Source organism: Thermobia domestica, chromosome 7, assembly GCF_964235325.1.
Source record: "Thermobia domestica chromosome 7, izTheDome1.hap1.1, whole genome shotgun sequence".
NCBI lineage: Eukaryota > Metazoa > Arthropoda > Insecta > Zygentoma > Lepismatidae > Thermobia > Thermobia domestica.
This window is the reverse complement of record NC_137460.1, coordinates 281,672,409-281,744,497: the sequence shown is the minus strand read 5'-3', so window position 1 is coordinate 281,744,497 and position 72,089 is coordinate 281,672,409. Positions and strand designations below refer to the sequence as shown.

The window sequence follows — 72,089 nt, the reverse complement described above, 5'->3', positions numbered from 1 at the left end:
CACATGTGATGGTAAGTGAGTCCTGTACAAAGCACCACGACGCTGTCATCATTGGTTAGCATCCCACGAACCGGTTCCAAAACAGCCGAAACGAGCACTACACCAGAAGTAGATCCTCCTGTGTGTTTGATGGACTGCTCGCAGCATCGTGCATCGGGAACTGCTACCAGCTGGTCAGAGCATCAATGCAATTGTGAACTGTCAGCAGTTTGGACCAGTACTTCTGAATCACAAAGGGGTCGTCGTTTTACAGGACAACGCTAAGCCCCAAGTGACTAGGATGACCCAGAACACCATTGTACGCCTTGAATGTGATACACTATTGCATCCGCCATACTTCCCGGACACTGCACCGTCTAATGATCACCTGTTCCAATCCTTGGACACCTTAGAGAACGGCAGTGTAAATCCTTAGTAGAGGTGCATTTTGATACCTTCTTGACACCTTCTTCGCTTCACGGTTCACCAAGGTCTACCGTGATGAATTCATGGCCTTCCAGTACGTTGGCAGAAGGTCGTCGATGCCGATGAGGACTATTTTTTATCTTCCAGGTACATCTTAGGTGACATATTGATGTTCGAATGTGGTGGGTGAAAAAGCGACAGAACTTTCTTCGTTACCTTTATATTTAGAAACATTTTTCTATGAATACGGGCCCTTAACTTGATAATCTGTAGCTTCCTCTTCTTCTGTTGGCTCAGGAAATTCTTCATTGGTTTACTTTATGACTCCTCCTGTGTATGTATATTGGTTTTTCAGTTGTATTCTTGGCTTCACTTTATGTGCGAGCCTTCCACCTTTTTATAGATAAGTATGTAACTCAAAATCAACTTTTCTCAAGTGATATTGACTTTTCTCATGTGTATATTGGCTTTTCACGTGTCTATATTGCCTTTTTCTCGCATGTGTATATTGGCTTCATTCTATATGTGGGCCTTTCACCTGTGTCTAAATAATTCTTCTAATAATATGGTTAAGGTTAAGGTAGGTTAACGTTTCACATCCATTTATATGTAACAATAGAGAACAAATACTTTTATTTATGGTATCTATTAATGACGGTATTCTATATAATTCTCTTCTCGTTTTGTAACATGAGCTCACATAAATAGTTTTTTTGGCTTTCCTTTGTGCTAAGTTTCAAATATTTTTTTCATAAGATGTTGATTTAGCAACCTTGCTCTCTATGACTAATGTTGCCAAATCTGAGAGCCTTTCCTGTCCCGTGGATGAACGCAAGTATGTTTTAATGAGTTTTAGTTTGCTGAAACTTCTTTCATAAGTTGCCACACTGCATGGAAGGATAAGGAAATTCTAAGAGCCACTGAGACGTTTGGACAGACACTTTGAAGGCCATTTTCTGTAATCAGGTGGAGTATATTCCTTGGGGTGGACTTCATGGGGTCCGGCAAGAATACAACAGCCTGATCATTAAGACACTCAGTTTCTACACATAAATCTATAGCATTCAAATCATCTTGGCATTTCAAAGCGATATCCGCGCACGATTTTTTCAGTCCTCCGAAGGCATTTCACACAACTAGCTTCCTCTGAGGAAGCTGAAGTCCTTGTTTACTTTTTTGAACCTGTCCATTCTACTAAAGAGTTCTTCCCGTAAGAGGTCAATAATTCTGAAGAAAGATTGTCCAAGGCGATCTTCTTTAGTAAAAAGTCTTGCTTCATCCTCTCCTGACATTCTCTTCTTCTTCAAGATACACTTTTCTCTGAACTGATCTTCTACATCGATCAAATTAACAGTAACCTTCGCTTCCTACAGCCATCTGTCAAATCCATAATTCTAAACCTGGAGATTATGTTCAAGAGATCAGATAACCAATCAAGACACCTTTGCAAAATCCAATCCTCATTCTCAGTGTTTCTTCCAGACATGTTTCTAGGTGGGCACTACCCACCGGAGCTTTCAGAATGCTCTTCCGAAAGAGATCAAAAATAATACGTCTATAATACTAAATAGAATAGTACCGTGTGAAAATAATATGTGCCCCTCCAAATATTAACTGTGCCCCCAAGGAACATGTTTTTCTAAAAGAAACACAGCTTATTCTGTATTTCTTTGTTATCTCCATTTATTTCATGCAAAACGAAGTCCCAAAATACTAAATTAATTACAAATTTCAAATCTTTGATTGATTTCATTAAATTTTTGGCAACTGATTTGACTTCTAAATTAGAGGAAGTGGTTATAGTTTCATCAAATAGTGCGAGAACATTTTTCAGCTCAGATTTCCTCCCACTTTCTTCACTCCACCAACCATCCCATCATCGTCCATACGTCTTTCCAAACTTGCCATCATTAAACTTGCCTCGAAATGACGCCCCCTACATGCTCTCAACCAACTGCGCCCCGGGACAAATGCCCCGAATTGCCCTCCCCCCGTAGATCCGGCCCTGTCAACAGTAAACAGCAAACATATCGACACATGTTTTTATTCATGGGAAAACACTGTAAGGGTTAAAGGCGCACCCGAAAATACTATAAAATACGCTATAGGTAGAAGAAACTAGTATGAAAATAGTGAAATTTTACCAACAGATAGATGACCTAAAAGTAGGAATCAACAGTGTTGGGAAGTAACGTAACGCAAGTAACGCGTTACTTTTTAAGTAACGTTTCCTAGTAACGCGTTACATTTTTCCAAAGTAACTGTAACGGTAACGCGTTACAAATTTTTAAGTAACGTACCTAGTTTGCGTTACTTTTCTCGCGTTACATTTCGGATGAGTAACTACAATATATGTATTTTTTTTCGGAAACAAATGTTTCTTTCCTGTAAGTGAATTTCTCAGAATGAAACAACGACAGTCACAGACACACAGAGAAACAGATAAGTTCGTAGTACCACTTGCCGTTTTTTGAAGATGAGGGCAGCCTTAGGAAAATCACGTGTACTCATTGCAAGCACCTGGAAGATTTTGTCGTAGATTTTGACAGCTCCAAATCAATACATTCAGTAAGTGAACTAGGAGTGCAATGATACCGGTAGTTTATTTTACTTTGATTGGTATTGTTTTTATAAAGATGGAGAACGAAAATATTTTGCCGTTCGAACATTTGAAAGACTACCTTTTTCTTAAGAGCTGAGGATGATGGTGGACAGAATTTAAAAGTAAAGTATCTGAAGTGCCCCGGCGGAAAATATTTATCAACAACTAGGGTGCCATAATTAACGATTTACAGTAAGGGGTTAATATGAATAAACTGTGTTCTGATGAGCAGGCCTACTTTATTACTAGAAAATAGTTTGCTGATGGTATGTAATATTGAAGTTCTTTCAGATCAGTTTTCTTATCCTAGAGTCCCGTTGATTATAGAGTAGTGTAATGTTTCTGTATATTCTGTATTTTTAATTTTACATAACAACATTGCTATTATTATATAATTAGTTTAGCAAAATAATAATAAGCAACAATTTTTTCTAACGCATAGGGATAAGCATGAATCAAGCTAAAACTCGACTCGACTCGAATTCAAGTCGAGTTTCGAGTCAAGTCAAGGGTAATATCCTCGAGTCAAGCTCCGAGTCGAATCAGTCGAGTTTGATAAAAGGCTTGTTCGTTTTAAGTCGTCTTGAAATCATGGCCTGATTACACTGGAAAACGAAAAGCACGAGAAATATAAGCTAAACAGTAATATGGAATACTTTTAGTATTGCTCACGAGAGGAAACACTGCTCGCATCTCGTCTCGTCTCGATAGCGAGACCACAAGAGATTTTTTATAACAAGTTCAGCTCGGCTCGGCTCAACTGAGAAGATGGCTCGAACCGGCTCACTTGGGGTGAACCATCGGCTCGACCTGGCTTGGTAGGGATGACCCATTTGCTTGGTTCGGCTCAACTGAGCCGAGGGCTCTAGCCGAGTCGGTTGGATGAGCTGTTGGCTCGGCTCACTTCTCGGTTCGGGTAGATAGTGAATGAGCTGTGAGTCGAGCTGCTCATATCGTTGACAATTCTAAACCCAGGCCGAGCAGTTTTGGAGATATTTGGCCAGTACCCTATAACTTTTAACAGTGTTTGGCTCGAGCCCGAATACTCAACCTAGACCCTCAACCCAAATTCAGAAGCTCGTGAACGACGTCTTTGACTCCTAGGCTTCACGACTACCGAGGTTGGCAATAAACTAGTTTTTTAGACCGCCTATCATTCATTTTTATATACAGTGTTGTTATAATAATAATAATAATAATAATAATAATAATAATAATAATAATAATAATTGGAGTACGGAAAATTGAAGTCATAATCTTTTTCACAGTTTTAAAGTTTCGGACCTAAAAGTAACAGTTACGTTTTGGGGGTAAGTAACGCGTTACTAACGCGTTACATTTTAAGAGAAAGTAAAGTAACTTATAACGCGTTACATTTTAAGAGAAAGTAAAGTAACTTATAACGCGTTACATTTTTACAAGTAACTTACCCAACACTGGGAATCAACACAGTGAATTTCGAGTGTTTCGTGTTTCTGCCCTCAAAAGTTCAAGTTCAAAGACTGACGTTGGCGCCCCCTAGCTATTTTCGAAACACGTATTGCCTTATTTTACATATACAAGGTCTATGTATAATTTCATTAGCTTCGGTCCACTCTTTCCTGCGCTTCTGCTTTATTATGTACTTTTTTAGGAGAGGACCTTGGCATCCACACAGTTTTTCCGCACAAACTACAAAACACGGATTAGCATATTTTTGTGTATTGTTTCTTAACACACTTTCGTTGCGATTCTCTATGTAATTTAGGCACTTCGAAAGTATACTCATTATCACTTTTCATATTTCGTAATCAAATATTTGGAAGGGTCCTTGCCGCACCTATTTATTTCTTTGTTTCAGGAAAATACGAAACAAGTATACCCTCATTTTACATCTACTAGATACAATATCTGTGCACAATTTCATCCACTTCGGTCTACTTCATACTGCGGTTGGGCGTCAACTTTCGAAATATTGGGTAGGGGCTTTGGTCCCTAATAATTGTTTCTCCGCAGAAAATTAAAAAAAAAAACACGTATTCGTGTATTTTATGTATAGTATCTAACTGCCAAATTTTATCAAAATCGGAGTGTTACAGTTAGAAGCTGTTACATAAAAGTAAAAACTTGTTGCAACTGTGAGTGAAATTCTTGTGTTGAGAGCCGAACGAGCAAGCAAATTTTTAACAACCTTTGGAAACCGACAACAACATTGATTTAATAGGGCGTCAATACTTTTTAAATCATTTCTAGCACTGTTTCTCTCTTTTTGCTCTTTCGGCGCTTTCTAGCCATCAGCGCCAGGGACGACCGCCCCACGCGTCCCCTTCTAGCTACTGCTCTGCGGGCAACGGATCCGAGATTTAAGGAAACTAGTATAAAACGATTGACAATTTTCTTATAAATGGATATAAAACATTTTTAAACTTCTGCCAGTAACTTTCGGCTTTTATTATGTGAAAGTGGCCCAAAGACGCCCAACCCTGCTTGTAAAAGTATTTGACATCCCAAACGATTAATATGTATGATAATAATTGAAACAACGTATTATAATAATTACATTAGTTAACAAAGGTTTTGTTACATAAAAGGAAATACCTGTTCTTAACGGAACTTTTTGCGCTGAATTCGAATATGCACTCGGTTTTTCTCCATCACGTATGATTTTCCCGTAACAGAGGGATTTTCGGGAAAATCCTTCAAAAATTTCCCTTTTCGTTTATTTTACACCCCAAGATCTTGTCCCCTTGCATATACTAACATAGAAATTATACCTAAGTATACTTTGATTCATATTTAACAAACCCTCCAAGTTTCGTAATAATCGCTTTATTCTTTCTAGAGAAATAAATATGTTTGTATGTATACTGTGTGTACTGTTTATTGCACCTTATAGTAATGCTTTCAGATCTCTTAAGTTGAGGTAAAACGTTTTGCTTTATTACCACAAACACATACATAAAATATAATACAATATAATTTACAAGTGTGACAATTTACAATAAACAATAATACAAATGTACCAAAAGGTCATGAAAAGACAATCAAAACTATCACAATATATGAAACTTCCATTGGGTTACAAAAACTTACACTACTTCCTTCTTTTGTAAGAAATGTTGCATTCTGTAACAAGACCCCAACAATAGTCCCCCATCATTGAAGGATCCCATCGTCCCTGGTACCTTTTCTCCATTGCCATTATATCTTGGTGGAATCTTTCCCCCTGTTTGTCGCTGAGAGCACCTAGGTTAGCAGGAAAGAAGCTGAGGTGGGAGTGCAAAAAGTGGATTTTTAAAGACATCCTACAACCCAACTCTTTGTATTTCTGTATCATGTCCTGTACGATTTCTGTGTAACTCTCAGCTTTGTTACTGCCCAGAAAGTTGCGCACAACACACTTAAATGCTGTCCAGGCAGCTAGCTCAGCACTGTTTAAATTGCTGTCAAAGCTATCATCAAGCATTAATTTCCTAATTTGGGGACCAATACACACTCCCGCTGAAATCTTAGCATCACTCAGGTTAGGGAACTTATCTCGCAAATACTTGAAACCTTCACCAGATGTGTCCATAGCTTTGACAAAGTTTTTCATAAGTCTTAACTTGATATGAAGTGGCGGTAGTAATATCTTATTAGGATCTACCAAAGGAGCGTATTTGACGTTGCATTCTCCAGGTACGTAATTCACTCTAGGTTCCCATTCCTTCACTTCATAATGTTTGTCATCAGCTCGGCTACCCCATAAACATAAAAAACATTGGTACTTCGTGTAACCGCACTGCAGTCCTAATAAAATACCAACTACCTTGAGATCACAACATATTTGCCAACAACGGTCCTTGTAATTTATAAGATTTAGCAAAGTTGACATGGTGTCATAGGATTCCTTAATCTTCACTGAGTGCGCAAGTGGTATAGAAGGTTTTTTATTTCCATTATGTAAAAGGACAGCCTTAAGGCTGACCTTTGACGCGTCGATAAATAACCTCCATTCTTCTGGAACGTAAGGAATTCCTAGCTGCGCCATCAACCCATTTATATCCGTACATACGCACACATTATCTTGCATTGAGAAGTAGCTTGAAAATTGAACATGCCTTTTCCTGTACACTGATATGTTCGTTTCTGCATCCAATAAGTTCCACTGCTGGAGCCTTGATCCCAGAAGTTCCGCCTCTTGTTTTGTCAGGTGCAAATCACGGACTAGGTCATTAAGTTCACATTGCCGGATGAAATGTGGCTCGCGAACACAGTCAGGGATGAACGTTGGATCCATGGATGTACATGTTGATGTCGATGGTTCATCAAGGTCATGATCATTATCAGAGTCTTTTGGCCATATCTCTTCCCAGTTGGTAGGGGGCTCGGGAAATGGAAGTCTGTGTTTGTAGTAATAAAGCAAATCGTTTTTACCCCAACTCAGGAGATCTGAAAGCATTACTATCAGGTGCAATAAACAGTGCACACAGTATACATACAAATATATTTATTTATCTACAAAGAACAAAGCGATTTTTACGAAACTTTTAGGGTTTATTAAATATAAATCAAGGTATACTTAGGTATAATTTCTATGTTACTATATGTAAGGGGACAGGAGCTAGGGGAATAAAATATCTGAAAAAGGGAAATTTTTGAGGGAATTTCCCAAAAATCCCTCTGTTACGGGAAAACTGTACGTGATGGAGAGAAACCGAGTGCATATTCGAATTCAGCGCAAAAAGTTCCTTTAAGATCAGGTAATTTTTCTCATGTAACAAACAAAAAGTTTAAATTTGTTAACTAGTGTTATTTGTAGATAGTCACATGTATTCTATGTACAAGGTAAAAAACATTGTTACTTTTTCTTATCGTCTTGTATATTACTATATAGAATACTCTGTCAGTTTTTTCAGTTATTTTTTAATCATTGTTTGATTCCTTCATTCATGTTGTTTCTTCTAGCTTCCGAAACCGTGAGAAATATATCTATCTGTAAACAGAACAAAGTGCATTCACGAGCCAATGGTGAGCACAGCTGCCAACTGCGAAATGAGAACTTCCGGTGGTCCAACGCGCCTTGATATATATAGAACTATACGCTCGACAACCTATACGCTCGCGACTGTCGCGCACCTACCGATGCAGTTATACATAAAAAAGTTATACATCTCAGTACCGTTGGGACCACCAACGTCAATTTTCAATTTTCAAATATTAATAATTACAACTCCGATAGCGTTAAAGTCCAAATTTAACTCTCATCGTAAAGCTCCGGTGTGGGATAACCAGATTCGGCCCTCAAGCGAGAGCTCATGTAGTTCGGATTCTACGTTAATTAGTAGGTCTACGTCTCATATAGCCTCACTGCTGAACGGGACGTTAAACTCAAAGTCAACACAATCGATTCAAAACCCATAATCATGGCGGGCGATAAAGGATGAAAAATAAAATGCCTCAAGTAAATGAGATTAGTGTCAAATCCATAGTTTGAGTTCGTGAGTTATTACAAACACAATGTTATTTAATGTCACGTTTTGGAATGAGCGATTATGCCACCTGGATTTTGAATTTACAGGAGCAACATCGAAAGCGTTACTCACACAGCTCTCAATGTTTTGATGTATGTATACGTGTATATTCCAGCGAAATTCCAGAATGTCTGGCGCAACTTTTACCTAACATGGGAGACATATTACTTTCAATCTAAGAAAAAAAAAAATATTGTGGAAGTCAGATTCCTCAAGGGATGGAAGTTGGGAGGAGTGACATGTAAAAATAGTGTAAAACGACTGATTGTAGAGTGTTATCCATTGTTTTCTGGGTCGTTGAGATGAGTAGTGAGGCACTCAATGGCGTTATATCCAAATTCATCCCCATCTTCACAGGATAAGGGGCTTGGAGATATGATTAATAAAATGTAAAAACTTACTTAAATATTTGTCGAAGTAATAGTTTTATAGTCGAATAGTCGAAGTAATAGTAAGCTAGCCTTCGCAATCGAGAAAAAATTGTGTAGATAAGTTTTCGTCGTTTCATGTTAAATCATAGATTGAGTGGGTCGGTGGGTCAAGATTTGTGAGTGGGTCAGTGGATTGTAGGTCAACAACGCGTGACCCACTGCAAAACACCACTTACCGTGACTCATACTGACCCATTGACTCAAAGACCCATTCTGCTAAGTGCCTTCTAGATAGCATATTCTGAACACTTGTACGTTTGTCTACGTTTTACTTTCAAGACCTCCATTTTTCTTCTTTTTTCATTTAGTTGTAATGAAGAAAGAAGTTCAGGCTCTTTTGGATTTTGATATTTCCAATTGTAACAATGGCAATAGGACTTACTAGTTGGTTTTTGAGATGCAGGCTGTGAGTTTTTAGAGGAGCTAACTACTGGAAAAAATCGGTTTATAACAAATGTAACCTCTTGTAGAGAGGATGGCGTGGATCATGGATCAAGTTAATGACGATGTATTTTAGTAGGTCGGAGTTGGTCACAATGATTGAGAGTTGTTTATAGTTGGTGGTGGGTCAGAGTGGGTCGTTGTGGGTGAATGGGTCTCGTTGGGTCCTTAGTCATTTTGGGTCACGGTGGGCGTCGATCACGATGTGTGGTGGGTCAGTATAATGTGGATCAAGGTTTCATTGACCCACACCATCTCTGGGCAACATTGCACTAAAGAGGAGAGGCTCCGAAGGTGCGCGTCGGCGATTTTCTCAAATTTTGCACATAGATAGTACCCCACCAGAAAGCAATAAATCTCGAAACGGTTCACAGTACCATCTTACAGAACTCGAGATAGAGGGTTTTGTTTGATTGGCTAAATTAGAACCTCAATAATTTATCCTTCTACAAGCGAGATTTTCTTCATCGTTTCCGTGGCGAAGTCAGAAGAATATGCGGCAAGTAAACTTAAGGTTCAAGGTTCGCCCACCTCGGGATACTTGTTTCTTTCCTAGTGTTTTTAGACTCACCTGAATATAAACAAATCAGGCATATAGGCGATTTAACATTTTGGGGGAGGTATTTTGTGCTTCGTTGGCTTTTCGTCGAGTCTCTGAAGCTGGTAGTATAATTTTCGAAACGGAAGTGGGACCACCACGGTTCGTTGCTACGGGATCACCAACTTTTGGCGAAAGGTTGCCAGTTGCTCATCGGTGGTCCACTGACGCTTACGGCATGGGGGCTTGTATCTGAAAACTAAGAGAATAAAGAAGCATGGTATCCACGAAGCCCGTTGGCACTAATAATAGTTTGAAACGATAAAACAGATGTCAACACGTATTTTATAATTTCAAAGGTACCCCGTGTCAAGGAAAAAAATTTCCTCCAAGGTTCCCCGGAGGGTCTCAGGAGGGCTGCAACTCAAAATTTTAAAGTGGCAAGGGGAATCAAGTAGTGTGTCATTTAAAACTATTGCTAAACTTTAAAAAAATGGTAAGAGTCTCGAGTCTTTATGCTAACTTGTGCAAAGTAGCGAGCGTTCAACATGGTAATAACTCCTTCATTGAAAACTTCGTGACCACCTCTAGAAATGTAAAACTGTGAAACTACCCAGAAGAGGTAAAATTTTGTCTTACCATTGCAAAAGTATAATGCACCAAGGTAAAACAAGAAGTGCCCCATAATGGGTTTATTACATCACTAATGTTAAATTCTTCGTTCCACGATTGTGTTTTAAGCTAAAGGACAGGGTGATTGTGAATTATGAAATTAATGGTAGAATACAGAATGGACCCACCACCAACTATGAACCACTCTGAACCATTGTGACCAACCCCAACCCACCAAAACTCATCGTCATCAACTCTGACCCATGATCCACGTCTTTCTCTCCATTGACTAAAATGGTTACACTTGAAATAAAACAAGACTGTGATATTATCACTTATCGGAGTTTGAATTCCTAAAGTCAATCGCTCAAGCACCGCTTTGTTACAATACCGGTGGGTCTGACCTTTAGGATATACAATGGTAAAGTGTTTCTCATCTTGCAAATTAAGATGAATTTAAATTTATCATATATAATTATTTCTTTGTTGGCTTACAGATACATTTCAGTAGAAAACATGATAAAATTTGAAAGCCTCAAATCAAATAAAGTAGATCAACGTAAAAAAAGCAAAACTAGTTTTCCATATAATTAAGCATGCCGTACTAATTTAAAATGTCCATGTAATTAAGCTTGGAATACAAATTTTATGTCCATTTTTCTCACAACTTTATGCCTTGATTGCTTTATGCTCTGAACGCTCCATATATTAAACACCAGCTTCAGCAATTATTATAATAGAAAGCAGTGGGTATAAAATGCGAAGGATTGTAGTTTTCATTCCTCAAATTGTTTCTCAAATAATATCAATCGTTTTCGATTATTTTTACAAATCAACCCACTACCAATTTCCAATATATAGACAATTCCCCCGTTCATAAATGACATTTTAAAAAATGCCAGGACACGTTGTGTTTATTTTTAATAAAGAGCTATATTCTGAATTTCAGCTCCCTAAGGTGAACGGTATGTAAGATACTATATTTTTCGCAAAAATTCGGACCCCCCCTAAGGATATGTGTTATAATGAAAGTGATACGCCTATGATAACTTCCCAGTTGGGATTGGGGCCTGATTATATACCATATGTCATTTCTTTTGACTTTGTAATTTGACATTTCGATGTACGCGACATTTCGTCCAAAACACAATTGATCCAAAGGACTTTTCATCCAAAAGACATTTGGTCCAAAGGATATTTCGTCCAAAAGACAATTGGTCCAAGGGACATTTCGTCCAGGGATGTATATTTCAAAGCAAATTTCGTCCAAAGAACATTTGGTCCGGTAACGCTTGGGGGTCCGGGGTTTGTTTCTATTAGAAGAGTAAAAGTGATGCATATAACATTATGACTCACGAGTAATACTTCCCAAGTATAACACTCCAATTTTGATAAAATTTGGCAGGTAGATACTACACATAAAATAATCGAATATATGTATCTTTCTGCAGAAAAATGGTTTTAGGATTGCAAAAGTTCCCACTCAAAATTTTGAAAGTTGGCACCCGAAAGGCAAGAAGAAGAGGACCAAGTGAAAAAAATTGTGCACAGATATTTCAGACGTAAAATGAGGGAATACATGTTTCGTATTTTCCTGGAAAAAATTGTTACGTGGGGCACGGGCCCCTCCAAACCTTTGATCACGAAATATCAAAAGTGCTAATAACTATGTCAGGTATGTGTAAAGGACATGAAAAATTGCAACAAAACTTTGAGTAGGGACAATACGCAAAAAATAAACAAATACGGGTTTTTTATTTTCTGCGGAAGAACGGTTTTAAGGGGCAAAATCTCCCATTCAAAATTTTGAAATTTGAGGCCTAAAAGGCAAGAAGAAGTGCACAGAATTTAATGAAGCTGTGCACAGATATTGTAGACGTAAATTGAGGTAATCGGGTTTGGTAATTTCCTGAAAAAAGTGGTTGTGTATATCACGGACCTTTTAAACCGTTGATTATGAAATGTCAAAAGTGCAAGTAATTATACATCAGAAGTTCTTAAAGAGTATGGAGAACTGCAACGAAACTTCGTATAAGGACAATTCGCAGGAAAAAGTAAATACTCCGAAAAAAAGTAAATATTACCGTAATAGCGCAGGAAGTAGTGGATCAAAGCAAATGAAATTGTGGGTAGATATTTTAGAGACCCTATGTAAAATAAGGCCTTTCTTGTTTCTCAAGTGTCCCTATCCGTTTTGCTTCAAATTTTGCACATCAACAGCAAACAGGAAATTAATCGACACGTGTTTTTGTTTATGCGGAAAAACATTGTAAGGGTTAAAGGTGCCTCCTGAAATTCTATAAAATACACTATATTGTTTGTGCTTTTTGTTGATATGCCAAATTCGAAGAAATTGGATGGAGACACTTGTGAAACACGAAAGGCCTTATTTTACGTATAAATATCTAAATACAATTTCATTCGCTTCGGTCCACACCTTCCGCCACTCAACACCTCGGTCGGCTCAACAGTTTTTTTTCTTTTCTAGAAAGAAAAGAAGTGTTACTTGTCAGTAGCTTCTTATTTCTAAAATAAATTTTGAAATAGAGATTTATTCCGCAATTTTCATTTCAATAGAACAAATATATGCTGAGATATTCAGAGGAACGTAAACGCTGAAAACTAAATGGCTACCTTTCTTTGTTTTCATTAATAATTTTACAAAAATACAGTTGTAGCTTCGTTGGTTAAGGAATTCATCTCCAGCCGAAATAATAAACAACCATTTGAAGAGCAAACTCCCTTTTCATTTGACGACAACATTGCCTCCGCATGATCATGAGAATCTTGTATTTGGTTTGAGACTTTGCAATGGATATCTTAAATGTACTGTACTGTACCGGAAAAATCAATATGAAAGCCAAATTATATACTGTATTTTCGTAAGGAGTAACACTGAAATAAAAAATACAAGAAAAGTTAACAATTCTGGTTTGTCATACAACTCACTAATTATATAGAAACGTCTGCCGAAGTTACACACTATCAATAATCTACGAATAGAAACAAGACTTGTGGTTAACCTGAAAAAATACGTATAATCTACACGAAATGTTCCAACTTTCATCTAATATTTGTCAATCACGTTTCACAATGTTGCAGCCAAGAATGTGACTGTTTAAGAGTATTGTATTTGGTCACTAAGAATATGTTTCACACATGTGTATTTTTCTATTCTCAGTATTTCTTCAGATACTTGATACATTATTTTTCACTTTTTCTAACACAGAGGTTTAAATGCCTAATATTTTACTTACTCAAATTTAAACTCCATTAATTTTAGTTACCGGTACTTATTTTAGAACTATTTCGTTCACAACATGAAAATTTTAGATCTCATGTTAGCACTTATTACAGCAACATACTTCACACTGCAACCTTTCCCTCATTCCTGTTGTTCGGCCATTTTGTTTTAGGCATTCGTGTTTTTCTGAATATCTTAGCATATATTTGTTCTATTGAAATGAAAATTGCGGAATAAATCTCTTTTTCAAATTTCCTTTAGAAATAAGAAGCTACTGAGTTATAATGTTATATACATCACTATTATTCTTCTAATAGAAACAAAATGTCCTTTGGGCCAATTATCTTTTGGACGAAATGTCCTTTGGACCAATTCTAGTTTGGACGAAATGTCCTTTGGACCAATTTTCCTTTGGACGAAATGCCCTTTGGATCAATTGTCTTTTGGACGAAATGTCATTTGGACGAATTGTCCTTTGGACCAAATGTCCCTGGACCAAATGTCTTTGGATTAAATGTCTCTGGACGAATGTTTTTTGGACGAAAAGGGTTGTGACCTGGTGGGTTATTGTGAGTCACGGTGAGCGGTGTTTCGCAGTAGGTCATGGCCTTTTGACCCACGATCCACTGACTTACTCACAAATCTTGACCCATTTCACCCACTTACCAACCAACCCATTGACCCATCCCATCTTTTATTTTAACGTGTTTTATTTCATTTAAAAGACGAAACATACATCCACACAATTTTTCATTGATTGCGAAGGTTGGCTTAATATCATAGTTGAAATGGTAATTTCTTCTTAAGATGAGAAATTGATATGATTAAAAAGCCCATCTTGAAGTGGGTACAAATTACCTTCCAAAGTTATTAGAAACGCTTTCTCACTCCGAAAACTATGAATTCGACAAATATTTCAGTAATTTTTGATATTTTATTTTTAGTTCTGCCAGGCCATCATACTGTGAAGATGAGGATGAATTTGGATGTAAACTCCATTGGGGGCATCACTATCCATCTCAACGACCGAGAAAATTATGGATAAAACACTCAGATCAGTCATTTTACATTATGTTTACATGTCACACCTCCCAACTTCCATCACTTCATACTACTATAATATTTTCTTCTTAGGTTGAAAGTAATATGTGCCCCAAGTTTGGTAAAGGTTGTCCTAGACATTCCAGAAATACGCTGGAATATTCATTTATACAGAAACATTAAAATACTTAGAGGTGTGCGAGCAATGCCATTGATGCTGCCCCTGTAACTTCAAAATCCAGCTGACATGTTAGTTCAGAAGTGTTGCTATTTATCTCGGGGATAACAAAACTATGGACTCTACACTAATATCGGTCGTTTAGAATCATTGTTTATGTTACTCCCTTCGACTCTCCTTATTAGATGTGCTGGGGGATCTTACTCCTACTGGAAGTTGAACTTAAACTTAAAGGTCATCAGAACTGCTCCCAATGAACTTGGGGACCACGAAAGATATGGATTGAATACTAGCATTGGTCATTTTCAATTACTTCTACATGTCACAAATTTCACACACTCCTTCAGGGTGCTAATGGGGACTTAACTTACATGGCATTCGGAGTGCCACTCTTTATCTAAGCAACCTCCAAAGTTATAGATTCGACATTAATATCGGTCTTTTTTTATAATTTTGATGTCAGCCCTTTTCATTCCTCATAGGACAGCAAACGGATAGTGCCACTACTAGGACTAAATTTGGTCTTAAATGGCATTAAAATTTCTACCAATTAATTTATCGACCAGTGCTGCATTTAGAAGCTCGGCGTCCTTACGCACTTTTACTCTTGGCGCACCCAATAACTACATATTTCTCTGGCCCTTTATCCCTAACTTACAAATAAAACTTAATTCGAATATGCTTAATTAGTGAATTTATTGGAGTTAAATACCACTGACTAGATGCAACAGCTACAACTGCCCAACAAAAAATAAATGGGAAACATGTTCTGAATTATTTTTAGATTTCTTACACCATCATTAAATATTTTAGGATAGCAAAAGAGAATTGCTCATGAAATAGTATATTTGTTCTTGATGTTTCACTTTTTCATACAAAAAAAAAAAAAATAAACTTTGCGCTCTTCAAACGGGCCTAGTTGGACTAATGGGAAATGCGGCACTGTTAACTAACGATTCGATTCTAATATTGGTTGATTTCGATATTTTTATATCGCTACGTAACCACCCTGGGTGCTAATGGGAGCTTAATTGGACTTGAATTAAAAGTAGAATTGTTTACCTAAGCGACCACGAAACTATGGATTCGATACTAATATCGATCCTTTTCTAGCATTTTTGATATGTATCCCAACAGTACTCTTCTCCAGATTGTAAGAAATATGGTTAAAATTGCTCTAGACATATCAGAATTATGTTGAAACGCACACATAAATCTACTTTTATATATATAAATACATAGTGAGCGAGCGAGAAAGTGAAAGAGAGCGACCAAAAACATCACCACTTCAACATTGCAAAAGCATACATCAGGTATTGAGTTGAATATCTATGTAAAGACCTTCTTATGTGGCATACTTCATAAGGACAATTCCAGTCTGCTCATCTGACCTTCATGGGGTTCATGAATTTCTTGCGAGAGTTTCGACTATGAATTCTCTGTATATACCCTCTTTTACTGACTCGGATAATTTTTCAAGAACATCAATGACATATTGTAATACGAATGTTGAGAGGTAACCTCTATATGACAAATAGCTGCAAATAAATGTACTACTTTATTCATGGCGGTGATATTATTTTCTTAATTTGTATTTAACATTCACATATAGTGATATAGAATACCAACGTACTGTGAACACCTGTTATATTTTAAACATAATAATCATTATATTCTGCAATGATTATATGTTTATATATACAACTGGTGTATTTTAATGTAATTATTTTATATAATTTTTCATGCATTGCGGAAAATAGAATTTCATAAAAAATGCCATTCACCCAGATGGGAATCGAACTCACAACGCTGCAATTTGAAATGCAACAGCTTACCACTGAGCTAACACAAGCGCTAGTCGGAAAATACTTCTAGCCATATATAGCTGTATTTAAGGTAATTATGACATTTATATCCACTGGAAACGGTGTTTCTGTTCTACTTTGACTTTTATTTTAGTACTCAGGCGATAATTATGTTCTGTACTAATTTTCACCATTCTTTTACATATGGAAAGATTCGTTTACGTATCTAAATGTTCCTTTTAGTATGGAGAGCAAAATGACAAACAAGCATGTACTGACATTAATACAAAATTTCGAAATACTGTATCGTTAAGTATTTCAATCAATGTTGCTTTTTTATATATAATTGGTAACAAGTCTTATTACATTTAAAAGAAGAAAACACATCTGCAAACTTTTTCCCGATTGCAAAGGTTGGCTTCGAGGTTCGAACCTGGTTTACTTTTTCCGAAGATACCCGAAGTTGGACTTAGAAAATTTTTGCCTCGAAACAGCAATAAAGAATGCGCTCAACCTTTTTGAGACAAGGTGTACCTGCGACATTTTCCATTGTCATTTTGTGTTCTATTTCGATCTGGTTTGCTTTAAGTGTGCAGAAAATATGTTGGTGGCTTATGTATGTGATTTTGTGCTATGAGAATGTTGAATTTGATTTATAAAAACGTAAAAGTCTTTGGTTATATTTCAGTGAAGCCAAAACAACGAAGCTCTATTCTTAATCCGGTACACTGACAGACGATATTCATGTACACTAGATCCGAGATTTTCTAAAAAAAAAAAACAAAAAACATCAAAACATTCTTCTACAATAATGACAAATTGCACATTAATTGTAAAGCATATTTATCTTCTTCCCATACGTCCTTGAAGGAGAAGGATCTAGTAGGTAAAAACTGGGGAGGGGCAACCAGATCCCAGACTATGATAGGTATATCATGAGTTTACTATACACTTTAAAATCTATATAAATAATACCTTGAATTGTTTTCATCACTAAAAACTATGCGCCTAGGTCTCCCGGCCCTAGGGTGAGATCCACCACCGGACCCTGCTAAACCTTTATGGCCAATAGAAAACTTGTCGGAGAAATGCGGAAACAGACATAACTCGAGAACTGAATGTCGAATTCATTATAGGTTTTAAGAGGGAATAAAATGTTTTCTCAGGTTTATAGTATAGCCTTATCCAACCTGATTCATATTCCTCAAGTCGTAGATATCCAATTGACTATGGAATGTCGTACAGCATTGGATAATTCTAAATGGTACAGCACAGCCATATGGAGGTGTACGGCTAAAGTGCTCCACCAGTTGAGTCCGAAGCATTTGCCGGGAAGTATTGCAACCGAATTAACTTTTAAAACAAGGCCGGTGGCATTAACACCAGGCACTGAAAATTCCCGTACACTTGGACGAAGTTCCCACTATCGTCTATAGCGTCATTTCTCCAAATAAAACGAATCTACTTCTTATGGCAAACATATTACTTGATATTTGTTCTATTTGTGGAGATAAATTGAAACAAAAAATTGAAGTCCAATCCTGTTGCTGTTGGAATGAACACTCTTTCTGTCGTTTGATCTGAAATGACTTTGCAGAGTCTGAATAAATATTCTGTCACTTCAGGAGGGTAGGATGAGCGGATACCCCCTCCATCAGTGTGAAAACACATACATTTAATCAAATGCTTAGTGAGAGTGAGCCCATTGGTATAGCACTTTTATGATTTCAATCTTTGCTCCCAAGCCATCTTATGTCATAGCTGATGACCTTGGAAAACGAGAGTTGCAAATATGATGAAAGAGAGATACAGTCACATGCGCAAATTTAGAATTCGAGACAAAATGATCAGATAGCATCCATATTTTGTCGAAAATTTTGATTTTGGAAGTAGACATGTAAAACTCACCCAAACCTGAGAGCATCCCACTACCAATTGTTAAAATCAAGTGAAGCACTTAGTTGAGAGCATCGGATGATTACGGAAGGGGAGAAACATCTTCAGATATAGGAAACAAATAATGAAAAAATTGGACTGCTCTGAGCAGGACTCGAACCAGGGACCTTCTGATTACTAAGCAACGATTCTACTCACTCATCCATGAAGCCACACTGAACGCTAGGCAGTGATATGTCAGACAGAGAACGTTTGTTACTTACAAAACTTTTTTGTAAGGGGGAAAGCTAGGTCGACCGCGAGGATGAATCAGTGGTCGCGAAGATAAACAACCGAGTTTGTTTTTCGAAGTCCGAAAAAGTGAGCCTAGATCCGTCACAATTCCCGCCGGTCTATACACAGGGAATTGCATGTTCCCGCCGTTCTTTATATAGACACTAGCTACAAATCGTACTGTCATCCGAGCGATGTGAAACTGTAACAACAAAATCAAACTACTTTTTTTAGATTAATATTGATTGCGCACCTCATGCACAGTTCCAATATGCAAAATCAAAAGGCAGAGTATGATAGGTATTTTAAGAACTCTAAATTGAATGTAAAAACTGCTTCTCCCTAACTGTTATCATTCTCCTGTTCTATGAAGATCACTATTCAAACCGGAAGAGATTAATTTTCGTGACTTCTGGTTTCAATTGAAGATTAACGGAGGAAATTAAAGCCATCAATTGCAGAAAAAGAATTTCATCTACCTTTAACAGTTTTTGTTCTATACAGACGAAAATTTATTGAAGACGGAAGTTATAATTAATTTGAACCACTTACTATTTCAGTAAAGAGTTAAGGATGAAGTCAAAATATGTTCTTAGGACGCTTAATCCATTGCAGACAACCGCATTTCGTTATATATTACTATTTTTTATCTATGGTGATCAATGATCAAACCGAAAATAGATTATTTAAACCACTTCTGGTTTGAGTAGATGGCTATAATCACAAACCAAACTCCTAATTTTTGACCCTTTATATTTTAACCAAATTTGGTGATGATCCATCAAAAAGTTCTTGATAATTTTGTTTCCCGAACACACACACACGGATATGGTAAATATATAAAGGAGTTTTGATAAACCAAAATAAATATAGAAAACTTAATACTAAATATTTATTAAGATCACGTATGTCTTTTCATTCTGAATACAGTAAGACGGTGCTACATAGACCAAGTCGCTAGCGCTTATGTTTCTACATCGTTCCAGTTTCGATTCTCGTGAGAGTACTTGACTTAGATAGAATCTTGAGTAATGATTCGGATCCCTATTTATGTAGATCTTATCTGATGTAATCTCAGTATTGAAAAGGATCACGCTAAACTGTAATGAAACATAATAACAGCAATATGATGTTCTACGGCAGGTTCAAATAAAGCACCCGCGATGCATATATTAATGCAAGAAAAGGAAAATATGTTGATATTTCCAGTTTTCACCGAATTTTTACTACATTCTTCTTGATTTATATATTAAGTATTCAGTGAACAAACTCCATAACTCTGGATAAGTAGCTTAACAAATAAAACACAGTTCTGACCAGAGCAGAATGAAATATATTAAAAACTATACTTACAATGTGTTACAGTTTCAAGGACCTAACGTCCTCTTCATCAGACACCAACAACAATATGTTGGTGTCTGATGAAGAGGACGTTAGGTCCTTGAAACTGTAACACATTGTAAGTATAGTTTTTAATATATTTCATTCTGCTCTGGTCAGAACTGTGTTTTATTTGTTAAGTATTCAGTATGTGGAGGAAAGTCGCTTCTTCTGGTGGCTATGTATTTAAGGTCCATAAATAGCCCTTGTGGAACCGCGTAAAACCAGAAAATAGAACTCGAGATGATTTATCGCAGAATTCAAACCAGAAACATCTTCATTGCAAATCTTTAACGCCTATAGTGCATCGAAGTTAGTTTGTTTTATGTGGTATTTAATATTTTAATATATAATAGCTCGATCTCACACAAACTAACGTATCACTAGCCGTAAATGTGTTTTGTGTGTAGACACATGAAGTAAAAGTATGAGTTATTAGACATAAACATTAGTACGATACACTGCTGGTAAATGGACGTTGACATTGGAGTTTCTGAGTTGTGGAATACGAATGTACTGGTGCGCAAAATCAATAGAAGTGCTTTGGTTTGTATGTACTGAAACTTCTAATAAATTACATTATTACATAGGAGTAGCCGGAACTTTTTATTTGGGTGTGCGCAGAGTTAATTAAAGCAGAATTTTTATGCGGGTGTACCAAAGATAATTAAACCAGAATCTTTCATATGGGTGGATCAAAGACAAAGCATAACTTTTCATAGGGGTGTGCGCGTGACAAATTAAAATAACTTTTTCAATGGATTTGTACAAAGGTAACTGAACTCGACCCTATCTTACCATAACATTTCCACGTGCTATTTTTATTGAATTTTAAATGTATTAGAAATAATAAAATAAAACATAATGAATTGACGAATTACAAAAAGCGTTTTAGTTTACATGACCTTTGAAGATAATAGGTTCAAACCATTTTATTTGTGGGTGTGTAAAGGCACATTCAGCACACCCCACAGCTACGCCTATGATTATTAGTTACACATATTAGCATACATTCTAGACGATATATTACAATAATATTTTCCTATTCCAACTGTTTTTAAAATAATAAGACTAGCGAATAGGCGAAGGTAAATAGCCAGGAATGAAAACAAAACAAGACAAGTCAAAACAACAGCGGTTTTAGTCTCGTCTCGAGTCGAAAAGCGTCTCGTTCAGAATATTATTCTTGATCTTCTTTCTGTATCGTTTCGGTAATCTCGAAACAAATTCTGAGGGAAAAAATAATGGGAATAGTTATACACTTTCGTTTCGGCTTTTTATTTTTCACTTATTATTGTACATTCTATTGTAGAAAATTAAATTCCTACTTTTATGAACCATGATTACTGTATGTCCTGTAGAAGTTAAAAGAGATCGATAATCCATGATAGTGAATGGTTTTCAATGGCATCGTGAAATAAGAATATGAAAGGAAATAGGAAAACCCAGAAAAAATACAAAAATGTAATGTTGATCATCACAAATTCACATGGCGTGAAATCGAACCAGGGGCACTTACCCTTCCTGCGTACGTGCGTGCCTCACATGATTTCTGTTGAAGAAAGATTTTAACAATTTCAGTTTCCACAGAATCACCAAATTTACAATTAAACATTGAATGCAGGTTTCTTTAACAAAGTAGTTTCACAATAAAGTTTTTGTTTCTGAAAATGTTGCTTAGCTTCTTAGAAACGCAGGTGTATATTTTGTTTGCTCTGATTTCATGTTTATCATTGATAGTTTCATTCGAATATCATAAAGAGATCTTCCTCTTAGCACTGCGTCTTCAATGAATTTATCCTTAGGAATGTTTCTTCCATGAACACTTTCACCTCGACGATCTGGTACAAGTTACGGTACATCATTTCGGCTGCTATGAAATCCACTTCTTGAATCTGTAACACTAATGATTCGTCTTCCTATCGAATAGGTGTTTCTTTAATGACACATTCAACTATTCTAGTAACACATGTCAACAGAGTTTCCCATGAAACATCCTTTCTCTTTTTTCGTCATTACCATTTTAGCTCTAATTCTGGCCAAATACGCACCGCTCCTCGTTAAACACGAGGTCTGCTACATATTGCCGTATAGCAGTACTCTATAAATATGGTGAATTATCCACTAAGAGTGTACAACTTTTCGCTACACAGGATTTAGCAGATTGACTTAGCAATCGTGGTAATTTTGTGAAATTTTGGTAGTCCCAGGGATAGACCATGTTGGTTTGTGTTGTGTTCTGTAGGAATTTGGATGCAATTTGATGTTGAGCGAAGCAGCTTTGCAGTGTCAGTCTCTTGCCGCAGTACTTTGACCTGAAAGTTCATACGGAAGGTTTTTTAATGAAATTTATCGTCCTCGTGTCAGTTTCGTTTTATGCGTAGTGTATTACACAGGATTTTCAATTTTTCATTACAGTAATCATTTTTCTTGTTGAAATTGTCGTCTGTCTGACTGGCTTATTTTTGTTTGTCATTCTTTTCCAGAATAACTGAGAACACGTGATTTCAGGGCGAATGTGCTACTATTATCAACTTACAGACAGACAAGAACACAAAGAATATAACAAATTATTTAATATTACGGCAGTTAAAAAACTACATATTGCATACTATATTAAGTGCGATTATATATGTGCACATGCAATAAGGATACATGCTCTACGCAATACGTTCGAGAGCTGCTTAATAACTTCACATACCAGCAGACATGTTTAGAAGTGTATTCATTGTAGAATAGCAGAACAACAAGTATTTTCAAAGGAACATAATGTAATCGAACAACAGTCAAATTATTGCTTTGAATTTTTTTTCTATTTTACCACGGACCAACAAACCATAAAACCTTCCTGGGGGATTTCTCGGTACTGGGATATGTCGTAATATAACTAATGAGAAAATCGAATAGAATAATTTGTATCACTTGTTTTCTATAGAAAAATAAAACGGAACATTGACACAAAATCATACTCATACCTAAATGGAAATCAATTATTACGAAAATTGTGAAGACTTTAAAATACATATTTCCTCTGCTGCTGTTTGATGAATCAAGACAAAAGTTTCAGTTTCAGTTGAACATAAAATAGAACACATAATTACATTTTATTATTCACGCAGTTTGCAGTGTTGTCACGTAATAACTGTACATTGACACAAAGTCATACTCATACTTCCATGAAAATCCATTATTATGAACCCTGTGAAGAATATAAAATACATATGTCCTCTGCTGCTATTTGATGGATCAAGACGAAATTTTCAGAACAACAAGCGTCATTCGATATAACGTCATGTCGATATAACAATGGGTAACACTGGAAAGACTGTCAAGGTCGCGTATGCTCTTTTTCCTGTTCCTGACACACAAATCCGAAGTGAGTGTTCTGCTGTTTAAGAACGGGTAGGGAAGTTGTAACATACAAGACCATAAACTGAAAATAATAACTGTTTCCAATAGTACACGTATTCTAATACTGAATAAATACGTCGATTAAAAGATATATCAATTATACACTTCCTATAATGTTTTGTAAAAAAATATATGGGATGTTATGGGATTCGTTGTGATGTCAAAGTAATAAAATAACAACGAGTCCGCCACTCTATCCACCTAACCACGGAGGCAACGCAGTGTTTGCTCTTTTTTCTTAAGAAATAATCTTCATAACCATGGTTCGTATCGCTTCGAACCTTAAGACAAGAGTTTTTCTGTTTAATTCTATATTTTCGAACGACATCTTAGTTACAGAAGCTAATTTATATTTGGCAGGCAATCTACACACTAGGTTTTAACCAATAAATGCAACATTTTGCTATAGTGTCCAGTTCCTTGATCCAACTCCTTGACAACCCTACTGAATTCTCTCCGCAATCGTGCTCTGCTACTGAAAAATTCATAGAAATCATCGTTGCAAGTAAAGACAGAACCGAGCATAATTTTGCTTTTGCTCATATTTTTATTATTTTATTATATTTTTTTTAAAATATCTCCTTTGATAGATTGCTTTCTATTATTACCACATACTAATAACTAAATTTTACCCATAAACGTACGGAAAATGAAATAAACGCGGAAAATCGTGAGTGGCAGTATACGCGCATTTTTTTGCACATGTGCATACATATCCGTTCTACAAGTAAGATTTCAATTTGGCATTCATATAATTTGAAACCAAGCTAAAGCGATCTGCCATACCCTGATATTATAAATTGACAAACAAGTCTTATTTCATTAAAATTATTGGTTTGCAGATTTTTCTTTCTATACCCCCTTCTTTTTACTTTATGAACTAGAGTTGCTGAAGTTGTACTAGAGAAATACATGAGCCGAACTTTTCGCCCCAAGCCCTATCCATCGCTAACGTAGCTAACTCCAGTCCAACTCGGACCCGCAAAGCTGGGAGGTTCTTGGCTCGAACCCAACCTGGCCATTAAGTTTTAAAAGGTCTTGGCCCGAGCCTGGTCCTACAGCTAAGGATCACTAACTGTACAAATTGCATTGTTTGCAATGTCTTTCAGTACACGTGCAGCCGTGCAAACAGACTTCAACGCTTAGCTATATTCCAACTATCATTTAATAAGAAACATTATTAAAGAACTGCAATTAATCGTCTGGAGCCCCTCCTGCCCTGAAGAGAAAGCAGTATCGAACCCGCCCGAGCCAGACCCGATCCAAAGAAGGAAATGAGCTGGTCCTCCCAAGTGCGATCTGTAGGCCGAAGCGGATTGCGGGTCTCAGACTGAGCCTGGTCCATGCAGATCACTAAGTGTAAATGACTTTCCTTCAAAGCTAAAGCGATTTCTAACTTGAAGGAAATGGCAAATGTACAATATTTGATGAAAGTCTTTCGAATTGGTAGTTCGCATGTACCTATAATTCCCTAATACAATGGGAATGGTTTATTATCATCTCCTTGTGAATGGATTTTCCTACATTGACATCTAGTGGCTGAATCGCTTTGTGACCAGCCACTCAGTAATTAACATCATTCAATTCACAAGAACTGTTTGTATAAGAGTATAAAATGAAATGTTTCGCTGTTTTCATTATTATGTTATATTGATTGATGGATGGAAATTTAACGCCCCTCTTTAACACCAATCCTATGTGGCACGATATCTACAATTGACTGATTAATTCATTAAGGTTTAATGTGATGTCAGCATCGAAGTTATTCATTCCCGTTACGATAAGGCCAATGCCCAAAACATGCATCTTGTTCAAAGCAAAGACTTCTAGAGAAAATTGATGTTTAGATATAAGCTCGACAAAATAATAGTCATAGACAAGGCTCGACAAAGTAAAAATAGCCATATATATATATATATATATATATATATATATATATATATATATATATATATATAAAGATTAAATTAGAAAATATAAAACGCTTAACAACAAAGTAACTAAAAAATAAACTACAACGAGGGAACCTATCTAAGTGTATCTCTGACTTCGAGTCGAGACTATGGCTGTTGGATACCTTCTCCCAAAAGAACATAACATGAAAAAGAATACATCCTCTATCGCAACCTTTGTGAAGATATAAGCGTGCAAATTTAGAAATTGAGCTCCATACTATACATAAAGTCGGATTCCGGGTCAGATTTTTCGGAAACGGTCTGCTAAGGAAACTCAGCGAATACATATCAAATTAGTGTGGGGAGCCCAGCACCTTTTGAATGAAAAATTTGTGTCCCCGGGGCCCTTGCAGGGTCCCAGGCGAAGTCCTACTCAAAATTTGCAAATATATGCTGGGGTCAAGTAGCATACTGTATGAGAGCTAATGTTAAATAAGATAAGATAACAAATCCCAACTCTCTAAGATAACCCTGTGCAAAGGGGCAAGTGGTCAAAATGTCAATACAACCTACATTAGAAAATCTATGGCCAAGCTTCTAAATCCGTTAAGTTGCGACAATAACAAAACAGAAAAACAAGTTTAAAAGTGCAAGGTATTGAAGTAAAGGAAATTTCTGCAGAAATGAAATGAAATCTTTAAGTTTTACGTCCCACGGTTATGCCGGCGAGGCTAAAGGAGACGGTGATGATGAGAGATGAGTGAAATGGTGGAATGAAGAAAGTGGGAGGAAACGGGAGAACCCCGAGAAAACCCACGAGCACGGTGTTTGTCCACCACAAAGTTCACTTGGCCGGGGCTGGGGTCGAACCCGGGACCCCAAGCACCAGAAGTGGAATTTCTGCAGAGTCACTCTCTCAAAAGCATCCTCCGATATATTTTATTTCTGCACCATTATACCAGTTTTCTCCAACCTTATAATAGAAATTCCACGGTGCAATCTGTGAATTTGGGTTCCCGATGTGCGACGCATATACCGTTGGCTTTTGACCTTCTCACCCTCCACGACGGTTGTGGTTAACAATGTAACCTTTCTCTTCTAGGACACGAAATCCAATGGCCATGGTCATTCTATGGTCCAATTGTCATTCGAAGTCACACTTATACCTGGATAAGGTCCGTTGTGCAACTCTGAGAGAGACTGCAGCAATTTGTTTGACTTCAATACCTTGCACTTTTAAACGTAGTTTTCTGTTTTGTTATAGTCGCAACTTAACGGATTTAGAAGCTTGGCCATAGATTTTCTGATGTAGGTTGTATTGACATTTTGACCACTTGCCCGTTTGCACAGCGTTATCGTAGAGAGTTGAGATTTGTTCTATCTTATTTTATTTAACAATAGCTTTTATACAGTATGCTACTTGACCCCAGGTTCGATTTGCAAATTTTGAGTTGGACTTCGCCTGGGACCCTGCGAGTGCCCCGGGGACACAAATTTTTCATTCAAAAGGTGCTGGGCTCCCCACACTAATTTGATATGTATAGGCTACGTTTCCTTACGGGACCGTTCCCGAAAAATTTGACCCGGAATCCGAATTTGTAATATATAGTATGGAGCTCAATATCTAACTTTTCACGTTTTATCTCCGCAATGGTTGCGATCGAGGATATCCCATTTCGTGTTATGTTCTTTTGGGACAAGGTATCCAACGGCCATAGTCTCGACTCGAAGTCAGAGTTTCACTTGGATATGTTCTCTCGTAAGAGGTAACACCGCAAAGAATTTTAACTAGTCTGATCTCGCGAATATAAACGAGAATTCGGACACTAAAGAGCGCGTTATTACTCACCAGTTAAGATTTTCAGTCACTTCGAATAGCAAGTCGCTAATTATTATGAATCTACCATGGAGCTACGCGCTTTAGCCACCTGAAAAGATTAAATTGGAGTTTTTCTATTAATAGAGTGAGATTAAATATGGCGATGAATCGCGAAATACAGAGAGTAGATAGTTAACTAAGCGTATCCAATATTGATTGATACTGTTTCTGTATATAACATAATCGAGTCGTTCATATTGAAGTATTATAATTACTAAGGGATGAAACTGAACAAGGACGGAAGTCCAACTATGTATATACAAAAATCATGAATATCTAATATTCAGTCGCGTGCGCAGGAACTTATTTCGGAAGGAATCCAAAGCTTTTGAGGGTCCAAACTAAACATACGAATAAGTTATTTTAACATTTGTAAAATCTATTCAAAAATTAGACTAAAGATTAATTAAAACTTGGGATTTATTGAAGGATTAAGGTTCGTGATATTGCTTTTTTGTTACGTCACGCACTATACTTAGTGATACGCACGAGATGATACGGAATTATCGTTACAAGATTCGAGACGAGACAGATCTATTTCAATCGAAAATATATACAGTTTTCGAGACGAGAGAGAACTTTCGAAAAAAAAATTTCGACACGAGACACCCTCAAATCTTGTCTCGTGGGCATCACTAACTATATTTAAGCATTATTATAATATGTTGTGAGTGACTCAATTTTTGCAGAGTTCTACTTGCGTTTTTCATTAATATTCAACGCTGTAAACATTAATATTGAACATTGTAACATGAATAGATAAACTATCCAAACCTCTTAATGACATTTGCTTCTAAATAGCCCATAGTCATAGTACTTGTTCATACGTTTAGACACCGATACTATAATTGCGAGCCTGTTTTCTTTTCAGATGTTTAGATTGCTTTATACATTTTCTCTCAATGGGGCAGAAACATGGACTTAAGCAAAAGGGACGATAAAAGATTGCAGGCTTTTGAAATGTGGATGTGGAGAAGAATATGGATAACTAGAATGTACATTTGATTTCACATAATATGAAGTATGTGTATTTTCTTTAGGGTTTTTGATAGTTCTCGGTGCTTTGGATGCAATTCGGGATAAGATATGGATTAGAAAGAATTACGTCATTTCCAACATGAATGTTTCCAGTTCTCGAAGTGGCTCAGTAGTAGACCGATCAGTTCTGATATGTTGGATTCCTGTTTTGATCCTAGCTCTCGTTAAGTGGGCATTTAGGTAGATAAACATCCTATCCAAGTGACTTCTCAGGGTTGTCCCGAACCCGATTCATCTCACGTTCTTCAGTCTACTATGTCGTCCATCATCACCATCATCTACTCCCATAAACTCAGAGCAGAATTGGACACATCGGACTATAATAATAATCTCTATGAAACTAATAATGCTGTGCAGCGCAGAGTTGAGCTATTTCTTATTTTTTTTATTAAGTTTACAATTACATCGCCTGACATATTAATAATTTCAACAATATACATAATAACTTCCACTTTATAATTATTTACATTCCAAGAAACCATACTCACTTCATGAAAAGAAATTCGGAAGTTACTCTGAAACATATTATTTAATTTGAAAAGAAGAAGTAACCATTACCATTGAGTGATCTCAACCATTAGTAATTGGTCTGGAAAACCTGGCAGAAACTGTACGCATTATTGATGTAAAATTTAAGAAGTATAATATTACTGTTTTCAACATTGACATTAGTGTTTTCCCATCCTATTTCGTTCATTGATAGACATACATACTAACAGAACTACTAAAGGATATATCAACACACTGTTCTTGAGAGAAAATACTGTCTTCGGTTGAGGACTCTGAGTTCGTATCAACCTTCCTATTACTTGTTGTAAATGAATTCTAATACCGACATCTCTTTCGCTTTTGCTGTGCAAAGCCTTCTTCTGTGGTTTCATCTTTCCTGGAGATGCTGTTAGTATTCTTGTTCGACCACTCCTCTTTTTCTCACGCTTGGTTTTATTAAGAGAGGTAGGCATCCTTCGGAAAAGGACATATTCTGAGTGAATACTAACGCAGTGGAAGATATTGCTGCAAAATATAACATATGTAGTTTCTTGGATAGCTAATATAAGCGAGCTTTGAGGCAGAAGCTCTGATGAACCATGGTCCATATCCTCAGATATGGAAGCAACATTCTGCGTGGTAAGGTTGTCTATAGATTTTGCTGGTGAAACGGTGCGTTTCTGTTCAACGAGGGATTTGGACGGTCATTTACTAAAGATATCAGAAATTAGTCTTCTGTAAAAGAAGCACTGTTGAAAGGGTATATTACAGTTTTTTTTAAAAAATCGAGATCTGATATTCTATTGTGTCATAGCACAGGGGTATACCCGTCCTATATACTCATCAATAGAATGAGGAGAAATAGTTTCTCCTTGGTTATTAATCAGCCAGTCATTGCACAAGGTGACAAAATTCTTCATTTTGGTGAATATATCTTGGGCTTACATATGGAACTACAGTAAACATGGGACAACATCACACAAATGACATTCCTTTGTCGAACATTCTACTCAAAGCACTCGACTTGGGATTGTACGATTTTCATAACGCGCGTAAAAATAGCAGTTTAAATTATGTCATGTCTATTTTTCTGATATAATCCGTCATCTCATATAAAGAGTTCCTTCTCCCAGACCGGGAGTTGCCCGTTCCCTATCTTACTCCCAATCTCAGAAGCCAGCAATCCAACTCAAAAAGAAAGTTTGTACCTGACTGAAGGAAGGCCCCTTTGGGTGAAATTTGCAAAGTGCAACAGGTGATACAGTGGACACTTTCACTAAATTGAACTATAGACGAGGCACTGGATTCTTTCCCTCATGTTTTTAATGCAACAATAAATATTTCTACTGTTCAAAAAAGTAAAAACAATGAAATTTCCAATGAGGCACGGCGAACAGAGTCGCTACACATTACAAAATAAAAGAAAAAAAAACCTTTGGGAATTGTGGTGTGCATTTCCAAATGAATACATATCTTAAAATAATTTCTAATATATGACTTAATATAAAAAAGCTATTGAGATGCAGCAAACACCTAGATTATATCTTTAAAAAAACGACACCAGCATCAGCAACACTAAACAACGTTGGTATCTTATCAGATCTAGATCTAAAACTTCTAGCATAAGTCTTTTAAAGTACAATGTTATATCAGGTGCACAAATTGAGGGAAGAACAAAAATTTTTAATAAAGTATTTTGAAATAAGTTCTCAACTGCATAATCGACGTATCTCCCTGTTCAATCCGTTTACTCGTCCACCTTATCTCATTTATCTATCACTCCCCCAGAGTATGAGTTACTCTCATTTTCACTCCGGCCTGAGAGCCTTTGGCCAGGACAATATAAGCTGGACCTTTCTGTGTTAGAAATCATATATTATTTCTTTTCCACTTTCGCTCATTTTTAATAGATGTTCCAGGGAATCCTGTTTTCCCTGTTCTTGGAAAACAGCCCGATTCTCTTCCATTTGTAAATGTGGATTAGAAAGTAATGTGTAATGCAAAAGCAATATCTCGCTACTTTAAACATACCAATCCTCTGCTAGAAAATTATCAAATTCATTACTTCCCGTTCAGTACAATCCCAAAGTTCGTAGTGGAGGGTGAACGGCCAATCTGCCGTCAGAGGGAGCCAAAACGTGATTTTTTGTTTCGCATTTACATAAAATTGTAAATAAAAGTTTCATTATTTTTCATCCGCTGCTTCATTTTTAACTGCCCTAACATAAAAAAATATTACAAACCCATATCTATACGTGTTAGCATTAGAATTAATAAATGAAAACCTGAAAGCTCATCGTAAAATATTAATTTTGCAAAAAAAAAAAAAAAAAAAAGAAAAAAAGAAAAATTGCTGGTGTGCTTGGCACAATACAGAAAACTAACTACCGATGATGAAGCAGTGTAACCAATCCGAAGAGATATTTCCTACATCTGCGGGTCAAGGGAAAGCAACAGAACTCGCCTTGAATGTAATGATTGTGGAAAATACATGTTCAGATTGCAGTCAACAATTATCACTACTTGCAATACATGCAAGCAATCTCAGAAAGAGAGCAGTGAAGTGGATGTTGATTAACTTTGAACCCGCCTTGAGTCTACATATTGTGGAAAAACTTGCAAAAAGCATTCAATCATTACTGCTCTCTGCAATAAATATCAGCATTATAACAACAAGCTCAGTGACATGGATATTGGTTAGGTTCGAATCTGTTATTTTGTGTTTTGTACAGTGTTTTACTCATATTTAGCAGTATTATAGTTTAATTAAACTTATACGTTTGGTCAACAATGATTTGTCTTGATTTACTAAACCTAAATGCTCCAAAACATACTTTTTGCATCATGCGCAATGCTGAATAATCAACCACGGCCGAATTACCATCGTCGCGAGCGGAAACGTGAATTGGCAGTACGTGAGATTGATACGTAATATTGAACGAATTTTATAGCACTTTTGATAAATAAGATGTTTCGCATTTGTATATTTTATCACGTGTGTAAATTGAATATACTTTTTATGTACAAACATGATTTTTTAATAATTAGTTTCACATATCTTACAATGTCTTTCCACTAACAAAATATGGACTTCATGTAAATGCTTTTCACAATTATGCACAACCATCTTTCACCCGTATGAGATAGCATGTTTCATCAAAATTGAACTTCGATTATACCGTTCTTCATAGTCTTGACTGAGCAGTTACTCCCCATCTGTATTAATATATCTGTTGGGAAATAGAAACTTTAATTAAGCCCTTTCTACACACGTAGAACGCTTTAGTTTTTTCCTTAGTATTTAATAGTATGTTTTCTCCTGTGCATTGTAAAACGTGAGCTCCATATAAATCTTCTTTTCGCCTGTGTGTTGTCATATGTGTGAGAGTTTCATATGTGTATTAAAATATCCTTCCAAACTTGAGTATAGACTAAGTAGTGTTCCAAACTCTTCGTATATGTGAAGTTTTCCACTTGTGTATATTTAAATTTGTCTTGCCAAGCTTGAACGCGAACTATATGAAGCACTCAAATCAGAAGTTGCTAACTCATTATTGCTTGATTTTACAGGATCACGCTTTAAAATTTATAGAAATGTGTTGAAATACCGATATATTAATACAATAGTGTAAAACTTTGTATGCTGGTTCGTTTTGACAGGTGTGACGTTGTCTTACAGTACCAGATTTTTAAAAGGTAAACAGAACGTTTTTGAATAAAATTTAAAACCTGATTTAACAACTTTTCTTATAAAACGATTGAAAAGTTGTTAAGTCAGTATACTCAAAAACTTCTAAGTATACAAGAGAATAAGTAAGGAATGCGAAACATAGCTTCGAACTTCATTTTTATCAACCCACATGCACATTCATCTTATATCATCATCCCGCGCTTGAGAAGCGACTGTGGGCGAAAAAGAGTAGAAGATATTTGCGTCGAAATTTTGGTACAGACCCTCTTTTCGCACAAACACCACGAATTCCGGTAAAGTCATTAACACTTTGGATAAAAATGCTATTAATCTCGATTTGAAATCAAAGACGACAACAACTGGAATGCAATCGTTTTCAATATTAGTCAGTCATCTTTCGGCACATACAACCTTAATACAATTTTAACGTAAAGTTTATCTGATCAGTTTAACCCATGTGGAAGGGACAAAGACTTGAGTTTATGATCGCTTCTTATCTTCAAATTGCATAAAATTGTCTCTCAAAGAGCATAAAAGAATGTTGTAAAAACGGGAAATATAAATATTTGCGGTGAAAATGGAACTGCGCAACCATGTATCGACAAGCAAGATGCAGCTAAAATGCAGATGGTCCAGAAAGTTCTAGTGTTGGAATTGACATGTTTTTCCGCTGGATCAACACTTGTAGCTGATGAGGAAAGTGCGCCCTCACTATGGATGTCGCTGAAACTTGTTGCCCTCAACTCCCTTACATACAAGAACTCTCATGGACTATATATAAAATTTTTATCTCTAGATAAATGTTCCTTTGCAAAATCGTCATTTGAATCTTCGTCGGCGTCAGCCACCTTTACACTATCCAGCAATCGCTGTGGCGGCAAAGCAGAAGAGCTATTCGTGGAGTAGATGCGGAACCAATTTCCTCTAACATCTGCCCCCAAAATACGGACTTAACAATTTGTCCTTCACAACTTACATTCCATGCCAAAGGGCAGTTACATTTCAAGGGCTTAATGTGGTCTGACTCCTTTAATATTTAATTCTTTTGTAGTGCTCTTTAGCAGTGTATTTATCGTGCACATAATATTTCTGCCAAAAGTTAACTTGTGAGAGCGGCAAATTCTTTTCTATATGCCATGTATATTTACGTGTCTTGCCAAGCTGATTCTAAACTAAATCCTATTGAACTTCCTTCGCATATCTGTCGTTATTGAACTATGTGTTTTACCATACGATTTGCCAAATAAGAACTGTCAGTAAATGTATTTCTACACTCCGCGCGTGTGAGACTCTTGTCTTGTGTGGATTAACAATTAACTTTCTCAATGTGAACTTTGAGTAAATAGGAGGCTACGTTCTATGCATCTCTTTGATTTGTCACTTGTGTACTGAAATGCCTTGCAAGCATTCAACGTAGACTAAATCATTTTCATCATTTTCCATCTGAGAGATTTACGTCCTATTTGGCTTAACACGTATGAACGTTGAATAAATTCCATTCCAGGGTTTTGGCACGTGTGAGATTTTGGATCGGATGTGGATTAACATGAGTGTAGAAAACTGAATTTCATTTAAATACTTAACCACACTTTGGCAAGTGTGAGCTTTATATCTTTTGTGAATTAACGTGTGTAACCAAAGTTGCACGATGTTTAAATCCCTCAGCACACTCTTGGCACGTATGATGCTTTACTACTGTGTGGATTGACATTTTTGAAGCCAAACTGGAACGTCGATTAAATGCTTTACCACACCCATTGCCTGTGTAAGGTTTTTCTCCTGTGTGGCTTAACAGGTGTGTAGCCAACTCTGAATTTCATTCAAATACTTAACCACACTTTGGCAAGTGTGAGCTTTATATCTTTTATGAATTAACGAGTGTAACCAAAGTTGCACGATGTTTAAATCCCTCACCATACTCTTGGCACGCGTGTGATGCTTTACTACTGTGTGGATTGACATGTGTGTAGCCAAATGTGAACGTACACTAAATCTTACCACACTCTTGGCACGTGTGAGGTTTTTCTCCTGTGTGGATTGACAGGTGTGAAGACAAATTGGAACGTCGATTAAATCCCTTACCACACTCTTGGCACGTGTGTGTTTTTTGTCCTGTGTGGATTAACGAGTGTCTAACCAAAGCTGAACGTTGATTAAATACCTTACCACACTCGTTGCATGTGTAAGGTTTTTCTTCTGTGTGGATTAACATGTGTGTAGCCAAATGTGAACGTACACTAAATCCCTTACCACACTCTTGGCACGTATGAGGTTTTTCTCTTGTGTGGAGCGACAGGTGTGAAGACAAATGGGAACGTTGTTTAAATGCCTTACCACACTCTTGGCACGTATGAGGTTTTTCTCCCGTGTGGATTAACGTGTGTGCAGCCAAATCAGAACGTCGTTTAAAGCCCTTACCACACTCTTGGCACGCGTGAGGTTTATCTCCTGTGTGGATTAACATGTGTCTAGCCAAATATGAACGTCGAGTAAATGACTTACCACACTCTTGGTATGTGTGTAACCTTGCTCCTGTACGATTTAACATGTGCGTAGCCAAACATGAACATACACTAAATTCCATTCCACATACTCCGCATTTGCGGGATTTTTGACCTGTGTGCACTAAGCTATTGCTTGACAAAGTTGTACTTTGACTAAAGTGTTTTTCACTCTTTCGGTAGGTATTACGCTTTTACTTTCCTGAGCTAGAATATGCCTTGACAAAAATGATGGATGAAACCCCTTGCCAATCTGCATCGAAGTATTAGATTCCTCATGTGAATGAAAAATGGTTTCCTTTAAAGTAATACACGAGTCGTCTTCTCCGTGGAATGGTAATACGTTATCGCGCCTGTAACAAATTCAACAAATAAGGAAATGTGAATGGAGATAATGATTAAGTAGCAACAAGAAAATAATCATTCTCTTTATTTCATGATAAAATTACACTCAATTTTTTTATTACATGAAATATTGTACAAATATGAAACACTGAGTAGTTTCCATATCTTTCTATTCTCAAAATAAGAGGCTGTAGCTTGTTTCAATATATCAAATTGAGCCATCGTTTATACCGTGGCTGTCATAAGTCTTTAACCGTGGCTGCTTTGAAACAAATGCACAGTACGAGAATTAAATCTGTCTTATCTGTAGTTTCATGTGGAGAAAAAACAAATTTGGGTAGCAAAGGTTTAAGAACAACTGAACTTATTAAAATAAACTCTATCGAAAATCATTCACTTATATCATCATAAGAGGAATTTCGTATATGAGACATTTTGAAACGAAGAAAAAAAATATATACAATTTCCAAGGTGAGGCAGAGAAACTTAAAGTAACCAGACTAAAGACGAATCATTTAAAGCGTAGTGATTGTAGTTCAGTGGTCTAGGCGATTGGCGAGTAATCTGGAACTTTTTCGATCGAATACACGTCGAGCATTTTTTCTTTTTTCTTTTTTTTTTTTACTTTAGGAATGTTGATGGCGATAGACCAGCGATAACACACGCTTTATTTCATTCAAATATTTGAATACTTCTTTAATAATTCTTTAATAATAAATTTCTATGATAGACACGCCCCTGTAGTTAAGAAACGTGTTTCGCAACAACTATCACCATGCTAAACCGATGTATTACGTTCGTTAATGGCTCGGACAGATAAAGCTTATAGAGCATACAGGAGACATGTTTAAAATAGCGATCCTTCCAGTGATAGCACAATAAATCCTAATACGAAATTTGAAAACAATAGGATGTTAAGAAACCGTTGCACTCAAGAAGTAACGAAGGCAAAACGGCGCTTTGCCTATTAAATACTTGAATTCCAAAATAATGGAGCAGTTCTTTGGAAATGGCTAAAGTATTGGGAGAAACATAGCCAAGAACGATGTTAACTATACGCCAGACGAATTGAACACATTTTTCTGTCAAACCTGTATGGTACCAGCCTCCATGAAACTGCAAACAATGAATAATATTGTAGCTTCGAAAATTAACTCTCTGTTCTCCTCTTCTCACGTACAGCCTGCACATGTATTAAAAGCGATCCAAAGAATTAAATATAAAGTCACTGGTACAGATGATATTTCAATAACCATGATCAGGAAAATCTTACTGCATGTACTTAATCCCTATCACTGACATTTTTAATTACTCTCTTGCCACAGGTACTTTTCTCACAGTATGGAAACTCGCTAAGGTCCCCCCACTTCCAAAAAAGAACAACGCTGATAATATTGCAGACTATCGTCCTATCAGTTTCCTTCCCGAGCTTTCAAAATTTTTTGAATATATTGTAAATGGTCAAATTCGGGAATACTTAACAACAAATAATTTATTGGATACATTTCAATCTGGTTTTCGAAGTAATCATAGCACATGAACTGTACTAGTAAACATAACGGAGGATATAAGATTGGCTATTTATAACAGAAAACTGACGCTCCTTACTCTACTTGACTATAGTAGGCATTTCAAACCTTTGATTTTGATATATTACTTCAGAAATTATCATTATTGTTTAATTTTTCTGAATCAGTGGTTAAATGGTTTCATTCTTACCTTCACGAACGTAAACAAAGAGTAGTGATCAATCAGGATCACATATCGACATGGCATTGTATCAACAGTGGAGTGCCGCAGGGTAGCGTACTAGGTCCCCTCCTCTTTGCCCTTTACATTAATGATCTCCCTAAAAGTCTCACCTATTGTAAATACCATATTAACGCTGATGATTTTCAGTTATATGCTTCTTTTCCCCAACAAGATATTAAAAATGCGATTGAGAAAATAAATACTGAGTTAAACAAAATCAGAGACTGGTCTACGGCTCATGGGTTAAAATTAAATGCACCAAAATCGCAGTGCATCTTAATTGGCTCCCCAAGAATTCTTTCTTCTATTAATATCTATCAGCTCCCAAATATAATATTGTCCAATACTGTTATTCCATTTTCTACGGCTGCCAAAAATTTTGGAGTCGTAATAAATCAAAATCTCTCCTGGCCAGATCAAAAAAAAGGAGTTTGTTAGAGAGCATTTGGTGCCCTACATACGTTAAATCGACTAAGGATATTTTTTACCAATATCTTAGAAGATCAAATTTGTCAAGATACTGGTGTTCCTACATCTTGACTACTGCGACTCAGTCTATTCTGATCTAACAGAAAATCAATCAAAGCACTTGCGAAGAGTGCAAAATGCCTCCAATAGATTTATTTTCAATATAACTTACAGGGAACACCTCACATCTTTTTATAAAAAACTGTCATGGCTGGCGTTAGTCGGAAGAAGAAATTTATATAATCTTACCCTATTGTACAAAATACTTACTACGTCAGAACCATCGTATCTAGCCCGTAGATTTTTATATTTATGAGATTTTCATACTAGAAGCACAAGATCACAAGATAATTTCTTGCTCTCCATCCCCAGTCACAATTCTGATTCATACTCAAAATCCTTCACAGTAAGTATTACACGCCTCTGGAACAGTTTACCTCAATCAATACACAAGGTTTCCACAGTCGCCAAATTAAAAAAAAAAATCGATATATTCCCTTCTCTTAAGTAAAGATAAGGACACTGGTAGCCCATGAGGGATCTTCGTTTTACCAGATTATTAATAACCCACATATGGACACACAACCAATAGGTAACCTATGTTAATTTGTACAGCTTATTCATACCTCTAGTACTGCTATATGCAATATGCAACTTTTGGTTTCTCCATGTTATTTTTGTTTCCCCTATTGAATATTATTTTTCAATTTTTGTTTTTTGAAGTGCTTAACCATTTTTTTTAAAATTAAGTAGTATATTGTTTTCTTATATGGTTCAATACTTTTCTTTTGTAATTGTTAATATTTTCTATGTTGGTGTTTTTTTAAATATATATAATGTATGCACGTGGTTAAGTGCTCGGAGAAGGCTGCAGATCCTTAACTTCCGCAGGTAAAAGAAGTCACAAATACATAAATAAATAAATACTCGTTTGTTTCAACACTTCAACTATCAAATTTTCAGGAATAATACTAGGGATAATAAATATTATCCGGAAAAATATTTAAAAATTAAAAATTTGTTATCGCTCAGGTCATACCATTACAAGCAGAAATAAAAAAAAATTGGTTTTGTGTAACGTTGCGCACGAAAAGACGAATTTCTCATCTCGATTCTAAAAACAAACCAAACAAAATCGGGATGAGACTTAACATTTTAATTCCAGACGGGACAAGGCTAACTCACTCTATCGTCATACTTTGGAGATGAGAATCGAGACGAGACGAAAAGTATCGTAAACATTTCTCGTCTTATCTCAATTCTAGAAATAGTATGTGCCACGCTTTAAGCAACAATTGCTATGCAGACTGAATCTTATATATTATTTTGCTACTTTGTACTTCAGAGTTCACTGATTTATGGTCTGTGTATATATTTTTGTAGCAAGGCTTTTATAATTACATCTGCAAATTCCACACGTTAGTTTATTAAAGCTTTAGTGTCAATTATATTCAGGTCTTTCTATTACAGTTATTTTCCTGGAAACGTAAAGTAGAATATTTTCTACACGAAATATTAGCAGAAAGCTTTCGTTTAAATTAGAGTAGCTGTACCCCTTCCTCGAAACCCCTACGTTTAAGTATGTTTTGCCGAATGTTAGTGCAACTATAAACTTTTAATAGCATTATTATTATTATTATTATTATTATTCAAGTGTTGTAAATTTAATGGTACAACCTGTTCCACCTAGCTCCCGCCTAGTATGCATTGTGCTGAACAAACAACGGGTTTATAGGTTTCCTCCGTGTTCTGCTTCCTCGTACTATCTTTATTTCAATATTTCTTTCATTCTCATCATCGACGTGTTCTGTATCTTAGCCGGCATAACCATTACTTGAAAACAAATTTTCTTACGGCTCTTGTGAGTTCAGAATCCATACTTTCTAAACGAAATTTCCCTCGAAACTTTCCGTTATAACATTTAGCTAGTTGTAGGGACGTTTGTGAGGGTATGTCCTGTTGATCCTGACACTTCTCTCTAATCCCGACTATTTTGTAACTTCTGGCTAACGCTACGGGCGATTTTACAGATTTTAATACAATGTGTCCTCATACGGAAATTGTTACCTATATTATTATTATTATTATTATTATTATTATTATTATTGAATATTTGAGACCTCAATATTACATCCTACAGCAATGTAAATAAACATACTGAAGTTACGGAAATGAAAACAAATTCTTTTAACCCTATATAAGGATGAATTGAGTTATGAGATACTATGCAAAGAAAAGATAGGAAAAGGGTGTCAGCTACTGGATAATGAAGAAAATCGAACAGAACCTAAGTAGGATGTGTCTTTATCACAACACCCTTTCGAAGTAACACCCTTTCTTTGGGTAAAGGACAGTAGTGTAATAACCTAACTCCTGGGCCAAACTCTAGGCCAACCCATTTTGAAAATATCTTTGACCAGCTCAGATTGAGTAGGGTGAGATTGAGCAAGGTGCTTTGCGCATAGGCTTTAATGACATTTAAAATCATAAAATACTTACATCTAAAACTTACATCTAACATTAAAAGTAATAAAGAAGTTTTTACGTCAAATTAAACATCCTGGGTTGATTTTAAGAATAAAAGATTGGTTAATGTATCTAATGCTATCGATAAACAAGATTTTGTAACATTAGAGCAGCTTGAATAAGCAAAGTTTACACAAAAAGAAACTGTAGAATTACCATGTTGATTGGCAAAAGATGATGTTGAGAAACCAGTCATTTTTGTATATAATTTAGCTGCTGCCTACAAATTTCTTTATAGAAGTAGTTAATGCATACAGAATCAAGTTTCAATTCATAACTTATAGACACATTTTTAAATGACATTCTATTTGAAAGTTTTCCATTACACTTTAATATAAATGATTAGTTAACAATTAGACCATCCAAAAATTCTGATTTGAAACAAGGCAAATCCTTAATGCTTATTATGTATGTAGAAAGAGAGGATGAAGATGAATACGAAAACGAATCAAGTGGTAAGGATAATGTTAGAAGGGTAGTATTAGGTAATTATGAATTTTAAATTTCTATATAATAAACAGGATGTATTGCGTTAAGTGTAAGAAATCAACAGATACGAAGAAAAACACTATTAGAATAGAAAAACCAGAATGGAAGATATAGTAAGAAAGGTATTGGTTCAGTATGTGGTGTTACTAAATCGTAATTCGTTAAAAAGAAAGATTGACTAGAACAAGGTAAAGGTATTAGAGAAGAAATTATAGAAGAAATTCACAAACGTTCCGGTAAGAATTATCCTAGGTTAAATGTTATTGTTAAAGGTATCGATGATTTATGGCAAGCAGATCTTGTGGAAATGCATAGTGGCATGTTAAAAGGTATCTCCAAGTTAAACAAAGGCTATAAGTATTTGCTAACGATTATAGATGTGTTTTCGAAATATGCTTTTGCTGTTCCTGTTAAAGATAAGAGCGGTAAAAATGTTACAGAAGCATTTGAATCCATATTAAGAACGGGAAAACCTAGTAACTTACAAACTGATCAAGGCAAAGAGTTTTACAATAAAGAATTTAAGAAGGTGATGGAGGAAAATAAGATTAATCATTACTCAACCCATAGGGGCAAGAAAGCTTCTGTTGTTGAGAGATTCAATAGAACTCTTAAACAAAACATGTGGAAAAATTTACAACACAAGGAGATTATAAATGGATAGAAATATTACCAACACTATTTAACAAGTATAATAATCGTATGCATAGAACCATTGGTTTAAAGCCTATAGAAGTGAATAAAAAGAATAAGCAAATAAGTAAATCGAAAGGGTTATTTGAAAAAGGATATACACCTAATTGGTCAACAGAAGTATTTGTTATTAGCGAAGTTATACCATCTAATGCACCTACGTATAGAATTCAAGCTTTAGAAAAAGAGGATGTGCAAGGTAGATTTTACGAACCAGAACTATTAAAGACGAAACATAAAGATGAATACTTAGTGGAGGTGCTGAGAAAGAAAGGTGACAAAGCATACGTTAAATGGTTAGTATTTGATGATTCACATAATAGCTGGATAGATAAAAGTAATGTTGTAGTATAAATTTAAATATTATTTTTATGGAATAATAACCATAATAGGTTAGTATGGATCAATGTTTGAATGAGATATGTTACGAACAGACTAAAGATATTGGTATGGTATCTTTGGTGATTTTAAACTGGTTATAGATAAGAACACAGGTTACTTCAATGCTACTAAATTGTGTGCAATGGGAGGTAGTAGATTTTTTTAAAAAGTTAGAAAATAAAGGTTCAAATGAAATATTAGAATATTACAATAACAAACTAAGTGGACCAAATTCGGGCCACTTCAAAAACTCACCTTATACAGTAAAACTAGCTGGTAACGAAATAATGTTAAAAAATATTTTCTAAACAATAAATACGAGTACTATGGATAGTTTAAACGTTATTTGTTACGAACAGATTAAAGACAATTATTGGTGTGCTATTTTTGGAGATTTTAAATTGATTGTGGATAAGAGTACAAGATTTTTCATTGCTACTAAGTTGTGTCAAGATGCTGGTAAGAGGTTAGATAATTGGTTAAAAAATAAAGTCACAAGAGTTAATAAGATACTATGAGCTAGAATTAACCAACTCCTCTAATTATAGGAATTGCTCTTCCTTATACCTAATAAAAGGAGGAGACAAAGAAGCAACCTTAATCATATGTGGAACTTATGTATACAAGAAATATTTCTAGCTGTTGCCTTTTTGTTATCTAAAGATTTTTACAATAAGTGTTATGATATTATCGAAGACTATTTCATCCAAGACTTTAAGCAATATAGAGTTAACAACGAATTACTCCAAACACGAATGCAGGATATAGAAATACAGACGGAAAAGATAAGTCTTAAGAACAAGGGCTTAAAAAAAGAGCAGCACCATATACAGACGATGATTCAAAAGATAATTGCCTAATCATATACAAGAAGAACAAACTTAATTATCCTATCCCTTATTATGCTATCAGATGCCAAAAGAGAAGTCTATATAAGCCTCTTAATGAGGCAGAAGAAAAATATCCAGATCATGAGATAATATACGAAAAGTTTCGAGATCCTAACAGTATTAAGTTATTCAACCTAGTGCAAAAAGAATTAGATATTCGTAAAGGTAAGGGTAATGAGTTTTGGACGTCCCTATCAGAAGAAGATTTGCTTAAAGAAATTTAAAAAATGGTTGTTTCTATTATCGTTTAACATCGAGTCCTATGTAAAAACTTTCGATATAACTTTTATGATTATCATTTCATAAAAACTTAACATCAATATTCGATGTTATTATTTCCAATCTTCCACAGAAAATAAAACGGATTATCAAAATCAGGATTTTCTTCAGGATATTCATTGTTGTTGTTGTTATGTATAATAACTGTTCTACAGAAAGGACAAGTGTTATTAATTCTTAACTAGGTAAGCATATATTCAACACAGAACACGTCATTTTACATAATTCAGTTTTTGTTTCTTTGCATATTGAGCATTCTTCTGAGTTCTCTATTAAATGTAAACCTGTTCAGAGTAGCACTAGTTTGTTTCTGAGGGACTCATGACATGCTTATTTACTTTTAAGAATTTAAACGTATCGATCTTACCTGTGATTTTCATTAGAAAGTTTTCTGAGAACTTCCTATCGCAACAAGTGCGTATTATGCTGTTTTTACTCTAAACCTTTGCTTTCGAACTCGAGAACGAATTTTTCGCTTTTATCGTGTAAACTAACATTTGACCAGTAAACTTTATTTTGTTATTTCTCACACGTGCTTCATCTAGCAGTGGTGTAATATCGTGCAAATCGATAAGAGAATCAAATTCTCTCAAGAAGGCTGTTAGTTCTTTTCCTGAGATGCGACAATTTTTAGAAACTATATCCCAACAGAGTTTGTCTTTAAAGGTTTTTAGGAATGTAAGTTTAAGCAAATCTGTTTTGCAAGAGAGTATGCTCCAAAGTAAATATTCTTGGAAGTGTGTGCAAACCTCAATAGCTTGTTTTTGCGAATATTTTTCCAGTCATTTTCTTCACCAAACACGAGCCAATCAACTTTTTCTTTAAATTCATTAACATAATTTTCACTCATTTGTTGAGCGTATTCATACGTGTAGTCTTCCCAATGAATATGTCATCTTTTATGTTCTTTGTGGTTTCGTACGAAATCTGGTTTTAAATGATGATGACAACATGAACCATACCTTCGCTCACACAAGTTGTCTTAGAAAAGTTTATCACTATACTTATTAATAATGTTTTCGTATCTAACTAAGTCTCTCCTGTTTGATAATCTGACCCAATTGATGTGTTCTTCATAACGTTCTATAAAAGAAAGTGACAGTTTATGGGTTGATGTAACTGAACACCAATGTATCTTGTTCTTGAAGATATGTAGAAAGTTATCGGGTAAGTTCTTTATTTCTAAAATTTGTTTCCATTCTTTGCATTTTCGACTACTAAGTGCATTTATAACTATATTTCTACAAAGCGGATTCTGAAAGTAGTTTACAATATGCTCAGGGTTTAACCTTTGAATCGTGTCTTTTATAAGCTCATCTTTATTCATCATTGTTTTATCTTGTTTACTTGGTTGTTGTGAATTTGCAGCAGTTGTTGCTAGAGACTTATTTCTGTGCTCGTTGATTAAGGCTATTATTTCTGCTTTTCTAAGCTTTGAATAACCATGTACTCCGTTCTCTCTACATTATTGCTTAAGTTGGGGGATAGTTTTCCTTTCCATAACCTCCTTTTTTATAATAATAAGAAAGTAGGTATTCATTTTTGTTCATTTCTGTATTTAATAAATATGGATAAGCAGTATGAATGGATACAGAATAAACTTAACCTTATTCATCAAGATCTCCAACTCATAACAGCACTACTAGAAAAACAAATATTAAAAGAACAAGAAATGCTATTAAAAGAAAAAGAGAATGGAGTATTAGAAAGATATACACCAGAATCAAATTGGGATAGCGACAAAATACTTTAGCCCACAAATGATAGTGTCAAAGAACTTGAGCCTACAAATGATAGGTGAGGTAGATTTGAAAAAATAATAATAAAAATGAATTAGTTTTCATTAGATCATTAGTAACTTTCATGGGTTATTCCCATAAAGGCCATGTTCTAACACAATATGCTAATAGACATCGAGATTTCCTACGTCACATGAATATTAGCTGTTGTATTAGATAACGAAAATGATTAAAAATTATTTTTGGTATAATAAAAACAAAAGGGTAATTATGAATTTAATTAAACGCACAGTAGTGAAATTAAAAAAAAAACTTATGTAAAGGAAACGGGATCAAAATTATTCCCGATTAAGGAAAAACAGAACTCATAGACCGTATTAAAGAATATGAAGATGAACAAAACAGATTAAACTTTAGCAAAACTTTCCCATTTAAAAAAAACATATTGGAAAAACAAAAACCTAAGATATTAGGTAGGAAGAGAGTTTTAAAACTGCTTCCATTTAAAAAAGAAGCATTTGGAGAACCAAAAATCAAATCTGAATCAACACCAATCGATGTAAAACGTCAAAATACTACATTTAAATAAAAATTAGAAACATAGAGATTCACAACACAATACAAACCAGAAGATCCATTAGAACATAATATTAAAACATCTAAAGCTATATTAAACAGAATACAACTCAGCTTACAAAAACATGGCTCATTGAAAATTAATCTATGTTTGTTCTGAATATAAGAAAGGAAAAGAAATGCAAGAGTTTTATTTTAATACTGAAAACCGAGTAATATATCAATCAACCAATGTAAAGGAACCACTAACTAATATGAAACAAGCATTAAGAACAAGAATAGATGAGTTTCAAGCTTGAAGTTCTGGCTGGGCTCTTATAAGCATTAACTTTTTTGAACTAGCAATCGTTAAATATATACCAAACAGAGGATCATCATACATTACCTAAACAGATTCAAACAAAAAGGCAGTAATTAATGTAAAAATGAAGACGAAAAATGCTTCTTATACTCATTATACAGTGCCTTATATCCTACAAATTCACATCCTGAACGAGTACCAAAAGATGATGAACTATTGTCAAACTTAGAATCCATACTAAAAAATATTCATTTTCCTGTAAAATTAAGCGATATTCCAAAAGTCGAAAAATTACTTAATATTTCTATAAATGTCTATGCGAATGATAAAGACTCTCTCTATCTCTCTCTCTCTATATATATATATGGCCTATGGAACCCGGAGGTTCAATGCCGCGTTCACAAAAGCTCTCTACTGTTTTCTATCCTTAGCTAACTGCATCCAGTTTCTACTCTTATTCCAATCTCTGCGAGATCCATCTTAATATTGTCCTCTCACCTGCGCCTAGCTCTTCCTAATGGTCGTTTTCCGATTGGTCTTCCAGTCAAGACTTTGAAAGCGTCTCTACTTTCTTCCATTCTAGCTGTATGACCCGTCCATCTAAGCCTCCTACACTTGACAACCCTCACAATGTTGGGTAAACCATATAAATTATGTAGTTCCTCGTTATGAAGTTTCCGCCATTCCCCATTCTCGTTCCTCTTGGGCCCAAATATTCGTCTCAGGATCTTGTTCTCAAATACTTTCAGACTATGTTCTTCCCTCAGAGTAAGCGACCATGTTTCGCAGCCATACAGAACAACAGGCAATATTATCGTTTTGTATATTTTAAGTTTCAAATTCCTCGACAGAATTCGCGACGACAAGAGATTTTGAACCGAATAGCTTAGAGACGCACTAGATAGATTTGATAAACTACATTCACGTTGAATTCTAAGAGAGGAAAATTAATACAAACAAAATTAATATAATTATATGCATCATGCTGAGACAGAGAAAGCATGGCGTGAATGACTTTTTTTAGTTTTGTTATGTAAATTTTGACAGCGTAAATAAATCTTCGAAAATAATATTTACAAGCTCTCGCATGAACACGCGTTCAAGTATCGGCTGGTACAGCGGGGGACACTTCTAAATGGTACAGCCATATGGAGATTTACGGCTAAGGTGTACAAGCTATATTTTACTCTCAAAACACATTATTTTGTTAATAATAATTTGTTTTCTGCTTTTCTTGTAGATATCTTAAATTTTAATGGCCAGTGCTTAGTGGAGGCTAGTGTTGGTGAAATATCATTACACTTCTATTTTTTTCTTTTAACTGTGTGGGTTATTCCTGTGGCCACAAAATCGTGATTTTTGTCGTTGTTAGAACCTTGTAAATATAATCGTAACGTTCATAATGATTTTCGCTGTTTTTTCAAAAGTTTACACATCCTTTCTCTCTCTCACTTGTGTGTTACGTTTATCCCAGCTTTGCTACGGCAAATCACGATTTCTTCCGTACATACCTTGTGTTATAAACCGAAGCTGGATAGAACGGTAGACAAAACATAGATACCGTATAAAATTGAAAAGTGAGCAAATGATCAAATTAACCTTAGATATTAACAAACTAAAATTATCTTCTGGCGCAAATCATAAAACCTGGTTAAACTGTGCAGAAAATGTGATAATACTGAATGTAATTTACACAAATTAAAAGAACATCAAAAAGTTACAAATGAAAAAGTAGCTTTTACTGTATATATTTTCGGCCGTGTTACCTTTTTTTATTTCCACTTTTATCTTATTTTATTTTCTTTTAATACTGTACTGTGTGGCACAATTGATAAATTAAGATTTCAGTTAATCACAATAATCTTCGACCGGTCAACTCCTTCAGAGGCGTTGCAGTTAATAGAATCTCAGGCGTTCCACGTCGTATTATCCCAAGGGTCCGCTGGAGTCCTCTGCAGATAGTAATAAGCGATCGTTCAAACAGGCACAATTACTCCTTCTTTTCAATGATATGGAGCCAGAATTTGTCACAAAACTGAGATTACAAACGAATGTTAGGGTGCTAACACATATGTACTAGTCACTTCACTGCTGATTTCTGCACAATATTTGAAAAAATTATTTTACACGGAGGCGTATGAAAATATCGTACAGCCACTGATGATAAACAAACAAAAAATTGGATCTCACATATGCAAACGGCGATTTAGATTGCGAAGCTCAATCCGTACAATTGGAGCACTCATAAGAGTATAACATGAGTTTACTTTAGAACAATGCACTCCACTGTTTAATCCTAACAATCGTTTCTAATCTCAGTTTTGTGTGACAAACCCGAAAATAAAATAACAAGATATTTCGAAAATACCGAAAATAATAAAAGATAAAAGGGGAAATAAATTAAGCTAAAACGGCCGTAAATATATACAGTAAAAGCTACTTTATCATTTGTAACCTTTTGATGTTCTTTAATTTGTATGAATTATATTTGGTATTATCATATTTTCTGTAAAGTTTAAACAGGTTTTGTGATTTGCACATCATAATTTTAGTTTGTTAATACCTGAGCTTAATTTGATCATTTGTTCACTTTTCCATTTTTACGGTATCTATGTTTTGTCTGCCGTTCTCCCCAGCTTCGGTTTATGACACAATGTAGGTACGAAAGAAATCGTGATTTGCCGTAGCAAAGTTGGGATAAAAGCAATAAACAAGTGACAGAGAGAGAGAAGGATGTGTAAACTTTTGGGAAAAAAACGAAAATCTATATGAACTTTCCGAATATATTTACAAAATTCTAACAACGACAGGAAACAGGATTTCATGGCCACTGGAATAATCCACGCAGTTAAAAGAAAGAAATAGAAGTGTAAAGATATTTCACCATCACTAACCTCCACTAACCACTGGCCAATAAAATTTAAGATATCTACAAGAAATGCAGAAAACATATTATTATTAACAAAATAATGTGTTTTGAGAGCAAAATATAACTTGTACCAGCCGATAATTGAACGCGGTTTATTTCAAAAAATAACACGACCTAGTTCCGACGTATTCATGCGAGAGGTTGCGAATATTATTTTCGAAGTTTTATTTACGCTGCCCGAATGCATTATTGGTGAGTACACCTCCTTCAAGAGGTACAACTGGCTTCGTAGATTTATGAAATCAACGTTCTAATTATACTTAAAGAGCTAGTGTGAATATAGTAAATTAGGGAAACCAAACCTTAAATCGTCGATTCCATCCTGTTCACCCCAACCATAGATAGGTGGGCAACATGGAAATTTTGAAAATCTTCTCTACCGTGGGAGATCAGTTTTAAAACTTGATAACGTTTCTTCTTCGTAAGTGTCTATATATTGTATCCTTGGTATTCTTCTTCCTGGTATTTCTATTGCATTTCCCGCTATCAGCATGGTGATCACATCGGAGTGCCGAATAAGATGGCAAAGCACAGTGTTTCTTCTTTTTCCTATTATTTTCATGATCTGTTGTCCTTCATTAGCAACCCTTAGTGCTTGTTCATTTCTTTTTCTTTCGGTCCATGATATACGCAACATTGTGCGCCAAGACCACATTCAAAGTGCGTCTAGCTTAGATATTTTAGCTTTTCTCAATGGAAATCCTCGATTGATCCTACATATATTTAGACTTAACAGTAACTTCTGAAGATAGTGGATTAAATTTGCCTGACCTTGATCTAGAAATGCATCTTTTTTTTTTTAGGCCAGATGTTAACCCATAAACATTTATAAACCGTAAAGAAACTAAAAGGTGAAATGGAACCGGGGGCAATATGTGGCAGTGTGGAGTTTTATGGCTGATTTGAGCATACGCCTTAGATCGTGCACCCAATTCGACAGCGTGTAAGACTCGTTCTAATTAATCTTCGTTCGAATGGCAGCCTGGAACTACAGTTTGTTTTTCAGGGAGTTAAGCATGGTAAGCTATGTTCGCTATTGAAACTAAAAGCGGTATATTCCTTAAAGGAAAGAGAAAAACCAAAAACAAAAAGATGGGAAATGCAGACTTGCTATTCTTAAAAGTTGAAAGTTCGTTGTCCTGTCCATGCTTTCTGTCTTAGCATGACGCATATTGTAATATTCATTTTGCTTGCATTAATTTTCATACCTTAGAATTCAAAGTGAATGTAGTTTATCAAATCTATCTAGTGCGTCTCTAAGTGATGGCGAAATATTCACTCTTTCTTGCTCCAAATGGAGAAATATACTGGCATGTCATATTTCGGGGCATACGTGTTGCCATGTTCGGTGTCCAGCTATCAGACATAAACTGAAAGAATTAAACTGGAGGAAGGAGCTACTATTTCTTAGAACGCCAGTCCCCTTAAATGTTAGTGGTTAGCTGACATGGAAAAGTGATAAAAAATTGGATTAAAGAGAAATAAGTGAACATTTAAGAAATATTTGAAACAATTCCTGTTATGCAGCAACAAGCAATCATCAACAGAAAATGCATATCATAGTAAAAATTAACCAAGAGATGACAAATGGAAAAAAAATATACCGACTATTAAAATTAAAAAAAGGGAAAAGGGAATTAAACAAAGAGACGATGAAAATGTTTACAGGTCAGGGTTCCTGTAATTCTTATACTAGAAGATTAAATACCTAATGTGATTTAACATGTTACTGCATGGTAGACCAAAAGTCGGAACAAATCACCGTCGGACTAACTTAGCGGTCAACGGTTTGCGCTTCCTACAAGCAACGGCTTTTGGGTCAAATATAGTGAAATGCCATATGATCGTTTTTCTGAAGTTTGAATCCACAGAGATCAAATAATCAATCTATTTGACTACCATATCTTTGAGTTGTATTATATTCAACTTTTCAATTTGGATTACAGGGCAAAATTTGTACATGTTTAAATATTTGGTCAACTAGCTATATTTTGTACATTTCAAGTTGGTAGCAGTGTTATCCTTGATGTGTAGGCCTGAATCAGAAATAATCGATTTAACTTTTTTATACAAACGAAAAAGTTATAAAATTTAATAAAATGGAATTCTGGCAATTTTGATGACTCACTACGGTACCTGTGTTACGAGCAGGTGTTTCCAAACCTAGTAACTTATTATGAAATAGTTATCATTTCGCTGCATTTTACTTATTTACAATTTTGAGCGTTCAAACGGTCTGCGAGGATAGTTTGTAATAATACTGCATATACAACTGTTGATAAGCCTGTTTAATAAAAAATACGCATATGAAATAACGTCCCTATGTTACAGTCAGCGGGCCTTATTAATGATTTTATGTCTACGCCCCTCACAGCTTCTCATTATGACCCTGGTAGAAACGAGAACAATATTGTTATTAGAAAAAGCTAATGGAGATACATGGGATAACATCAAATGGTAAGAAAGAAAATTAATTTAAGAACTTAGCTCAATATATGGTAAAGAATATCGGGAGAAGATAAAAAGAAGGAAAGCAGAAAAAACCATACATTCCTTCAGCACAAATTATAAATCTTTATAAACGAAGACGAAAACTTGTTATAAACAAAATTATCTTCTCTCGAAATAACGTGGAACAGGTGAACATCACTTCCGTTTTGATAATGTTCGTTATAATACATGTTTGTAATTCCAGATGTTTGGCAATAGACAAAATGGAAAAGAGATATTCGGAAAAATGTAAAGAAAGCCAAGAACAAACTTTAAGATGATATCCTTGTTGATTGCCAGCTGTTTCTTCTTGTTTTAATTTCATTTTACTTGCGCTTTATCTTATCGATTTTAGGACAATACTGATTCGAATTAATCGCGAAGGATTCATCCAAATAGTAACATTATATTTAACTGAAGACAAAGAAGAGAGAGTAGTTTTTTGATTCACTCCCAGCTCTTTTAGGATCTCCATTTTTGTAAAATGTATTCTATTAGAGTAATTTTTAAAGTCAGAAAATATCTTAACCCTTAACAGGGAACGTTATTTTTGTTCGCTTACAGGAAATGCGTGTTTCTGGGACACGGACATGTATAAAGTAATATCTTTTTTAAAAAAACGTATGTGTAATGTAGAATAATGAAACTTTATATTTTGTACTTCGAGCAAAATATGATAAACAAGAATTACATATATTAATTCGGTTTTATTGGAATATAAATTCGGAAAATATTTCAATATCTAAATAAAAATAGAATATAAATTTAAAAACTGCCAAATTTTAAATTAGTATAATTCTACATATTACTACCCCGCAAATATGTTATTTGTCCACATGTAGCTGCCCTGTTCAAATGTTCTATTTGTCCAAGAGCTTGGAAACGTTTAACGAACATGGTAGCTTTAAATAGAGGTCGTCCCAAAGTGTCTTGAAAATGGTGAATACATGTCTTCGTTGCCTGATTTACAAATATAACACAATATTAGGAGAGCAATAAGGGCTTTATTTTCAGATAGGTCAGTAGATCTTTAGTTTGACTTTGCTCTAATTTACTTCAAATTTGTTTCGATTTTCTTCCAACTTCATATTGAAATCTCCTGAATTATATCATCATTACATAAGATAGACAGGATTTTTTTCCCAGATTTCTTACATGGGTGACTATACCAGGAATCCCTCTGACTATGTTTTGATGAAGAACCCTTCGGTTTCTTAGAGGTTCATTTCAATTCCAAACAAACCTGTTTTTACCTCTGTATCTAAGGCCTTCGTTATCACATGAAACTTCACTAGTGCTGCTCACATTGACAGTTCTGTTACTCCTTGAGCTCACACCTGGCACTGTATCAGAATTGGTATCGTCCTCACTTTTAGTAGGTAATTCTTGATTTGAGGAAAAAATTAGGCGTCTCAGTCAGAATCTACTGAAGACAATAATATAAATTACTTCTGTACTTTCAACATTTTTGGAATTTTTCCCGTGAAATAAGGATCTGCTGTACTTACAGTTTCATTCTTAAATTTCTTTCTCGAGGTACTAGGTCTATATTTTGCAAATACATAAAATCTCACACAAACAAAATAGTATGTTTCAAGAGCTCAGTAGCTTCTATTTCATGGTAAATAAAAGTAAACCACAAAAATTTTTGAAAGCAAAACTCTCTTCAGGAAATGTGTGCCCAATAATCACGCGAAAATATAAACAATAATGGAAATGTGTGCCTCTTTCTAAAATCATCGATAAATGTTCACTCAGACATTACGCCAACAATGGACTACTGCGACAGACATACAACTAAATAATAAGAAGGTACTGAGAGAACCGATACATTGAGTGAATCAGTGTTGCCAATGTAATACAAAGAAAAAACCATAGGTGTCTGACATACACATATTTCCTCTTAAGGGTTAAAAAGCAGAAGGAAACGAAGGAGAAAAAATTGAGTTTAAAATTCAGGGACGATGCAAATTTTAAAATGCATTTTCGTAAACTACTGAGTTATAACAAACCAGAAAAAAACAAAGGAAATAGACACTTACAAGGATGAAAAAGCATTACGCAAGTGCCCGAGATAAAGGTGTAAGTAGTCAACAAAAAACGGAGAATGCAAGCTAAAATCTCAAAAGAAAACAATAATACAAATTAAAGAAATCCAGGTTTGTTAATGGAAATTCTTGTAAAGGGTGATGCACAAGCTTAGAAACGACACCCAAGCCTGTATCCTATGAGCTTTGAGCCATCAGCAAGTGCAAATCAAACAAACGTCAATTTCATTTGAAACATAAAATCTAACTAATTTTTAAGGCTTTGAACTTCCTGATTTTATATGGAATAGCTCAGCGTTTACAACTTTAAGAGAAAAAATATAGACCTGTCCAAAAAGGCAGTATGAACTATGGGAAAAGCTATCAATTCACACAAGTACTGACAAAATGATAGAAAACTCATATCTTGGTGGAATTTAGTCTAAAATGGTGTGAAAAAATCTTAAAAATTGAGAAAAATGCAAATTAAAGAAAAGAAAAATACGTGGAAACACAAAATATATCAGAAAACTAATACACAAGTAAACTATAAACCATTAGCTCCATAACCTTTTCGTCTGTCTTGGTTAGTTTTACTCTCACGTTCCTGCACTTTCGATTGGATCATAGAATATATTCTCCCATGTAAGAAATATAATAAAGTGGAAAATAATTTTTCTTAAAGCAATTTAAATCTTTGTCTCATAAAAACTTGGATTCAACCATCATCGTGCTTTACTAATGCAAAACCTAAATTCAAGAATGAAATGCAGTTTATTCTATGTAGTTTTCTGTCATACTAAGAAATTTTGTTCGAAAGGCGGGATGTACTTAATAATATCGTATTTATGATATTCTTAATCTGGACTCTAAAAGGGCTAATTTACAAATAAATAAATAACGCTTCGCTGGCATTTTATGAGTACATCTCATTAACCCACAATAAAATTTGATTTAGCATCGTTCTGAAATGAATTTAAATAATAATGATGATCTATACAGAAGTACTACATTTATTTATAGAAGAACGAAAAGTCGTTTATAAAATACCCTTTTCAACAGTACAACGAGAACATTATCTGATAAAATATTGCTGCCCCATAACAAAAATTGAAAGTAACGTCACTTAGAATTCGATTTGTAGTCATAATGACAACCGCCCTTTAAAGGGAACCCAAAAAGAAGAAACCGACGTCGGGCACATTTTAAAACATATTAAGATTCTCTAGTGTCAAAAGAGATACTTTGCATAGTTATTTTGTATTGATAAATCTATTCTTAATCTTCTATTCCAAAACTGTTCTTAAATAAAAAACCACAAAATCCTGCGGGACTTGTATCTATGGCCATTCTCACTTCTATCTAAAATCTAAAAGCAGAGTAACAAAATTTATTTAACTCACCTAATAAGAAAGACGTGATCTCAAATTACTTTCACTGCAGTTAGAAGCAAAATAACTGGCAATAACTGTTAAAGTTTAAAAGATGTTAAAAATAGAATGATTGGGAAATTTTTCATGGTTTGTATCTGAGATATTCTTACTTTCCTTTATATGTTCAAATAAGATCTCAATTTATTTCACTCGGCTAAAAGAAATGAAACGTTCTCAAATTATACCATCCGCAGAGTAGGAGCCGTTCTGATCACGAAGTTTGAAACAACTTTAAAGCTACAATCAAAATGTCTTTCATTGTTTGTCAGTACAAACATTAATACTTCCTTCTTCATTAAAAAAAAAAAAAAAAAAAAACTCGCGAGCTACTTGCCACTTCTACTAGGAATATCTAGATGTCAAATGCATACTTTTTTGATAGGCTCAGAGCAGCGCAAAAAAAAAAAAAAAAATCGAATTGGAAAGCGCTTGAAATAGAACGAATTCAAACTTTCTTTGTATTCGCCACCTAGGGATGTTCTTATAAATTTCTAAATTGTAAAAAGCACAAATCCAAATTTGTTAAACTTAACTACTAAAAATGAAAAGAACTAAGTTATTTATTCAGTAAAGTTGGTTGTAGAATAGTTACCACGATCGTCGCCATGAAACCAAAATTCAATTACCCGCTCACCGCATTCCACACATACAAGGAGACAGAATATGTGGCGTCACAGTAACATAGTACCATATGACTGTACAGACACCCAGTGAGAAAACTAGGAACTACCACCAATCTGTTTACAGTTCAGGGTTTTACTAACAGATGACTGAATCTCTTTTCGTATTTTGTGGGAAGTAATGCCCAATGTGCAAAGTAACCCCGTGTTACGGTAGCTAGTTATCACTGTAAGCGAAATGAAATATCAACATTCAATGTGGCAAATCATGACACAAAACCAGAACTACCTTTGGGAAGGAAGGAATTCATATAACTAAGGAATTACGTCCCTAATATATTGCGTTAGTTTGGAATACAAATATACAAGCAAAGAAAGCATTTCAAGATGTTACCTATAAAATACTTAGGAACGTACAAGAACACATTCAACACGTAAGTTTATCCTAAATACAGAATTTTGCGCTATCCTCGTTTACCAACATTCTGCGTAATGCTCTAATCTGCATAGCAATCTTATTTTTAGCGGCCACCTAGCACATGCTGGTTAGCGTTGTCTGTACAATAATTCACACATCATGTAGGTTCACTAAGCCCCTACAGTGATTATACATTGAGAAATTTAGGTCCATACTCTAGAAATGATTCCTGGGAATGTAAAAAGTCGACTTCCTTGAAAGAAATGAGTGTAGCTATCAAATGGTTTGATGTATGGACCTCTACAATTAACGAACATCCATTGATGGTAAAAATATTCTTTTTCTTGTATTTTACTAATGTCTTTCGAAGCCCTCCGGAAAAATGAGGCTAGACACATTTGAGCTAAATTCTAACTAAAACACAAACGTCCATAGTTCTTGTTCCAATATAATACATTCCACGATTAAATTTGCAAAATATTAGGATATATACCATTCTCACGATTTCTTATTTTACATAAGTCTCTATATAAATAAAACAATATTGTCGAGCACCCATATTTTAAATATGTGCAACAATTAGTGAGAAGTGTGTGATAAATAATAAAGAAATAATTAGTTTATCAAGATCTAAACTACATAAGATTTGTATTAGTCGTATCGATCTTATTTTTATTTGGTATACAGCTTATCTACCTGTGCCTTCCAATTTCCTAATTGTAGGTTACTAACTTACGTTCGAGATATCTCACATATCTAAATATTTCTCGTGAAGTATTGCTTTTAGCCAACAAACTTTCCGAACGCATGTAACCGTATTATCAATCTGAGCCAATTAGTATATGAAAATTTGAACATTACCTTTCTGGGCGAAGTGAATTTAAACTTTTTGTTGTTAATTGTTGGAAGTCATTAGAGTACGACGCGCAAGTCTCCTGAACTACTATTTTTCTAGGCGTTTCTATGTTCCTTTCAAATTCAGGATCATCTTCTACTGCTAATTCTGATTTCACCCTATCAACGTTTAGTTTCACATCCAAAGAACACATAGCTGTATCCTTGTCCATTGTTTCCTCTCCTTCCGTTGTGGATAATATTAACTCTTTCTTGTCAGTCATCAGTTCGTATGTCCACCCTTTCCCTTCGAGTGGATCTTCTTGAGGTAAGTCAAAAGCAGTTTCTTCTTTGCACATCAATTCCAACTTAAAAAGACGCCTCACCAGCCATTGTGAAATGAAATATAATAAGAATATAACACTGTTCTTATACTTCCCTTATATTTTATGTTGCCAGTCTTAATGAAATAATTTACAAGAACGTTCACAAAAGCAACTTTATATTTAAAATCATCTTCTTCTGCAGATCCTTATTTCCTTAGCCACGATCGCTCTCTAGGCAATTGTTTGTTTGTTTGTAGCAGCCGGAGGAAAATGAAAAAAAAAAAACCAGATGTATACTTCATTAGTTCATATTTCGTTCAAGTGAGATCTTTTGTCGCTAGTGTAGCTCACTCTGACATACCGCTATTCTCCTGTTTCAGAAGGTATCCATCCATCTTTATCGTTTTAGCGGGAATAGCAAATCATGTATTTCTGTATGCCATTGCGGTTTGATTGACTGTCGATCTCCCGTTGCGTATACCGGTACTAATTTTATTTAATACACGTGCTATTATTGCTTTAAATGCTACTTTTGATTGTGATTTGTGCCGCGACTTAAGATAGTTAGTGCGAACAATTTAATATTTTAACACAATTTTTTCACTTGAGAACAATAACTGGTTGTGGCTTTTGTGTGTATGTGTAAGCGTCTTGTGGAATAAGACGTTGATTTTCGGTGCCATTTGATAACAGTCATTACCATCACTGACGCACCTACTGTAACTATTGAAGACAAACTAAGAGATCTCTTGCCCCAAACACTACACATTTCCCCCCACACAACCCAGGGCTGATTTTAAGCAGCACGTGCGCTGTCATTCTCTTCAATGTTGCCGTACTTCCGTAACCTTTCATAAACAACAAAATTCAGCATTAAAAAAAAAACAATGAATGGTAGATAAAAGAAAGGGACAATAGAGGGAAGTAGCAACGTTAATTTTCAGGTAACGGGGTCATAAATCTCTAACAAATATCTCAAAGAACAGAAGGGAAAGTTTTGAGGACTTTCCAGATTCCATGATAAAAGCATCTTTAACTGTGTCTGCTAGTATTCCAGGTCAGACAAACACTGCCCTTGTAAGGTGACCATAATTCAAGTATGATACGCCAGGTGGCAGCACCGAACCGAAAATGGGTGGGTATAAAACGAATAACCTTCTGTGATTTCTAGCAAGTAGGGGAGAGGGGGGTACATTTGAACAAGGGGTACCTTTGAACATTTAAGATAACAGGCTAGAAATAATAGCATATCTGGTGGTTTCAACATTTTTAGTTTGGCAAAACTGCGTTGCGTGACGGTCAACTGTTATCTGCCATTTTAGTGTAACTGTTGATGAACAGCAGTATTTTGTTACATTTGTGGGGTGGAAAGTTGGACTTTTTGTGAAGTTTTGTAATATTTTTGACAGAAGCCTGTGTTTTGATATTATCTGCCATTCATTGCAGAAGCAAGTACATTACTTTACTTATCTAATGTTGCCCTTTGTATTTCACAATAGTTTGTACTATCTGGGTATTACCAAATTCCGCTTGGTCATGCCGGTTGGGGCAGTTATGAACAAAAATTAGGGGGCACATTTGAACATTGTTCTACCTCTACTTTTCTGAAACTTATAAGTACCACCAACATGTTTGTGTTCTCAGACAAGGAAGACAAATGTTCAGTGCCAACTGCTGATATTGTGTGTAGACTTTCTAATCCCACAACTTCTGGAGAGACAAATCGTACTGCAAAAATTCTGACATTTCATGTTGATTTGCAGAATTTTAAGTTAGAATAAATTTTGTGTCCAATACCCGGTTAGTGGTGAAAAAAAAATGTAATTTCTTAGATTGCTAGTAGTAATAGGTTTTCCATTAAGCCTATCAGGTATGACGAGCAAAATTAAAAAGTGAATCATAATCATATTTTCACAGATATGCTACAATGATCGTATTCTTTTAAATTTTTCTTCAGATCACACCTACGCCTATAGATATGTTGTCCACATATAGTTTTGTGTGTGTGTGTGTGTGTGTAACGTATAACGTACAGCATATATGCAGGCCCGTATTTAGGTAACTACTATTCTGTGCTCGAACACAGGACGTCTCAGTTTAGGAGGCGACAAAATTTTGGATTTAAAAAAAAAAAGATTCACAATAAAGTTATATTTAATACTATCACACTCAGAGTCCCGCGCAAGAGCGAGAAAATGTTTAATTTGTTCTAATTACAGTAGTTTTTAATTAGCTAGCTTATCTGATAATTTTTTAAAAAGTCATTCTCTCCTACTTCCACCCTAAGGGGTGAGGATGAACTTGAACATCATGAAAACTGATACCCTTAAGCTCAGCGACCTCGAAAACAATGAATTCAACACAATATCTGTCGTTTTCGATTACTTTTAAACTCTGGCCCGCCTCACTCGGGAGTTGAGTATGACCTTGAAGTTGAATTGGATTAAAACTGTCACTATTCATCTCAGTTACCCCAAAAACTATGAATTCAACTCAATTCAGATGTGTTTCCGAAGGGGAGGCAAATTATTTAGAGCACAGAGGCGCACAATATACAAATACGGGCCTGCATATATGTTTCAGCAATTATTACTATTATTATTATTTCCTTGCCATACGTGATTGGTTAATTCTTGTGCCTTAAACCGTTAATGGTGCTTTGTTACATTAGCCTTGTTGTTCGTAAACGAATTTATCCTGAAAATAACGATTATTCTAGTAAAATAATGGTTTGTTCAAAACTGCCCCACGAATGTTCAAATCTACCCCATGCTTGTTTAAATCTACCCCCCAAGGGGGTACATTTGAACGACACCCCCTGCGCCCTTGCACAGAATGACAAGATCAAACAAAGTACTGTATTTTATGGCAAATATAATGTACATTATATTTAGTTTTTGCTACAGTTCTAGGAGGAAATTTACTGAGTGTTTGGAAGCAAAAACGAATATTCGAAAACAGATGTTCAAATGTACCCCCCTCTCCCCTACCTAGGTATATAGTACTATGCAAGCGCGCCCATTTCTCTGGATATTTGGAGGGGCACACACACGCAGGTATATATATATATATATATATATATATATATATATATATATATATATATATATATATATATATATATGAGGATGTCACGACTAGTGATGGGTAAATTCCCGAAAAGATATTTTTCAGGAATATTCCCGGGAAGGTTCCCAAAATGGGAATTTATCCGGGAATTTATGTAAAATCAGAAAGAAAATTGCATTATATTACTATATTATGATTTCGAAGTTCAATTAATTATTATATCACAATATATTATTATTGTTGTCCTCAGTGGATTCTTTAAAATGTACATTCTGAACGGTCTATGTTACCTTATTACCACTTGATTATTTTTAGACAGTACACATAAATGTATATTTATTTACAATACGTTCTATCAATTAAATATGTGTGAAAAAATTATATAGTAACAGTTTAAATTTATATGTAAGTGGATTTACTCAACTTGATTCCTTACACGACCCTTCATTCTATCTATTTCTTGAAATTCCATACGTTAATTCACATGTAAAAGAAGTCCAAGTAGCCTACCTCTTCAGAAAATCGAGTCAGAGAGAGCAGACAGACCGACGTCTATTACTAATGGTGGTTCAAGGTTTATTAAGAGCACTTAATCTCTAATTATACATAATTCTAAATTATTTTACAAAATGTTTAATTTTCTTCATTTGTAAATTAGTACTTTGCTAATTTTGGCTGTTCTTTAGCATTGGGAGCCAGCTTATGCACCTACTTTTTTTGCGATATTCTATTCCGATGCGGTTGTTTTATGGTTTCATACGTTAAATTACGTTACCAACATTAAAATCAGACAGCATTGTAGAGCGAGCGTTAGCGAATGAAGGCGGGTTAGAACCCCCCATGGCACGTTGTTTTTTTATAAATACTAAACAATTACCTTACGTTTTACTGCAAATGGAAATGGAACTTAAAAAATCATCCCTAATAGCACAAGTAGTCCACGGGACGTACCATACGACCCACAACGATCCTAAAAAATCCAGGATATAAATAGGTAATCCCAGGGAAGTCCCGCTTGGGACAGGCATGGGTATATATGGATGGGAATCCCACGGTTGTCCCGCAGGATGGCCACTAGCAACGGGAAATAGAAATTCACAAAATTATACGTATTTCTCTCATAATAAAAGAATATGTTTAAAATCTGCAGAAAAGAAAATATAAACCATAAAATTTCGCCTGGTCCTCAGTGCTGTGGTGCGCGTTCGGAACCGTCATTTGTGTGTCACAATTGGATTGTGGTTTTTGGTATTGGAAGGAATACGTGAGGTTCAGCGGTGACGCAGTGGTAGATGTTAGTGAAATATTTTGTGTTCCAACAGATTTTAGTCTGCAGTATAATTGATTTTGGTATGTGTAAGAAATGAAAATTTTAGTGATTTTTTTTAAAAAAAAAGAGTTGTTGTTATTCTAGTTGTAAAAAAAATGATGAAATGGTGATCGTACAGCCGTAGTACTCAATGTTTAAAGTTCAACAGAGCAGGAATGATATGAACAATGGATTAATATGGGCAGATTTACAATAGGTCGGAATCTTTTAAAATATTTTTCACTTTTTATGTTTCAAATAATTATCTAAAACCTTCTTACTCTTATTTCACACTGTTATTTCATGCTGAAATTATGGCGTTCAGTTTAATAATAAGCACGCAAACTGATTTACCATAAAACCTGCATCGTACCTGATGTACCAAACTGATAAGCAGCCATTAAGTGTCCAGCACCAGCCTCTGGGATTTTGTTAAGATGTATGGTAAAGCGAAGATGAGCAAATATTGTCTAGTTATTTTTTACTAGATTTGGAGCACTAGTGTTACAAAACGCTCCTCAAAACTTATAGCTGATCGACTGAAGGGGCTTAGAAGCCCCGCAGGGCAAGTTGTTTTCTACCTTTGAAGTGACACATGATTTGCATGGGGAAGGTTCTAGATTACTGGTCCCCGATGTGGATTAGTAGATGGGTAGATTTCATTCTGTACTAAAGTTTATACATTTAACTGATACAGTATTGCCGAGCGAGCGAAGGCGGGTTAGAGCCCCGCAGGGCACGTTGTTTTCTGTCTTTATTACTGCTCAATGGGAAGGGGGACCAGTAATCTAGAACCTTGCCTTTGCACTGCAACCATTGTTTCTAACCATTTCCCAAATCTTCAGATACAACACTTACCATCTCGTTCCTAATTTGTATTCAGCCGCCGTCTGCATTAGCAAATAGTTCCACCAGAACATACTTTCCTATGTTACTTACTCCCACATATGGTTTATGAAATTGAATGAAATGAAATATCTAGTTTAACGTCTGACGATTGTGCACCGAGGCTAAGGGAAACGGTGATGATCAGAAATGAATGAAATGGTGGAATGAAGAAAGTGGGAGGAGACGGTGTTTGTCCACCACAGAGTTCACTTGGCGCGAGCTGGGATCGAACCTGGGACCCCAAGCACCAGAGGTAAACGATCTACCTCTGAGCCACCGCGGCCCCATATGGTTTATGAGTTTAAACAATTATATTACCGTTTCACTATTTTACTACTAATATTTTTCGACTACAAAAGCAACTCTTTTATGTAAGTTTATAAATGTTTGTTTTGTGACTTTTTTTGTAGTTATTATTGTTATGTAATTGCAATCAAAGAAACATTCTAAATGTTGTTTTGTTTCAATGTTTACTATTGATAAAATGCATCGAAATTCCGTACTTTGTGTGTGTGGGGAGGTTCATACAGACCCCACGAGAGGCATTTAGTGAAATGAGAAGTATCTTCGATATCTATTTATGTATAAATGAGTCTCAGCCAAAGTGGACCCAAAAATTCGTATCTTTGTAATATGCAAATTAAATCATTGTATTTCTTTAATTTGGACCAATATAAGTCGTTGTTAACTAACTTGAATTAAATTAGTTCTTCTGTACTCCGTAGTACTTTGAAATTGTCCATATGTAATTCAGTATAATGTTTTCACTTGTGCAACTGTTTATCTTTTTGTCCTTCTGAAATGACTCTTGAGAGCTATATTAAGAAGCATGTAAAGATCAGTACAACGTATTTTTATCAGGATTTCTTCGTGAGTGAGTCGGCAGACGTATCGCATTTGTGGCCAATTAGTCCTGGTTCCGAGTTCAAATGGAGGACAATTTCTCTCGGATGTAACTCGAGAAGCACTTTTTATTGCGCTTTAAGCTTATGTGACCCCTTCCAGCATAACCCGGCTGTTGCATAATAACATCAAGGCGAAACAAACTTATTTCTGTCCATATATGATATGAATATATAGAGCAAATAATTTTAACCAAATAAACCTGGTTTAAACCCCAAAAAACGTTTTTTTTAAATTTTTTTCAATAAAAACCATGGTTTTTGCCTACCCTGAAAAACAGTGACTTAGTTGCGTTACGAAATATAGCTGAACGAGCGAAAGGGGTGAGAAACCCCGCAGTTTTTTTTTTTTCTTTTTTTCATTAGCACAATGGTTCACTGAGCTGCAGTACCAGTTCCGAAGTCATGGATCGAGTTGGGGGAGATACTAAATCCCATCCCAGTTAGGCAACTGCACTCTTCACGCACTTTATTGTATTTTATTCGCAAAATACGCAAACCTAATTTAATGCTAATATATTAAAGTATACTAGTTTAGATTTTTTATGCCAACGATTTGTAATATAAGAAAAGATAAAAGTACTGCAGTAACTCAAATTGTAAAAGCTGAGCGAGGGTTGTATTCTGAAAAGAGGAGGAAAATAGAAAAACAATATTTGTGAAGGGTAATATTGGATGGAACAGGTTACCTTATTCCTAATCTGCACGGTGTTATTTACGTAAAAGTGGTAATTCGCAAATATAATCGAAAATTATGGATGACTATCCGAGTCATATGTTTCTTTTATTTATATGTTTAGTCAGCTTAGACAAAAGGTCTAGTGAGCTTTTGTCCTACACCGGCCAGTGAGTGATGGAAGGCGATGTTGGATGTAAAAGTAATGGAAAGCTAAAACGTATTGTGCTTACTGTTCATAAATCCTTCTTATTGCCAGGGTTGGCAGAAACCATGTTTTGTCGAAAGAAAAAAATTTGATTAAACCATATTTTTTTTACATTGCTACTTTTTGTTCAAATTGATTTCTTTATTCATTTAGGTTACATATAACTAAGTTTGTGTAGCGTTAACATCCTTATGCAACAGGAGGTTGATGAGCCCTTTCACAACATAAAAGGCTGTTCCGAAAGTAGACATCGATAAAAATGACGTAATGAAGATAAGTCATGCGCTTAAAATACAAGTTTTCGTAAAAAGCACCTTGTTCGGTTTGGTGCAATCAGTACCTTAGCATAATTACAATCTGATTTTTTACTAGGGAACAACAGAATTTGGGCTTCGCCCACTTCACTTTATTCTAATGCGGATAGTATTCTGTGAATCGGGATTGTGCAGTTTCAGTACAGAGCTGAGCGGTATATATATATTTTACATCGAAATGCTCTCGCTTTAATCGTGCCGGTGTTATTTTTCATAAGCAGATATTTTGCATACTAATTTTCCTAGGGTTATGCCCTAGGCTAAAGGAGACTGATGATAATAATAAGTTAAATGGTGAAATGAAAGAAATGTAAGGAAATGGGAAAACCCCGAGGAAATCAACGCACATGGTGTTAAAATTTATTTTATTGTCACTGTATAATAGCCAGTTCGCTGGAACTTTAAAATTAAAACTGAAAAGTCCAATTGATAAGATGTGGATGTAGCCAATAAGGTTTCGCAACTTCTAGTTCTGAAACTTAGTCGGCTATGATCCTGCCAAGTTCGGTCACCAAATACCTGGGACTAGTTCTGTTAAAAAAAAAAAAAAAAAAAAAAAAAAAAAAAGCTCGCTCACCTCAATAATCTGTACAGTGATTTCACTTGTGCAGTTGTCTTTCTAAAATAACTTAAAATATTCACAAGTACGCAAGATCAATATAACACATTTCTTTCAGGTTTCCTCTGTACATGAGTCTACAGAGGGTCGAGCTAGGTCTTGGGTTCGAGGCCAGGCGGAGGACAGTTTTTCTTGGGTGAAACTGGGTAAGTGATTTGATCCCACTTTAAGCTTTAGGTTCCATCCTTCATAAGGTCTCCGCTGTTACATAAAAATGTTAAGGACAAACTGGGCTTGGAGTGGAGGGTCTCTCAGTAGCATGGCTATATGAGACGTGCAACTACAGCTTAACGTGGAATCTGAGTCACATGAGCACCCATCGCGAATCCGAGTCTCCCGCATTAAAGGTGCGTACGCTAACCACACAGCCATGAGGGAGCTTGCTAAGGTCAAACGAAATTAGTTCTATTCACATGTAATCTAAATAATGAAAGCAAATCAATTTAAACCAAAAAACCTTGTTTAAACACTAACAAAAAAAAGTCTGATTTTAAACTCAAAGCTGTTTCTGTTTTCAAACATGGCTTTTGCGAGCCCTGCTGAAATTTCAAGCATTGATTTTTTTCACTAATTCTAGGAAATGGAAAGAAAGAGAAAATCCGCAGATTGCATATCTTCGAGGCATTTACGAAGACGGATAAAAGAAGTGACAGATGAATTAATGTTAACTATCTGTGAGAAGACTGTATCATCAGATAAGGAAGTTAATATTGAATCAAACAATGGAACGTCCCCGATCACTGGTTACGTGTCAGCAAATGTTCGAGGTAATACTTTAGATGTGAAGGAACTCCTATATTCTTCACAGAGGCTAACATATGATGAAAGCATATCGGGAAGTGGATTGTCTTCAGAAGAAAAGTTAGACACTATTGGAACGTTGGAAGAAAAGTTAGACGAATGATAACCAACGAGTAGAGGAATATAACGGAAGATCGCCGCTGGAGAATTTCCCTCTTCAAACGCTGGACGACCTCTATGAGTGTGAGAGGAGGATTGCAAATGATCCAGCATTTAGCAGACGTTTGGTATGTTTAGCTCCGTATTTGTTGAATATATTTAGTTACGAGAAGAAAATGTATGTTTTCTTACAAACGACAAATATAGGGTTGCCACCTACCGCGAAAAGCCACTGAATTTGAAGATTCTGGAAAAGTCAGGGATTTTGTTTAAAAAAAAACGGGAAATTTGAGCTTAACTGAAAACATAAGAATCACTGCCAAACCAGTTTGTTTCTGTATGTCTTATTGTAAAGGAACCCTTACTGTTCTTATGGGTGAGACAGATAGTATCTCCATTTCTGTTGTCTGAGCACTAAAAGAAGTAAACTATTACGTGATTAAAAGAAGAGCGGTAGTTCGGTTCTCCTATGTTATACATATAAATTATAGGTAACAGGACATGTGCGAGTCATGTACATTTGTCAAATCGAAGTATTTTAACTTACAACTGTGCAGTTTTTTACGACTCGTTTTTGTTATGCTGGTGATCACTTTTAAATGTATAAGGAACGTTTGTGGCGTAACTTGCTTGCAGTTTTAGGTCCCATGCTTTGAAATTTTAAATTTAAATTAGAGTAGTAACAATCAGTTTTTCAGTTCTTGTTTTTGATCATCATCTTGAAATTTACGTTTTCCTTTTAGTTTAGGTTTCTTGTAATGTAAACGTGCATACAGAGGTAGACTACTGTATTTTTGTGGTGCACTAATGGTAATGTAAATTGTGCTAAGCTTCAGACAGAAAGTTGCCAAATAGAGATACATATTTATAACTTCTGTAACATTTAAAATATTCTTATGCTTCTACAATTCCTTACTTAGCTTTTCTTATCCACTATAGTATAGCTGAAGTGTGTTATTTATTTTCAAAATTCGAAAGTACCCATTTGAGTAACTTAGTGTAAAATTTTGTGAGAAAACTTGGAGTAAGGGAGTTTTGAAATCCCAAAAGAGTAGCCAGCCTCAAATATGTTTCTTATTCAGTTTTATTAACAATATGTGTATGTTTAAGATGTAGCAGGCCCGTTGCCACAGGAGACTACGAAGAGCTAAGACCCTTCTAGAACATTTTTTAAAAACGTTGATCATGGTTACATATGTGCTCAGCCAATATGTTCTTAAAAAAACCTACATACGGAAAAAAATCATCAATAAAAGAGGCATTTACCATACCTACAACAGACAAATCAATCAACATTTCTCAAGAAACAAACCACAAGAGACAAAATGAAACTAATAAATCTACACAACCAGACAACCGGCTTGAATGTGTCAGATACACCTTGAGTGCCTAAAAAATTTGCTTTCTTTCTTTCTTTTTTATCTTGATTTAATTTCTTTTTTTTTCTTGTCCACACCGTCGGAGACAAACATTTAGCCGAAGCCCAGTCTTCAAAAATTTTTTGTTGTGCGATAAATCTTAGTATGTATCGTGAATATAATGGTATATGTTCTCGCTATGTGTACAATATATTGAGTATTTTTTTTGGTGTTTCTTACTGTCCAAGAAATATTTTTAACTGAAACATTGAAAACAACCAACTTCGATAAGAATGAAGTATACTTTAATGTGTTAGTATCGCTATTGTAATTTAAATACTTTTTTCAAAAATAATCACAAAGAATACCTCTAAAAAAATTTATGAAGTTCATAACGTTTAAAGTGCTAAGACCTGATAATTCCTGAAATTACCAAGTTTGCAATCAATAGAATTTTATATTTGTACTCTGATAAATTTGGTGCGTAATTTAATGTTAAATGTTATATTTCAGATTGCAGAGCTCCGTAAGATAGGGGGTACTAATATTTACAGTATTGTTACGAATATAATGAAGCGAATTCTAACCAACATGTTAGCAGCGGAAATAAGTTGGACAGGCGGAAAGACAAAGACATCATTCTCAGCCCTTGCACTTTGTGATGTTCTTACAGGTAATATATTATGATTTATTATATATTTTCTTTTATTATTATTTAATACGATTAACTAGAATTTGTATGTGTTTCCACTCGATTCGACCATCCACCACAGAAATTATCCAGAGGTTAGTATTGTAAGACAACTCTCCGAAGTAATTTGTTCACAGAACTCAGTTTTTCCAAAGAATTTGTATGAGAAAATAAATGTCGATATGTTTCGAGAATTTAAATTGAGGATTGTGAATTTAGTATTTTATACCAGCTTACATAAAATTATTCTCTTAGTTTCTTGATACTTGTTTAATATCATAATTGACTTTTCTTAAAATTTAATGATCGTGAACTGTTGTTTCATTCTATTTTAAAATTTATTTTTGAGAAAGAAGAATGGATGGTAGATTTTTTTATAATGTTGAGCAGATTGCGTTATCCAGGAGATTTTTTTTTAATCATGGTATAATACACAAATATTTCTCATGTTTTGAAAAACCTCTAAACTTAGTTATAAGGTAGAATTACAAGCTACCACGTGTCTGAAATGCTTCGTGATTTTAAATAAAATTAGGATGTTGTTTTTGAAATACACTAAAGTCCTACAAGTTATGGGATAGCGGTATAGAACCACTTCATGTGTTGCGGAAAACAAATATAAATGCACATAGCACTCGACTTCTGTTACTTGAACTTCTGTAAAAGGTCATTGACCGTGATGTTGCTTCTACGACGAAAACTATCAACGTGTGTGTTGCTCTTGATAACTGCCAATATGCCGGATAGCCATACTGATCATGATCCCAGTTGATACGAACTGATGGTAGAGTGCGTATGTGGCGGAGACTCTAGACGCCGTAGACTCAAGTTATCAACAAGGCAGTTACAAGCTTGTGGCCTGTAATTGTGTGGTGCGTGTTTATATGGCATTCTTGGATCCTCGAGTCCGATTGACCTAGAAAATATCAGCAAGCCAAAATTATTCGCGATTGATTTGCAGAGCATTCTAAACAATGAATCGGCCAACTATACTGCTAGACATAAAGTTAATAGAAACATGTACGATATCATCGTACGAACCATTTGTGCACACGTTTTACTTGCAACAATCACGTCATAATAGCCAACAACAAAGACTTTATGAAGGATTTCCACCGACTTGTCGAGTCCATGCCATTCCAAGTTGCTGCACTCGCCATGCTCGAGAAGGCATAGCACGATAGCCCTATTATCTTTGTATCCCATAACTTTTGGAAACTCATTTCACCTATTGAAATGCATGTCGAATATTTCATATTCCTTCTTGTTATCACACATATCTATTGCAGAAATTTGCCAGTTTTTCTCTTTCAGCAATATTATATTTCCAGAGACAGTGAGGCAACACGCGTCCAGCAAATTTGCTACAGATGCTGAGATCAAAAGACCAGTTCAAAGCTGGCTTCGTCACGCAACGGAAAAAATGAAAAGAGAGAAACGTAAGTAAGATATTGACACTTTTAGGTTTGTAAATTGCTTGCTCTTGCTTAGTCGACGTGGTGAACGGAAGCTTCAAGCAATCAATTATAATACAGAAAATTATTCTGTATTATAATGTATTGTTGATGTCGCACCAAAGACACCATTGTGCGACCCTACTTAATAGTTCAGAAAAGTCGTTGTAAAATTAATAATACACTCTCTTTGCATGTGTAACGCACCCGCGATAGGCATGGAAACCCATTTACGAAGTGGGATGTGTCTACTAAATACGTTTTATGACTAACGCGCCCCAGTGTAGATGGCTATTGTAATTATTATAGTTCTGTATTTTTATCTCCATACAGGTCAGGCAGTCTTCGTTTTTAATGTTGTTTTGCCATGTCCCAAGAAATCCTACACGATATACTTTCACATAAACTATAAACATGCCAAAAGACTGCTTTGGGGCGATCGTCCTTCGGGATTCTACAGGGTGTTTACTGGAGTTGAAGTCTAGACTTACAAATTTTCAAAACACCAGCCTAAATTTAAAAAAAAAAAAGTCATACTATGATATTCAAGAAGCTCTAAAATGTGTTGATAAAGCTAGTTCTTCAATATTCTGATGGAAAGAATGCATAGAAACTAGTGGGTTAAAAAAAAAGGAAACACTATTGATTTTCTTTCTCGAATTACCAAGTTCTTTCAATGTTTGACCAATTCATTTTATCATCACCTACACCCAGATAATGGGACTGCCATCTTTAAGAGTCTCAAAGGAAATCTTTACATTTTTCCAGTATTAGACAATAATTTCCAGTACATTCCAGTATTTCCAGTAAGAAAATCAAATACCAGTAGATTACCAGTATTTCAAGTACCAGTAGACACCCTTTTCTACACCACAGTTGATTCACATTATCTTCATTGTGTGTGTGTGTGTGTCCAGCGGAAATCTTGTTCTTTTTTGTACGGTTCGGGTAATTTTTGGTCATCCCATTGCAAATACTTGTATCAATATTGTATTTTGTTTATTACTTAGTTGCTCCTTTCTAACTTCTATCTCAAGGTTTGTAACAAAGTAATGCTAGTAATTTGGCTTCATATGTTCCGTTTTCCACTTTTTACATGACATCTGATACAAAAGAAAGTAAATGAATTCAATGGATACAGTTTTTTTTCTTTCGTTGAAACAATTTTTTACTTACGTCAAGGGATAGTAATGTTCAACAATGAATAAAAGAGACAAACGTCATTATCCAAAGCTCGAACTGGAATGTGTGTGTGACTCGATTGGCCTGGACAGTTAGCTATGTTGCTTGTCTTTGCCTTTTGGCTTGATTACTGATTTAAAGGCTAACTTTATATATTCATCGCTATGCGAACTAAATCCAAACTTGGTGTGCTTTCTCTGCTTTTTAAAGTTCGTTGTTGGTTTATAATTAATACTAAGTATTATATTCACTTCTTGTCAGAAGCGCGACTGATTCGCAGCATCACATGTACTTACATATTTCTAGCGAAAAGATTTTTCAATTCAAGCAAAACAGGTCCCATTGTCTTATGACTGGATCATAATAATAAAGCGAGTAATTCCAACAAGTGTCATCCCCCTACTACTTTCCATACATCCATACGTATTTAACGTAATTATTAGATTTTTCTGTGGCTAATTTTTTATGAATATTTGCACTCACTTCGTCTTTTAACAGAATTTTTTTCCTTTTCCATTTTGTAGGGAAAAGGGGTGAACAAAGCGCGATGTTGACAGGCAAATGAACACACATAAAGTGCGATGTGACTGAAGCTGAAATGAACATGCAAATGCTCACATTATAAAACCCTAGATGTATATTTTGAAAGGGTGAAAAAATCCCTTCATGTATGATAGCTTTTGAATAAAAGATTGTACGTGTGTAACCCATTTGTTTTATTAAGCATATCTTTCTTTGCTACACAGATGCTAGATAACTACGATCCAAACGTGACGTTCGGTTATTAATGATTAATTAGGTTCATGTTTCAGAAAAGGCAGTTTTTTTTCCTAGTTGAATCATGTTCCATTCTTATTTTCTTTCTATCCCTTGAGGAGAAATTTACAGCTGAACAACACTAAGTTAGTTATTATTACAAGTAATGTGGAAAAATACAATATGCAGATAACTTATATATTGTAAATAGCTACATCTTCGCTCTTATCATTTCGCATAGTCCCATATATGACTATGTTGAATCGTACAGACCACTTTGTCACAAGGAAGACGTCTGAAGGATTTGATGATGATACAATGTGGCGTCAAGCATCCACTGGCTACATTTTGCAGTTTATTCCGCCAACAAGGAGATTGTCCAAAGGCACCAATTGATATATTTTCTCACGAAATTTAAATTTACCTAACCATAGCTAATATCATTGGAAACTTTACTGCGGTAATAGAGAGTGCAAGTCAACGAGTCAAACATTTGCTTTTGAAATGTTTACCTGTAGCCAGTGGCGTATTTAGGGGGGTGGCTTCCGGGCTTAAGCCCCCCTCCGAAATCTTACTTAGTATAGTAATGTAAATGAAATATCTTGCAGAATTTTCACATTTCCAGGGAAAGGCCCCCCCCCCGAAAGATAGCAAAGACCCTCAAGAAACAAAATCGTAAATACGCCACTGCCTATAGCCTATAAATATGTACCTGAAGAGACTCACTGGGACTTTGAAGCGGAAGTTCATGTACAGGCCACCATGTGGTATTGCACGATAGCTCTATCGGTTATTACAGAGTGAAGCTATTGGTTATTTTTAGGCTCTGGCTTTTCAAAGGCGCCTCTCAAGTAGCTACACGTGAAATAACGCATATTCCGTTTGATTTGCACTGTACATTGTGTTTGCAAATCTGAAACCAGAGCCTGAAAACAGTCAATAGATTCACATCATCTTTTCTGGTGCAATGCTACACGGTTACACATGAGCTTCCGTTTGAAGTCC

At 35.3% G+C, this 72,089-nt stretch overlaps 2 protein-coding genes across 4 annotated transcripts; one reads left to right on the top strand and one right to left on the bottom strand.

Annotated features, from left to right (window-relative positions):
* Positions 1–32,061: 32,061 nt before the first annotated feature.
* On the bottom strand, positions 32,062–57,817 carry LOC145690971 (uncharacterized). Its single transcript, XM_081766444.1, has 2 exons — positions 56,460–57,817; positions 32,062–35,595 (listed from the first exon to the last, which is right to left on the bottom strand). Exons 1-2 carry the CDS (start codon positions 56,789–56,791, stop codon positions 35,367–35,369), a joined length of 561 nt encoding a protein of 186 aa, XP_081622570.1. The 5' UTR covers positions 56,792–57,817; the 3' UTR covers positions 32,062–35,366.
* A 3,273-nt stretch (positions 57,818–61,090) lies between these two features.
* LOC145689082 (uncharacterized) lies at positions 61,091–71,034 on the top strand. 3 transcript variants are annotated; one of them, XM_081763211.1, is made up of 6 exons: positions 61,091–61,177; positions 64,802–64,889; positions 65,321–65,771; positions 67,515–67,674; positions 69,024–69,131; positions 70,853–71,034. In XM_081763211.1, exons 4-6 carry the CDS (start codon positions 67,572–67,574, stop codon positions 70,891–70,893), a joined length of 252 nt encoding a protein of 83 aa, XP_081619337.1. In that variant the 5' UTR covers positions 61,091–61,177; positions 64,802–64,889; positions 65,321–65,771; positions 67,515–67,571; the 3' UTR covers positions 70,894–71,034. The 3 variants fall into 3 exon arrangements, with proteins under 3 accessions (XP_081619337.1, XP_081619336.1, XP_081619335.1); XM_081763210.1 differs by lacking the exon at positions 65,321–65,771 and having other exon boundaries at positions 68,982–69,131; XM_081763209.1 differs by lacking the exons at positions 67,515–67,674; positions 69,024–69,131; positions 70,853–71,034 and having other exon boundaries at positions 65,321–65,765.
* Positions 71,035–72,089: the final 1,055 nt, after the last annotated feature.

Coding starts and splice junctions, on each gene's coding strand:
- LOC145690971 (XM_081766444.1), bottom strand. CDS start 56,791: ATGTGCAAAGAAGAAACTGCTTTTGACTTACCTCAAGAAGATCCACTC. Junction 35,596..56,459: donor AATTCACTTCGCCCAGAAAG/GTAATGTTCAAA, acceptor AATTTGTTACAG/GCGCGATAACGTATTACCAT.
- LOC145689082 (XM_081763209.1), top strand. CDS start 65,324: ATGGAAAGAAAGAGAAAATCCGCAGATTGCATATCTTCGAGGCATTTA.